Genomic DNA, 72,089 nt, shown 5'->3' on the forward strand with positions numbered 1-72,089 from the left:
CAAAGCATAGGCCTGGGAGTCAGGACCTTTAGGAAACAGCCAGTTCTGAGCGAATCCTTTAACCTTTTGCCTCTTTGCTTAGTTCTGACCCACACTTTCAGGAAAACAAATCTCTTTGCCTGACCTCTCTTGATTTCAGATCCAAACTCTCAGAACTGCCTTAATTTTAACCACCTATAATTCTACATTCATTCAAGTAGCTATTTCCCCTCTTGTAGAGAAAAGAAGAAGTAATTGAAATTGAATTCTGCATTTGTTGAAATTCACTGTAGCTCAGAAAGATCACTGTTAAGTAAGTCAATGATGGTTGTTCTATGATGTATGTTGCCCACATGGAGGTAAGTGGAGGTAAGTTCTGGAAGTCTTTTGTGAGAGGTGTCACCACCAGCTTAGTTAACACCTGAGCAAAGCTGGAGGAGGGCTCCAAAGATGAGGTTCTTTCCTTTGCTGTCCTGTCCGTAGGAGCCCTTCTCTGTGGCCAGATGGGCTTGAGATTCCTTGCATGCTCCTTGCTTGTTTTGTCTTTAGCTCTTCAGAGGTTTTCCTATGCCTGGAACACCCCTTTACTTTTTAATGATGTCTCAATCCTAATAATTGTTGTCTGGGGAGCCATATCAAGGCTGAGTATGAGATTTCCAAACACCATCAATTCCTTTTACAATAGACAGCAAGTGGGTCATCACCATGCACATGAATTCTGCCTCCCCCCTCCACACCTCCCAGACTACAAGCTTGGACTTGGCAAGGACTATGTCTATATATATATATATACACACACACACACACACACACACACACACACACACTAGTGGACCGGTGTATGGATTCGTGCACATTGAAAGGAAAATAATTAGAAGAAATATTTTAATATTGCTACTTGCCCTTTCTCTGTAATGAATACTGGTCACCGCCTGCAGGGCGATTGGGTCCCACTCACATCTGCCTTGGCCTGGCGCCGCCTGCTCATCTGCTCCACCATCCCACCGCGGTCCCGCTCTCTGGTCCTGCTCTCTCATCGGGGCCCATCAGGGCAGGCAGCACCTCCACTGCCACCTGCTGCCAGCACCCCATCGCTGAAACCCGCCATGTTTCGTGCCGCCCGCTGGTGGTCAAACTCCCGGAAGAGGGGACAATTTGTATATTAGGCTTTTATTATATAGGATATTTTTATTGATTTCAGAGAGGAAGGGAGAGGGAGAGAGAGATAGAAACATCAATGATGAGAGAGAATCATTGATCGACTGCCTCTTGCATGCCCCCAAATGGGGAATCGAGCCCACAACCCAAGCATGTGCCCTGATCGGGAATCAAATCGTGACCTTTGGGTTCATAGGTCAACACTCAACCACTGAGCCATGCGGGCCTGGCAATACTATTTCTTCTTCAATCATGTTTCCTAGCACCAAGTTTTGTGCCTGGGACACAGAAGGCAATCAATCCACATTTGTGATTGATTTAATAAATGAATAAGGACTGGAGTTTTGGAGCATGGTGTCCTGGAAGAAGGAAATATTTACTTAAGCTCTCATATTGAATGTTGGTTGTAATCTATTTGGATTTCCATACTATTTGCCTTTCACCCAAGTGGTATAGGCAGATATGAGGCTACATTTGGCCCTGGACTTGGTTTGCCCCAAGAACTCTGCTCTGCTTCATCAGGACAACATCTCTCCTGGGATTTTTGGCCTTGTTGGCTCTGAAAATAGTGAGCTCTGAGGTTAAATTTGTTGGATCATGTAGGAACTGTAGAAGTAGAGGAGGTAGAATGCAGAATCCTAGGATGAGGAGGTTGAAGTGAGTGCTTGGGATTCCCCCAGGAGTCTCTTCCTGGATAAGAAGGAAATTCTGGGAAGGCAATGTTGTCTCTTAATTGCCACTGTCTGGGGCAGTGGTTGGCAAACCACGGCTCGTGAGCCTCAGTTTGCTGACCACTGGCTAGGGAAAAAGTACCTCTCAGTTTACAGTGGAGGTGACAATATGACTTCCTTCTTCTACCTGTATGGCATTCATAGTTTTTATAGGGCTCCTGGGAAAGAGCACTGAACTAGGATTCAGCAGATTTGAGTGTTTTCCATTTACCAACATGGGACAACAATTTTAGGCCTCAGTTTCCTTTTCTGTAAATGAAGGACAGGGTGAAACCAAATGCTCTCTAGGGACTGTCCCATGATTTTATAAAAATAGATTACGGCCCAGCTGGCATGGCTCAGTGGTTGAGCGTTGACCTATGAACAGGAGGTCAGGGTTCGATTCCCAGTCAGGTCACATGCCTGGGTTTCAGGCTCGATCCCCAGTAAGGGGCGTGCAGGAGGCAGCTGATCAGTGATTCGATCTCATCATTGACGTCTCTCTCTCTCTCTCCCTCTCCCTTGGAAATCAATAAAAACATATTAAAAAAAAGATTATGGATTTCCCCATGTGACTGTTTCAGAACTTGGCAGGAGAGGGAGAGTAATCCCTTGGGCTGCATTCTCAGGAAAGCCTAGAGGTGGAGGCGGGTGGAATAAAGTGAGGCTCTCCCAGGGATCCTGTTCCATCTTTTTCTTCCCACCTGTTTCTTCCCATCCTTTTACCTCTATGGTGGGAGGAAGTGGTTCATTGTATGGGCTCTGGAATTGGATAGAAATATATTTGAATCCCAGCTCTGTCACTTACCATGTGTGACTTGGGGCAAATTTCTTAACTTTCCCCTGCCTCAGTTTCCTCATCTGCAAATGGAGTTTATCTTGCTAAGGTCATCACTAGGGTTGAATGACTTGATGCAGGGAGAGGATACAAAATATTTGTTATAATTCCTCACAAATCTATTAATATTAATGCTGTTTATGTTTCTATCCTAGAACTCTGATTTTGACATGGAAATCTGTGATCTTCTACCCCATTGTCCAACCTGTTTTCTGTTGAATTTACCTGGAAAAATTTAGGAATCATGTTCTTTTACTTCTTCAGATATTTAATTGTTTCAGTCCCCAGTTCTGTTTGCACCATAAACCTGAGTTAAATGGCACAAGGTACAAGAACTGGCACAAGTCAGAATTGCTTACTGAGTTACAATATACACATCATTATCCTATATAATAAAGAGGTAATATGCAAATTGACCATCATGCCCTCACAAGATGGCTGCCTATGACCAGGCCAGCAGGGAGGTTAGTGAGGGACAACCAAATGACTGAACAAGCAGGCTGTGTGGGGCCACCAGGCTGGTGGGGAGGGGGCCGTGAGGGGTGACCAGGCCAGGAGGGGGAGCAGTTGGGGGTGACCAGGAAGGCAGGGGGGCAGTAAGGGGTGACCAGGCCGGTGGGGGGGGGGCAGTTAGGAGCGACCAGGTCAGCAGGGAGGGGGCAGTTGGGGGTGATCTGGCTGGCAGCAGGGAGCAGTTGGGAGTGACCAGGTCAGCAGGGAGGGCAGTGAGGGGTGATCAGGCTGGTGGGAGGGGGCAGTTGGGTTGACCAGGCAGGCAGGCAGGTGAGTGATTAGGAGCCAGTGGTCCAAGATTGTGAGAGGGATGTCCGACTGCCAGTTTAGGCCCGATCACTGGGATCAGGCCTAATATGGCAGTTGGACATCCCCCGAGGGGTCCCGGATTGGAGAGAGTGCAGGCTGGGCTGAGGGGACCCTCCCTCCATGCACAAATTTCATGCACTGGCCCTCTAGTAGACAATAAAATTTAAAAATGCTGGCATTAAAAGCATTTAGGAGTAACAGGTGACTGACTCACCAGGGGTAAATATTTCTTTCTGCTGAATTGTACACTTAAGGGCTAGAGGAAAGGGGAAAGGGAAGCCTTGGAGCCCTTGTAAATTTCTAGTGTACTTTAAAGTTTAACAGCATTGCAGCAGGTATGTCATGCCTATGCACTAATACTAACAGTAAATTTTTTGAGGTTTGGGATGATAACATTTCATAAATTATCCACAAATTGTATGTTAATTCTGTAATTAATAATAGCTTCTGAAGGTGAAAAGGTAAATGATGAGAATATTCAAGTTCTAGCTTCTAAATGCAATTTTGAATGACATTTACACAGAATTTCTATATACCTTTCATCTCAGTTGTGGGAATGGTGATGTTTAGGATCTGTGCTAGGGCTTTACAAAGACTGTCCACGTGATAGCTTTGGACAGCTTCCCTGCCTGGTGCCTCAGTTCTGAGGTTCTCTGTGGTCTAGATGAGTCCCTACCCCCTTCTACAAGTAAATGGGCAAACACAGGAGCAGGTGGCAAACTCCTTGAGGGCAGGATCTGTATTATTCATTGTCATATATGCAGAACCTGGGAGGTAACAGGCACTTTGCAGACACTTAATGAGTTTTAGAGTCTGAAAGTACTGGGTCTCTGTTACGCAGGAGACGGAGATGCCTGGGGAGGAAAACCTTGTAACATTATGAAAAGCATATCTAAGGCATGTTCTGAACCACAAGGTTCCAGAATGATACTACAGTGGGATTGTCATTCGTTTTTCACTTAACACCCCCATCTTGAATTACTCTGGAGTTGAGACTCTTTGAGTGTAAGGGGATGGAATCAAAGGACCTCATAGCTAGAGCTAAAATACAGGGGTAGCAAGGTTTGAAATGAAACTTAGGTCCCAATGTGGGACAATGTCTCCTTCAGGGTGAGTGATGTCTCTACAGATCCCATGAAGAGGTAGCAGCATTGGCCTTGCCATTATATTTCAGAATACAATGAATGAAAGGAATAACAAGAAAGGAGTGGGCTCACATAAGTACAAGGTTAGCCTGACAGTTAATTAGAGGTTTGAAGGAAGAAAGGCTGTTCTGCAAGAAGGCTCACTGGCTGACATTTCAAGGACTCCTGGCAAGTTGAGAATTATAAGATCTGTTCATTTTTCCTTCACTGTAATGGATCATGCCTCTGATGATGATTATGTGTATGCGTAGAGTCACGTTTTATCAGCTTCTTTCTGAATTATTGCTTATCACTCAGGGGCCTTCCAACCATTTGAAGATTACCGCGATGAAGTCAGATTTTAGCTGGGGAGGTAGAACATTCTGTTTTGCAGGAAGCAGTTGATTACATGTGCCACTCAGAGACAGCCTGGCTCCAGCAATCTTCTTCCTATTACATGCCAGAGGTCATGGCAGAGTCTTTAGGAGCAGGCCCTGGCCAGTGGCCCAAGGGCATGGCAGCTAAAGGTGGACACAGGAGGTGTTCTCTCCTCTCCTTCAACAAGACAGGATCTTGAGGAAGGCTTTACGGAACTCAACGTTGAAGGTGGTATAGATCACAGGGTTGAGGGCACTGTTCACGTAGCCCAGCCATGTTGTGGCTCTGTAAAGCTCTGGAGACACGTGGCATGCTGGGCAGTGGGTATTGAGGACGTGGGTCAAAAAGAAGGGCAGCCAGCAGACAATGAAGGTCCCTAGGTCGCAAAGGGAGAGAAAAACTGGTAACAGGTTTTCGTACTTATTTTGTTATGACATGAAAATGACTCATGCGTTTCCTTTATGCCAGTTACTATGCAGGAAGTTTTACATACCCATTTAATTTTTAAGCCAACCCTGTGAAGTAGGTGTGATTAGCCACTTTTTTTTTTTTTAAATGAGAAAACATCAAAATATCTTTGATTCATCTTAGGCCTTTGTTCCTAAATCAATTTTCTAGTTTGATTTTTAGGTGGTTCTTTACTAGTTTTTTCTACTTGTTAATTTAAACCAAATATTTATTTAATGTCTATCCATCAAGACTTGGTGTTAGGCACTGACAGGAAAGAAGACCTTAAAGACACAATTGACACAATTCCTGCTGTTGAGGAGATTACATCTAGGGATTCTCATAAAGCCCCTGAGGTATGAGGAGGCGTGGTTTGTCAGTGATAATCAAGAGGATGAATTACCTTCACTCTATGTGGTACCTGTGATTTCTCAATTTTTTTAAATTTAAGTAAATTAATATTTATTTAATAAGTTATATATTTTTACTATAAAAACTAGCTCTGATTTTATACGTTATGGAAAATTTGGTAAATACAGAAAAGTAGAAAGAAGAAATATACCCACCATGCAAAGTCAATCACTTTTGACATCTTGGTAAATTAATTTTCAGGTTTTTTTCTCTCTGTATTTAATATAATCTAGATTTTATCATACCACATGAGCATCGTTTTTTGCATCTCTATTTTTACTTAATATTTTAGAATAAGCATTTATTAAATATCTGGTAAATACCACACACTTTTACTTAATCATTATCTTACTTATTATTTAATTTATCCATTATTATAAGTCCATGTGATAGACAACAAGCACAGTGGATAAATGCAGCCTGATAGGGTGACCTGCTGAGTTTCATAAATTTTGGTCTAGGTCTTGCAATTTCCACCAGTTAACATTTATACACAAACCCTTTTCAGTCATATGATAAACATTTATAAGTATTACAGTCATTGGACTTCCAATTCTGTCACATGTGGTTACCTTAATCCTCTGCCAGCTGTACTGAACTCAACCTAACCCAACTCAACCTAACCCAACTCAGTTCAACCTAATCCAAACTCACCAAGCACAATGACCAGCATCTGGGTTGCCTTCTTCTCCCGAAGTGGCACTCCCCGAGGTTGCAAGGACCCCAGTTTCAGGGATGTTGACAACCTGCCATTACTGAGTTTTCGAACCTCTAAGCTGAGCTTGGGTGCCATGGTGGGGCTGAGGGAGTTCCGAGGGCTCGCCTCCTTTTTCAACTCTCCTTCCCCTTCTTGGAAGCCTGGTGGCCCAAAGGCTGTATCTTGGCAGATGCTATAGTAACGCCTCAGCTCCATGTGTGTCCGGCCAGGGGAGAGGGGCTGCAGGTGTGACAAGAGAGGGTCTTGACATTTCTGGGGATATTGCTTATCTTGTGAATGCCCCTGAAAGAAAAAGAGGAGGCAACGAAGGAAGGGGAATCCAACATTGTGCAAAACCTGCAGAGATTAGGCTTATATGCATGCATACAAGTCCTTTGGTTGATCTCTCACCCTCACCCCCACCCTCCCCTACCTTCCCTGAGGTTTGATGGTCTGATCAATGCTTCTATGTCTCTGGATCTGTTTTTGTTCATCAGTTTATGTTGTTCATTATATTTCACAAATGAGTGAGATCATGTGATATTTAACTTTTTCTGACTGGCTTATTTTGCTTAGCATAATGCTCTCCAGTTCCATCCATGCTGTTGCAAATGGCATGGATGGAACTGGAGAGCATTATGGGTGTGAGGGACTAAGTGGGGGTGGGGGTGGGGGGGCAATAGGGGATAAGGACATATGTAATACCTTAATCAATAAAGAAAAAAGAAAAAAAGAAAAAATGTGTTATAATCAGATAACCAATTTATGATGCAAAGTTGCTAATGTATCTTTTCCCCACACATTTACATGATCTGATCAATAATAGATAGTGCAATAATTTTTCCCCTTTGATTTATAAAGGCAAGCATTGAGAGGCTATATAGCCTGCAGGTCAAATTTGGCCCGCTGCTTGTTTTGGTGAATAAAGATTTATTGGAACACACACACACACACACACACACACACACACACACACACACACCTGCAGAGAGCGCATCTGAGAGTGGTTGGACCATGGAAAGTTAAGGTAAGTGAAATCTGCTTCTGACTCTACACTTAAAAGTACCTGCCACATGTACAACATGTGATAATCACAATCATCCCTGGAGGAGGAGAGCATAGGATTATAGCCTGGCCTTTTTAAGTTAGAATGGCTAGGATATACAGAGGAACATGTTACTGACACCACTGGGATGTAAGCAACAAAATCTGGACAAACTACTCAGTTTCTTCAACATATAAATTGCAATGATGACAACAATAACATTTACCAGTTGCAAAATACGGATCTTATTTGAATTTTGATTCAAATAAACCAACTGTAAAAAATTTATGAGACAATTGAGAAAAATTTGCATATTGGATATCTATGTATATAAAAGGCTAATATGCTAAGTGTCCGACCATCCAACCTGTTGCTATGATGTGCAATGACCACCAGGGGACAGACGCTCAACGTAGGAGCTGCCGTGATGCACACTGGCCATATACAGAGAAACAGCACCAAGGACCTGGCGCTGACAAAGCAACACTCGGCTTCCCCCAAATGGGACGCAGACCCCGCCACCACCTCAGAGCACCAGCCCACCAAATTGCAGCGGACATTGCTGAGACCCCATGGTGCAAAATGCAGCCCACAGCCCAGCCCAGCCCAGAAACGGTGGCTGTGGGCACCGGGTAATGACGTCACGTAGCAATGCCCAGCTTTCTCTCCCTAGCGACAGGCCATTTAACAATAAACAGCACCACAGACCTGGTGCCCACAAAGCAATGCTCGGCTTCCACCAAGTGGGACACAGGCCCTGCAACCATGCTGAAGCAACACCCCACCAAATCGCAGCCAACACTGCTGAGACTCCATGGTGCAAAATGTGGTCCACAGCCCAGCCCAGCCCAGAAACAGTGGCTGTGGGCACTGGGTAATGACATCACATAGCAACACCTGGCTTCCTCTCCCTAGTGACTAGCCTCCTTGGAGTTTCTTCAGCCCGGGAACACATCTTGCTTTATAGCCAGATGGAAACATTTTACACTTTAACCAAATGTCTGTGAAGTGTTTTCCCATGCCTCATCTCATTTGATCCTCACAGAAGTCCTGGAGTAGGTAGATAAGAGACTTGGTGGAATCGTATTTTCTTTTCATTAGCTGGAAAACGGAGATTTAGAAAGCTTAGAAACTTGACCCAATTGGAAAGAAGTAAGAAATGGTGGACCTTGAAAATGACTTCAGGTTTTCTCATGGCACAAAATATAGTCAAACACTGCTGCAGTTAAATATTTTACCCTTTATTCTCCCTGCATGATCTACAATAATCTGCTTCGTGTTTATATTTACTGCTGTGTTGCTGACAATTACCTGAAAGAGAAGTTGGGGGGCTTCACTGGGCTGGAAAAAGTTTAACTAAATCAAAAAGCAGGTCTAATTAAGCAAGTTTATCTATATACTAGAGGCCCGGTGCACGAAATTCGTGCACAGGAAGGGGGTCCCCTCAACTCAGCTTGCACTCTCTCCAATCTGGGATCCCTCAGGAACCCTGTCTCCTAACCGCTCACCTGCCTGCTGGCCTGATCCCCCTAACTGCTCTCCCCTGCCTGCCTGACTGCCTCTAACCTCCTTTGCCTTGGCCCTGCCAACATGGCTTTGTCAGGAAGGACGTCCGGAAGGACATCTGGAAGGTCATCTGGAAGATGTTCAGTCTAATTAGCATATTACCCTTTTATTAGTATAGATATAAAGCTCTCACTGGTGCCAATCACACATGTGTGTTTTGATCTATCATTGTCAATTGTGAAATTGGTTGACACTTCTATTACAGAGAAAGGGTGAATATCAATATTAAAATATTTCTTCTAATTAATTTCCTTTCAATGTGCATGAATTCATGCACCGGGCCACTAGCTTAATGATATTAGGAAAACAGGGATATTATTAATTTATTTAGCTTGATGTAGTATTATGATTATGTGTTTTATAAAAGAGTTAATATTTTTAGAGAGTCTTACAAAGTATTTTGAAATGCTCTGATATTTGGGATTTGCTTCATAACAATCCAATGAGTTTATGTGAATGTAGCTGGGGGTATAGATGAAATGAGATTGGCCATGAGTTGACAATTATTGAAACTGACTGATGCTAATGTAGGATGTGTTATATTTGTCTTTCTACTTTTTTATTTTTCAAATTTTCCATAATAAAAAGTAAAAAAAAAAAAAAGAAAAAGAAACCCCAGAATTTTTATCTCATCTTTTCTACTTAGTAGATGTATCATTGGGCAAGTTAATTAGATGTCTCTAAGCCTCATTTGTAAAACAGAAAAAAAAATGGGAAAAATTGTTTTGGGATGAGTAGACTCAGAGTAGAACACTGAAAATATGTGGATATTTCTGGTATGGGGGGGGGGGGGCAGTGGTTTGTGTGGACTCAGCATCTGAGCTTTCCATGTTTGAAGTTAATCTTGAGTAGCAGGCAGAACCCCTCAACTTCCATAACTGAAGACAAAATAACCAGATATTCACTCTCCCCATCTCCCCACCCAGCTGCTGGAACTCTGGAACATGAACCAAGCCCAACCAATGAAAGATTCCCACCTAGAACCCTGAATTGGAGCTTGTAAAGCAGGGAGACTTCAGAATTCATCCAGCAGTGTTGGCATGGATGTTCAGTGTCCTAGGTCTTCAAACCAGATTCTTCCTTAGGCATGAACTGCATCTTCTAAAGCTGTTCTTCAGCCTTCTCATAGAGTCTGAGCTACTGGATATCCTTCCAAGAAATTCCTTTTGCTACTTAAGTTAGTGTCAGCAACCAAGAACCTCACCATTTGTCCCTAGTTCAAGGAATCACAATCCTACAGACATACAGTGCTGGCACACTGTACACACTCAGAAACATTGTTGAATGAATCAATGTAAGGGACCTTCAAGGTGATATATATATTTTAAAATTGTGCTCCATTTTTAAAAATTTGGATTTCATTTTGATGGGATTTTCTAATAATTAATATAAGCACATTGTGTTTTATCTGAATGAGCATGGTTATGTTTATGATTGTGCTGGCATCTAATGATCTTCTAAAAGTGACAATATTTAACTTCTAAAGCATTATTTCTGAATCTAGGGGACTGGGGACAAATTCTTGAGAATGCTTAGGAAATCTCAGATCTGAGAACACTGACTTAGATGTTCTATTTTACAAATGTGGACATTCAGTCATATAGAAGGAAAGTGATTCTTTTAAGATGATATATTGGCGAGTGTGTTTTTTCAGCTCTGTGAACTCTAATCACTACCCCCAAGACTGACAGGAGAAAACACTGGATTCCTTTGGGTCTGGCTGGCAGAGCCCTCTACTTTCACATGACAGGACAGAACCCGTTTCTCCACATTCCTGCAATGCCAGATTCTTGGCCTCTACTACCTTTTTAGTAGTATAAGCAACTAAGTTACCTGAGCATATTGATCCCTCTCTTCTCATAACCTCAAAGACATTTAATATTTGGGTGTTCAATTGTCTTCACCTCACATTTCACAACCAAGCAACCAAGTGGATACTCTAAAATCCACTTTTTCTCCTTTTGGCCTTAGAGCTTCCTCTGACATTGGATCTGCTATAGGCAAGTTTAAACCTATTATCTATATATACAATACATATATAGATATTTTTAAAATCATTAACAGCAAGAGTCTCTGCTACCCAAGGTTTATGTAGAAAGTGGTTAATTAACTATACAAAGATCGGGCAAGGCTCAGACCTTTCTCATTATGGGTTTTTGAAGCCTTATTTTTTTAAAAAATATATTTTATTGATTTTTTACAGGGAGGAAGGGAGAAGGATAGAGAGTTAGAAACATCAATGAGAGAGAAACATCGATCAGCTGCCTCCTGCACACTCCCTACTGTGTATGTGCCCGCAACCAAGGTACATGCCCTTGACTGGAATCGAACCTGGGACCCTTGAGTCCGCAGGCCGATGCTCTATCCACTGAGCCAAACCGGTTAGGGCTTGAAGCCTCATTTTGAATATTAATTGACTGTGGAGTTCAGGGAAAGGAATACTGGTCATATACTTAACACCTTCAGGCTCCATTTTGCACTTGGCTTGCTTAGGGAGACAGGGCTGGCTTGAATTAGAAGGACAAGGGTCAAGGTGACCATGAAATTGTCTTGTTTCTCTCTATATTAAACGACAAATTGGGCACTTGAAAGTCTCACGTTAGCCTCCCCTTTGCTTATATATGTTCCACTGATGCCTAGTTCCCTCTAATGAAGGTGGCTCTGGCTGGCATCCTCACATCACATCCAAGAGGCTTTGGCTCTAGTCATTGGGATCTCACCCAATAGCCATATGCTTTTTGAGTGTCATTTGCTGATTCTTATTCAGAAGCTCAAATCAGGCAGGATCTCAGAGCTGTTCTATATTGTAGATACAAGTGTGGGATTGGGCTAGATTCTATTTTGGAATGGAAGTAGAATCAAGTCAAGCCAGGATCTTTGAGAAAATATCTCTTATTCTTTTCCTACAATTAAAAGCATGGTTTGCTTACCATTTTCCCTGTGGCATCTGATGGAAATCTGGCCCTTAGTGAAAATTGCCGAATGGGGTGCAGCTGAAGACAGGAAGACTAGGGTAGGTTGAAGGAGAAATAGTTGTAGGTTAAGCTCTACACAGTTGAACCATATAGATGACAATGCTTTAAATACAATATGTTCGTATCCTCATCCTCCACCGACCTCCTATTTCATGAGGACCAATATTCTTGTTCTACTCAAGCCTTGGGACTTCAACTTTGAGAGTTTGACCCTCACTCAGATTGATCTAGACATCAAATGCCTTAAAGATAAAATTCAGTTCTTATTTTGTCTCTGAACCTCTTTCCTGAGCATATTGATCTCTTTCTTCTCATAACTTCAAAGGCATTCAATATTTGAGGGTTTAATGGTCTTCACTTAACATTTGGCAAACATCTCATTCAGTTTTGGGCTGCTCATTAACTTTGGGTGGAGGTGTGCTTATTTGCTTGTTTAGAGTCCAAGCTCCATAAAGGCAGAAGCTGTATTATATTCCTGCTGTCCCTTCCCTGGAAGATTTCAAGTGTTTGGTATGTATCCATTCATGCTTTAAGTACATTGTGGATAAACTACTATGACAATGGGCACTGGGATAAGCAGAACTTAAAACCCCAGAAATTGGAAGGTCAGTGTTGAGGCAACAATCCTTTTCAGAGCCTAACAAGACCCCAAAAATGCATCATCAGCATCCCAGTCCACCAGCTTGTCAATGCCTGGATACAGGGACTGTATAGTAAAGAAAGGAGATTTTGATGAACCCCGATAATTTTTGAATGAGTGATCTGGCAAGAAAGTCCGTCTTGGGAACCTTCTAGCAATGCATGATGCAACTGTCACACTAAAACTTTGAACCCTGTGTGACATCTGAACTTCTGGCCATTTGGGGACAATGAAAGACTTTGAAGGGAAGCAGAACATGTTTAGAAACTATCCTATGATCTTCCCAAGTAAGATGTGCTCTAGGAAAGACTATCAATGAACTTTTTGGATTGAATTTACTATCTCTAAAGCAGAGGCAACACCAGCAGATTAGAAGGTGAGGGTCAGATGTGTGTCTCCAAAGTGGCAGTTCAGGCAAAAACATTCACTGCTGGGCACAAGGCTGGGAGGTCACAGAGTCGGGTGCTGTCTTCCCTCTGCCCCTCCCACATGCTTACTTGTTGGGGGAAGCTGGGCCTGACACTGATGCACTGACTGTTTTGTCGAGTGAGAATCCGTTTCCGTCTCCTCTGTCTCAGTACCACATAGATCCTCGCATAGACAAGGACAGTCACTCCGAAGGGCAGATAGAAGGACACCACTGAAGAGTAGATGACAAAATCAGGGTTGGAGATGGAGCAGACACTGGGGTCTCCTGTGACAGAAAAGGAGAAAGCAAAGCAGTTTGCCAAATATGAGACCTCAATGGGGAGCACAAAATATGGCCCCAAACCACATGTGGTATCTGCACCGTTTGATCCATGTGGAGCTTGGAGGAGCAGGGATTCCCACCTATACCCTCATGGTGCCCCAGTTCACCTGCTGCCTCATCCAGGGAGGCTTGCTTGAGTTTCTTATTCAGAAGCAACTCTGTCTTCCTTTGTGCCTCACAACTCTTTACTTTTGCCTCTTTTGTGTGGTTAGCACACAGGTCCTGATTGCTATGTTATCAGCTCCCTGAGGGTAGGAGGTCTCATGTAGCTTTGTGTTGCTCACAATTCACTTAAAAAAAAATCAATGATTACATGCCAGACACTGGGACTGTGAAGAGGCATGACATCGTGTCTGCCCTTGAAGGAGCTCACAGACAGACAATCTCTTTTATATGCTGTGCTAAGTGCCATGGAGGAATGCAGCCTGGGAGGCTGGGGCGAGTGTCACTGAGCAATGAGCCAGAGGCTTGTGGGAGGGATGCAGCCCCAGGAAGGGGCCTGCGGAGTGGAGGCCTGAAAGGATTGCTGAACGCACTGAATGGAGGAAGCCTTCTTTGCTGAGAATGCCAGGTCTCCATTTTGAATCCAGGATATGGGGCAGGTGGTGGCTGAATATGAGACAGGCATTTGATTTTTCAAGGAATTCCAGCAACGGTCAGCAGTGAGATGGGAAGAGGACCAGTAAGGTCAATGTGAATCGAGGAGGACAATGTGAATTGAGGAGGGTCCTTGTCTCTGTTCTATGTTCTGGAATGTTCCTGCCACTCCTCCTAGGAGGGCCTTGTAGCTTTGCCTTCATCACTAGCAGATGTTGAGATTCTTCCAATGCCCAGAAGAGGGCCTGGAGCTTGCCCCTCTTGAAAGAGAAATGGAAAGCAAACTAATATGTTGCAGGTGATATGCCAATGGCTTTATCCACATGATCTTACCTAGCCATTATGGAAACATTGTGTGACACAGGTGCTATTACTGACTTTATTCTCAGATGAGCAGCTATGGCTCAGAGAGGTTTAGTAAGTGACCCGACATCACACAGACTGAAAGAGGGGGAGCCTGGATGCATTCCTCCCCAGCCGTGGGCAAACTACGGCCCGCGGGCCGGATCCGGCCCATTCGGCTGTTCTATCCGGCCCACGGAGCCGAAAGAGTGGAGGGTTCTCTTGCTCTCCCCTCCGCTCCTTTACTTTGAATTTATATTAGTTCACACAAACACTCCATCCATGCTTTTGTTCCGGCCCTCCGGTCCAGTTTAAGAACCCACTGTGGCCCTCGAGTCAAAAAGTTTGCCCACCCCTGCTAGCCACTCTGACCCCAAAACCAATCTTCTTTCTGTGATTTGGACACTCCACATCCCTCTAACCAGTGGGATATGGCATGTTTGTGCTTTGTTCAGCACTGTCAGCAACAGCTGTTGGTACACCTGGCCAATCTTCATAAAGAGCTGGGTATTCTCCAACCTAAATCTGGTCTCAGAAGGTATAGATTCAGGTGTGAGTTGGCAGGAAAAAGGCGTGGCCACATGCCCCTCATTCTGCTTCTTGGTCTCTGAGGTAGCAGAGGGCAGGCAACCCAAGGTGTGAGACCCAGGTAAGCCATTTATTAACTGTGCGATCTTAGAGAAATTACTTAACTAGCCAAGCCTCAGTTTCATTATCTCTAAAAGATATTGTGTCATATAGAGGAAATGAGAAAATGGCAACTATTATTTATTCTTTACTATTATTATTTAAGTTTTACCTCCTCTGAGCTTTTTGAAATGAAAAGGGATGGGATCACTTGGAATAGAAATTTGGAGAGAGACTTACAGGGAACAATATTTGGGGTTTGTGGGGTGGGGGAGGAAGTAACAGCTAAGAATTAAAACAAACAACCAAAAAGAGTGCTCAGAGCTTAGTGAGGATTTTAACGACAGCACTGCCACCAGAATCTTCATGAGCTACTCGCCAATTCTCCGATTCTCCTGGGGAGGGGATGAAATTTAGGTCATATTAGTATCATCCTACCAAAGCTGGTGTCAGTATCCTTCAGGAAATGGCTCATGAAGCAGTGGCCACAGATTGGCATCTTCTGGCCTGAGGGGGTTGGGGTCAGAGGTAGGAGTAGGATGGCAGCAGGTGGTCTTCTAAACTTTTAAACAGCCATGAGCTCTCCTGTCATCAGCGTCTGACCATGATTTATGATGAGAGGCACCTCAGCACGTTTTGCTAGTAAGAAGTGGGCTAGAGGGGTAGCAGGGCTATGTCCCTGCTATTCACCTTGTTGCCTCCTTGGTGTGCTAGGTAGTCCCCATTTGTCCCTCCAGATATACCTTCTACCGTTCTTTACCCTCCTCTGGATTCTGGGAGGCTGACCTCTAAATTCTATATAGTAACTACTACTTTTAAAAAGCCAGGAGCAAAAGTAGGTATATTATGCTTCTATTTGTGTAAAAATGGATACACACACAAACATGTATGTGCATGTGCGCATGCCCGAGTGTAGGTACTTGTGTTTGCTTCTAGGGAGGGAGATGAAGGACTTAGCAATTGGAGTAGAAGGGAGAGATACATATAAGTATGCATATGTCTCCCATTACACCTTACGTTTTATCATGTGCAGATATTTATTTTTGCAGTAAAAATATCAAAAGCATATGTATAAGAAACAGAGCGTGAAGAGAGCAAGTAGTGATTTCAGGGTTGCTAGTCAATGAAGGCCTTTATGTCTGATCGCTGATCCTACATTGTCATCCCATCCTTCCTCCCCTGCTGCCTGCCCTCACACCACGTTTGGCAGCCTCTCCCCGAATCCTGGGAGGACTGTCAGCAGGCAGAGTGACATAGAAGGCAAGTGGCCAGCGAGTGGGACCCTACTCCAGTCCCCACCAGGTCAGACCTGGGTGTAGGTCCTATTTGCAGGGTAGAGTAAAGCCCCCACACCAGCAATTCTGAAAGCTTCTTTCTGCTGAGTCCGAGGAGGCCAGGGCAGTGAGGCCTTCACAAGGGCTGAGAGATGCCCCAGGAGGTACCTTGTCTTAATTATTTAATTAAAACAGCACTGTTCTCAGACAATATGGGGGTGGGGGCACGTGCTGGGGGGTGGGAGTGGGTGGGGAGAGGTCAATGGGGGAAAAGGAGACATATGTAAAATTTTCAACAATAATTAAAAAAATCCACAGCACTGTACTATCACCCCAATAGTTATTAAATGAATACATGAATGATGAATACATGTGCAAAGTAGGCAGATGAGCATCCTATATAATAAAGAGGGAATAGCTATTTGTCTGTTATGGTGTCCGAGTCACGACCAGTCAAAGGTGAGTGCGCACAGGAGCTGGGGCGTGGGAATGGGGGCGAGGACTTGCGCCACCAGGACGTGAGGCTGCCGCTGGGGGCAGCCCCCCAGTGGAAGTGTGCGCAGGCCAGCACCGCCCGGCCTGGAGTGGGGAGTCAGGACGGGTGTCAGGACTGGCTGTGGCAGCCTCCCCCGGGGGAAGCTTGTGCAGGCCCGCAGCACCGCCTGGCCTAGAGACGGGTGTCAGGATAGGGGCCTCGGTGAAGAGCTCTCAGCACTCCTGTGCTGGGGTCTGAATGTGTGGAGAGGAAGGGAGAGCACATAGGCAGTTAGGGGCATCAGGCAGGCAGGCAGGTGAGCGCTTAGGAGCCAGTGGTTCTGAATTATGAGAGGGATCCCAGATTGGAGAGGGTGCAGGCCAGGCTGAGGGACCTCCCGGTACACGAATTTTGTGCATGGGCCACTAGTTTTACATAAACACATAAAGAGTCACTGACTGGAGGATAAAGGGGAGGCCGGGGGGTTACTCCTCATTCTCTGAGACTGAGATGGTTATCCCAACTCATCTCAACATTTAAGAGAAAATCATAAGGAGGAGGAATTATGTTACTCAACATAATTTTATGGAGCACCTACTGTGTTTGAGGCACTGTGTGGGGTGATAAAACACTCAGTAGCTCTGCTAATGAGTCTAAAAGGCTTTTGTGGGATAGCCTGGCAACTTGGTCCCACAGTGATGTGAGCAGCAAGGCCAGAAGCAGGTTGACCTGAGAGATAATGGACTTCAAGCTCATCGAAACGGTCTCCTCTACTTGTTTGCAAAGGCAGGAGATCCTGATGAGTCTGATTTTAGAATGAGCCTGCTATTCTTTTAACTTTGTACTTCTCAACCAAACTCCTCCCAGCTCCAGTGCTCTGAAGGTCAGGTGAGGTGTTATATTGCTAAAACCGAATAATAGCACTCCTCCATGTCTTTGTTTTGAAGAAAAGTTAAGCTAGCTGATAGGATTTTCTTAGCTTTAAGTTTTTTCTCCCTTGAAGATTTCTTACACCCTCATTACCAGCTATTGCTTATTCACTCTAGAATTTTTTTATAACACAATAGTTATCTGATTTAGCAAAAATTTAATTACTAGTTATTTTTCTTGTCTGTGAAATGAAAGGAATGGGCTGCTCATTCAGGGATCTTTAGGCTTTTCTCTAGCACCAACACTCCATGCTCCACGGCTGTTGGGGCTGTTGATCGTGTGATATTGGGCTAGACTTCAGGGCCTCTGCTGGGAGCAGGGGCAACGCTGGGCAGCCAGGCCCCACAGCCTTGAAACTCTCTGTGACTCAAGACCCTGCCTTAGATTTACATCCAGAAATACATATTGACCTTTCCTCATCAAAAGGAGCAACTCCAACTTGAAAGAAACTGAAGTTCAACTTTTCGCTACCTTCTGTTCTCTGACAATTCACAATCCCACATGGCAGCCCATTTCATAAAAAGAAAAAACTCTGTCAGAATGTTCTTCTGTGTTTCACTTGTTAGTGAAAGTTTATTTACTTCCAATATCAGGTGTTATTGGCAGTATCCTGCCCCTTTCTCCTCTGCTTTTCACAGAGAGAGTAGAAAAACATAGCTGAGAGAAGTCGTTTATATTGGGCTTTTGAATGGACTTGGGAACTTCCTTTTAGATGGAAGAGGTGCTGAAGGAATCCACATCTATCAAGATAATGATTCTGTTCTGTGAAGGTCAGACTGAGGCAGAGAAGGATGCTGGGACTCCCGCCTTGAGTTCGGCTTGAGTTTTCGGACGAGACAACTGGTTTCCTCTATAACCACCTGAACTACAACTGTTCAGATTTTTCCTTGGAACAGGTGCATAGTTAAATTTTGAGGCACAGAAACCATTCCTAGTATGTAACAACAACACCACCATTAGCTAATGTCTAATGAGGTCTTCTGATGGACACGACACTTTGGCATAAGATATAAATAAGTGGAGGGCTTACCATATAGCCTTATTAGTAATCTTAAAGGTAAGAGAGAGTGAGAGATTATGAGAGAAGTGAGAGTGTACATGCTAAGTCATGGGCATTCTCTACCATCTCAATTCTATATTTGAAAATCCTTTTGTAAGGATTTTTTCTTAGTTTTGTTTCTGGAACAATAATGATCTCATTGGTGGCAACAACACTGCAATGAGCTCATCATTCTTCTTCACTTTAGATGTTGACATTAACTGAGACCTTTAATGCCAGATTTTGAGACTGTTTTAACTCTTACCAGGGTGTGTGTGCCTGTGTGTATGAGAATGAATAAGACCCCTCCACCAGTCCCAAGAATAAGTATAAGGACCTACCTAGTCCTGCAAATGTTGGTGGGGATTTGCTGCTGAACGGGGAGCGGGGGTGGGGGTGGGGGGGAAGGATTAAGCAATGCCTTGGTCTAACAGTGGTAGTGAGTGCCCCATACTAAAAATACCAACTTAGAATGCATTTTTGTATAAAAGCAAAGATATATAAGGTGGCTTAGTTATCAGACTTACCCAGAAAGCATACTTAAAACTCATCAAAACTGGTACTTTAGTGCCAGTCAGTCTCTATTATCGTGTTGGGGAATGTTACTTTGGGGTGTGTGTGTGTGTGTGTGTGTGTGTGTATACATACTTGTATATATAAAGTGTCATTCAGTGAAAATAACAAAATAACTCATGTTAAAGAGTAATGCAAAGATGATAATATCGTATTTTAGGAATACCCTGAGTTAACCAGGCAAGTATTTGTTGAATAATTTGGCTATTTAATCTTCAATGTGGCAGAGAAACAAGCCTGACCTTGAACAGTTGGTATGTACTGGCATGTCTATGTATATTACCCCAATTTAATCCTCACTTAATTGTAAAAAAGTCTATGAAGGAGGTAAAGTGGAATTATACCATATGTAGGGTTAGATTCTAAAGTCAATGAATGAGTAAAGTAAAAATTATGGAGTTGAAATTTGATTTGAAAAATCCCTTGAATCACATATAATCATACATGATTTGATTACAGCTCTGAACAGTAATAAGTAAAATGAATGATACATTCTAAAGAGTTCAAATGCACTGTGTAATTTTAGAGATGAAGTTGCCGGGCTTAATTGTAAGAAGTAATATATAACAGCAAACATTGAAAACTTCCTAACTGAATATACAGACTAAGTCTACACATTTGAATTTGCTCAAGTTTATGCTCCACTACTAGTACATTATTATTCCAAATTGATCAATAAGGACACATAGAAAGCTTATGTGACTTGCTCAAGGAGACACAGCTGGTAAGTAGTAGAATTGGAGTTTGAATCTAGGTTGTTCTGATTCCAGAGTCTCTGTCTGTCTTTCTAAATGTGTTTTGACTTCTAAATCATTGTCCAGCAAATGGCTCTTTGAAGACTATTTATAGGTTAGTATTTTCCTGTATTTATATGTAATGTGTTACATGTAATGTCTGCATAACACCTAAACACTCAGCTAGCTATGTGACTTGTACACATATACTAGAAACCCATGAACCTGGAACACAGTAGGAATTGAATGAACCAATGCAAATGGACAAAATAAGAAATCCAAATTAACATTAGAAAAAGAGTCAATCAGTTCTCTCTTAGTAAAGACTTATCACCAATCAATACCTATAGCTTTCCTATATGAAAATAGTTTTCGTCCAACACATGAAATTTCTGAGGCCAAAAGATGGACATGGAACATACAAGAGGACACTGATCCATATGAGGTGTAAATTTGGACTGGTGTCATGTCTAAAATATCAAATATCTCAGATATACACATTGTTCATCCATCTTTCCATCCACCCATCCATCCATCCAACCTTCCAATAGAAGTTGTACCATGTGCCAATTATCGTGGCTAGAATTTCTGTATATTAAAATATAAGAAATATAAGCATAAATAACTTAGGAATCTATACTAGTTCCAAAATTCTAGAAATGATTCTTACTGAGCAAAAATTAGAAATGTGTATCCTACTTGAGGGCTTTCACATGTTACTTTGCATTGTAAGTCAATTATGAATTGTAATATTTTCATTATCAAACCTCACCTAAATTATTAATATGGCTTAGTTTTTTAATTGGTGCATTTCTTCAAACGAATACAATGACATTTCTTTCAAAATAGGAATAAGCCAGGTTTTTCATTAATTGGGGCAGAAATTTATCCTTGTGCTAATAATCAATGAAGTTTGCTTTATATTTTTATTATAACCAACAAAGGTAGTCAAAGCTTTGCAGTCTACAGCATCTTCATTTGATACAAACTGCACTGACCAAGGGTCAGAAATTTCAAGACTGAGCACTACTTGTAGCCATTCAAATGTGCTGTGAGTCACATGGGTTTTGGAAGTGGGGCCATAATTGTTACCTGTGGTGTTAAAGCCGAAGAGGAGTGGGCAAGACACAGCAAAGGCCAGCACCCAGACGGCTGTAATCATGAGGGCCACACGCCGGCAGGAGCTTTGTCCCGTGCCGTGTTGGTAGTGAACTGGCATGACCACTGCAGTGTACCTGTGAAAGGTAGGAAGGATGAGATAGACTTGGTGAGAAGGGACAGGGGAGACAAGCTGAAGGAGATTCTAGAAAAATAATCAGGTTGGTAAATGTGCAAGAGAAAAATAATTTTGATGAAAAAAGAGAGAAAAGGTGAAAATAATAGAAATGTTGAGATAAGATAGATGAAGAACTCATTGAGGTGGCGAGATCAGAGAAAGGGAGAAAGAATTAAAAGCTGGCATAGCAGCAGTGGGTTGCTGGAGAGCTTCTTCATCTAGTTTTGACTGATGGCCCAGCAGATCCGAGCCCTGGACTCACCACCCTAAACCCTGAACACTCTGGGTACTGGTGTGTGCTTTACTTTATCCCACAGTTCTCAGACAATGACAGAAATGTGCCCAAAGTAGATGTTTATCCCTGCTTGTATTCTAATATAAATTCCAACTCTCTCAGTGACAACTATTCCAAATAACAGAGATATTGAAAATAGAGACGAACACTATCCAATGGAGTAAAACCCAGTTTTCATGCTGACTTCTGTTTGGGCTGCTATATAAAAAGCACCATATACTGGGAAGCTTAAACAACAAATGCATTTTTTTTTTTTTTTTTTTTTTTTTTTTGCAGTTCAGATCACTGCACTGGAAGATTCAGTGTCTAGTGAGGACTCGCTTCCTGAATCGTGGATGGCTGTCTTCTCACTGTGTCCTCACATGGTGGAAGGGGTGAGGGAGCTCGATGGGGTCTCTTTTACAAGGACACTAATATCATTCATGAGGTCTCTACCACTCAATGCCCCCACCTCCTAATACCATCACTTTTGGGGTTAGGATTTCAACATATGAATTTTTAGGGGGTGGGGATGGGGACACAAATCTTCAGTCTACAGCACATGCTTTTACATGGTCAAAGCACCATTCTTTATTCTTGTTGGACATTGTTGTCTTTTCTATGGCAACTCCTCACACACATTTCCAGCTGCTTGTTGGACTTATTACCCTGACACTTGTTCTATAGTCATCTCAAACTCAAGTTATCTAAAATAGATTTGCCTACCTCCCCACTTTTCTTAATCTGGTTCTACTTCCTGCTTTTTTTTTCAAGACATCTATACCCAATACACAGGCCTTTTGCCTTTCCCTTGGCCCCTTATCATATAATTTTCTCACTCATTCATTTAACCTTTCATTCAGTGTTTATTGAGTCCCCACCATATGCCAGGCCCTATTCTGGAAATATAGAGATGTGCAAATGGGACATTGTCCCTGTCCTTATGGAACTTGGAATTGAGTGGAGCAATGGACCAAAAAGTTGTGATTATACAATGAAGAGTATCAAGAAAGAAATAAGCTGGGTGACATGTTTGAGGATAATGGTGGCTGTAAAGAAGGGGTAAACCAACATAGACCAGGCAGGGAAATGAGAGGGCTAAGAGGAACCTGGCCATATGGTAAGATAAGGGAAGAACATTTTAAACAGAAGGAAAAAAGCCCTGTAAGTTTACCCATTATGATATCCCTGTTGAACCTTCTCCCATTGAATGTAGACCAAACATGTGAATACAGTATAGTGTTGCCCCCATGATTCGATTACTGATCAAGAGACTGAAGTAATCAAAAGGGAGATTATCTGCAGTGGGCCTGACCTGATCAGATAAGTCCTTAAAAAGAACGGGGCTCTTCCTTAATACAGAGAGATTAAAAAAAGCATGAGAAATTACCCAGCTGGCTGTAAAGGAGCGAACTGTCAAGTTTGGGAAAGATCATTTGGCAGGGAATGGCAAAAGGCCTCCAGGAGCTGAGAACAGCTCTTGGGTGACAACCACAAGAAAGTGGGGACCTCTGAGCTACAACTGCAAGGAAGCTGAGTTCTGCTGACAACCTGAATGAGTTTGGAAGGGGACCCCAAGCTCCAGATGAGAACACAATCCAGCCTACGCCTTGGCGTCAGCCTTGTGAGATCCTGAGCAGGACACTTCCCTGCACTATGCACAGACTTCTGACATACAGAAACTGTGAGATTAAAAAATGGGCATAATTTAAGCCAGTACATTTGTGACAATTTGTTTCAGAGCAACAGAAGAGACTGGTGTCTGTGTCCAATCATTATCCCTTCTTCCCTGGGGAGCTCCTTCTTGATAAGCTCTCCAAAATTCCCAGGCCTCTTCATCTTTCAGAGACCTCTAACGCTGAACACATTGCACTCCCATGCCAATCAATCATGTAGCTCTTCTGCATGCAGTTGTCTTGCCTTATTATTGAACTTGCCTTGTGGCTGAAGGTCGTCCCCATATGATTTAAGTTACTTGATGGCTCAAATCATCTTATAGCCTTACTATTTCCCATAGGTCCTTGCCTGAAGCAAGTAGCAAAAAGCTATTGATTGATTTCCTCATGGATCCTGAAGGCCTCCTTCCCTATAAGAGAACAATTCTAATCTTAGCCAGGCCCAAGGGATCTAATGATATAGCTGCATCTACATATGCTCATTTTTCCTTTGTTTTCTCAGCTTCCAGGGAACCTGGAGACCAGATGCAGATAGGAGGTGCTCAGAGGCGCTAAGCCTCTGTGCACCCCAGGCTTTTGGCTGAGGAAGGGAAGGACAGACCCCTGGCTGGTGGGCTTGAACAGTGCTCCCTGATGCTTCTCCTATATGTGCCTGAATCACCTGCTTTTTGTGCATCTGGCCTTAGAGTTCATGTGTCAACATTTGTATTCTCCCAGAAGCAGCTTGAGAGTCAGCTCTGAGGACTGAAGTGGAGGCAGACTCTGCAGGACTTGACCTTGGCACCATGACCCCCTCTTGTCCAGACCAGCAGTTAGGCCCAGGCCTTCCATTTACACAATGTCCTTTGATGTAAAAGCTTGATTATCCCTTACATTCAGTGGTGTGCCGTTAAATGGTCAACAACTGATTTCCACGGTACACATTCTCCCACCTTACTCATTTAAAGATACACCAAAGGTTCAATAACTGGCTCAGAAAATTCTTAAAATTTTGCCCATTAGCTTCTGCTAGCCATCACCAGCTGGCTCCAAGCACACCACTGAGAGGGGCGCACATTCCTAAACATGCTTTAATGTTTAGCAACTCCATGCAGGCTCCTGTTTATTTTTAATAAGCCAGCAAGTATAGGGAACACTAGCTCTGTTTTATAATGTTGGAATCAGATAAGTCCTTAAAAAGAACGGGGCTCTTTTTAAGAGAGAGCTACATGATGAACCCAAGGTCCCACAACCAGTAGTGGCAGAGCCAGGTCTCCCAACTCTGAGGCCTTGTGGAGTCAAGGATGTCCTCAGGAAAGGTGGCTTGAAGGGTGGTTTGTGCTTATGTGCAGAGCCGAGATTCCCCAGTGAACTGGATTCTATCACTTGCCTGGGGGAAGGGGGGTTCCTGTTGAAACACATATTCTCAGGACACATCCCTGGGTATTTGGATTGTTTCTGGAGCGAAACCCAGAAATGTGTATTTTTAACAAGCAAATAAGTGCACCTTATGATTAGACAAGTTTGAGAAAGTCTGCCCTAGGGAAAATATCTTGTTAACTTCTTGTTAACTTGGGTAAGAAGTGAGATATGAGACTACATTTACGATTGTTACATTACACTCTTTTCTAATTATTTTTTAAACATGATTAAACATTTAGAATAAATGAGGCCCCCAAACTTGCCTCCAGGGTTTTCCTTAGGGACTGAGACACAGAGGCTGTTCCGGAATCCGCCATCGGAGGGCACCATAATGCAGCAAGAACTCCGCCAGCTCCGCCGGGTGAGAAGTTCATTGCTCACCTGGGGGCTCTCCAGGCCCAGGGGGAGGCAGGGCGGCAGAGTTCAGCCCCCTGGTTCCTAGAGGCCTGCAGGGACGCTGAATTCCCACCTAACAAGCTGCTCAGCTCTGATCTCCTCCCAAATCAATCGCAGATGACCGACCGCAGGCAAGGGCAGGACTGGGCTTGGATGCAGCAGGAGGCCAGCGCAGGGCCGCCTCTGAACGCTGGTCCGCTGCGCTCACCACGGGGTTCCCTGGCCCAGCCTGCTCCCCAGATGCTGCATTGTCCCTGCCACTCCCTTGCCAGGCCCTCTCCCCTGGTGTTTGAGCTCCTAGTTCTTTGGACTCTTTCTGGCGTGGCCTGAACACAGGCACAAGTGTGCAAGGTGGTTAAGTCCTTGGGCTTCTGAAACAGATTGACTAGCGTCTAAATTTAAGTTCTTCTACTTAACTGCGAGTCTCTAAGACTTATCTTCCTCATCTGTACAATGGGGAGAATGATTCGCTTCATAGGGCTCTTATGAATAGTGAATGTAAAGGGTTTTTGTTGTTTGCTTTTTAGCACAATGCCTGGTACATATTAAATATTCAAAAGCCAGTACTGTAATACGTATGTGATTGTCATTATTGTGCAAGCCCAAGGGACCTGTGAATGTTCATATCAGTTAATTTATTGGTGTCTGCCCCTTATTCTTGATTTTTACGAAACATTTTATTTATTTATCAAGCAAGCATATAGCACTTTCTATATGCTAGGCAACTGTATGAAGCACTTTACAGATAACAACCCGTTCAATCCTCATATCAACCTTTTGCTATTATGCTAAACAGATATGAAAACTGAGGCCCAGAGAGGTTACTTGGCTTGCCCAAGGTCGAATTGCTGTTAAGTGGTAGGGCCAGGATTGCAGGCAGGCAGTGTGGCTCCTGAGCCGGGGCCCCACAGTGTGGCTAAGCGCCTCTGCTCAAGGCAGTGTGCAGAGGAGAGAGAGGCTGATGGATCCCTAGTCCCGCTGTCTGCCGGCTGTGTGACCTGGGCAAGCTTATCGACACAGTCTAACCTCAGCATCTTTATTTGGAAACTGGGATAATACACCCGCCTGACTGGGGTGTTGTGAGGGTTAGCAATAATGAAAAGCTGGTAGTGCCTAGCACATAGTACACGCTAAATAAATGGTAGCTATTTTTATTGTTGCTTTTATCATCAGGCAAGTTAGGATGAGCACAGAGGTAGCTGGGGCATTAAAGACATAGGAACTCTGCCTTGTTTACTCCAGGGAACTAGCACCTATAGAGCTGGGCTGCTGGTGTAGCCAGAGGCCTCTCCCAGGATGCCCCTTCCCCACCTCCACCAATGAAAGGTGCTGGCAGGGAACTGGGGCACTCAGGTTCTAGCCCCAGACCTGAGCAAAACACTGTAGGACTCGGTGCAAGCATGTAACAGTTCTGCACAAATGAACTAAACTATATGCCTTTTCTGAGTCCCAATTCTGTGACTGGGGTTTGTGGGCTTGTCACTCTAACTGAAGGTCTCAAGATCCTCCCAGAATTCAGCCTCCGCCTAAAATAAAGCTTTGTCCCAGGGTGGAGGTGTGCGTGGGGGAACCGACGATGGTGTCTCTTGAGGAAGCTGGCTGTGGGAGGCCGGGCTGGTCGAGGGCCTGGGTTTAATGAGCCCCAGAGCTCTGTGAGGGCTGCTTTTCACCCCCTTTTATTTCTTCAGACAGGGGGCTCAATAAATCTTTAGTTCTGTGGACTCCCCTCCTGGAATTGTTGAAGAAAAAAGCTTCTTGCAAATGATTAGAAAGCCCTTTGCAGATATAAAGTGCTTATTTAGATGCAAACTAAAGCTCCAAGGTGCCTGTGACCCATCTGGTACCTATTGTGCTCCCACAAGGATGCAGAGGCTGCCTGTGTGATGGGTGCCATTTGAGAGCCACTTAAAGGACTCCCCGTGAATGCATTTGGTTGCATTATTCCTGGGCTTCTCGAGGAGGACTTGCATTCTCCCCGCTCACATCGTGTCCTTCTCCTCTGACACTTTCTCAGCCCCTTCCCCAAGTTTGTTCCGACCTAGGATGTGGCCCCTGGGGAGGCAAGGAGCCAAGGGGGTGGGGCCTTGTGCTCACCCACTCCGCTTTGTTGAGAAGAAAAGGCGCTTTAATCCAATTCTTAGGCATCAGAGCTATGCCTAAGGACCTAATGACAATAGTATTCCTTGCTTTCAAAAACCCTTTCAACATTTCCTTTTCTTTCCTATCTCTTACTCCTCTGTCATTACAGACCAGGGCTTCGTGACCAAAAAATGCTGAATCCATTTGGTCAGTGTGTCAGACTGGTGACTAGCATTGTGTGGAGACCAAAGGTCTGCTTGAATGACTGCATTTTTAATGAATTGTCCGGTTCTTTGGCATCACACGAACAGAATTTAACACGGGGTACCGCAAACCGCAGTGGAGGATAATGGAGACAGTTTCTCCAAGACAGGAGGTTTTCATTCCTAAGAATAGAAAGGCGGCTCCCGTTTGAGGTTTGGCGAGGATTTGGTCATATAGAAATGGAAGCCCAGAAAGGAGCATCCTTTTCCACTGGCGTCTAAGGTGGTAGGTGAGTGCTATGCATTCTGGGAGTTTTCCTGTTCTGGACAGAAACCCGCTCAAGGCTTATTCTTGTTGGTTGTGTCTTCAGTGGTGAAAACAAAAGTGTGTGTTAAGCGTGGCTGCTGCCGGCAAAATGGTGCTCTCCTCAAACGAGAAAAGGCACCCTCTCCTGGTGGACTCAAGGCTTGACAAATGAAGCACTGGCCGAATTCGGTCCCCACACCCGTGTGCAAGGCACACCTGCTCAGCCTCACCCACCAGCCGCCTGTGAATGTGTGAGGATGGAGAGGGTACAGGCGCATTCTCAAGGGGGTAGAGAGTAAGGTCAGGAAGTAGGAGGCTGGGAGGGGGCTGTCCCAGGCCTCTTAGACGCTCTCTTTCTGCAGTTCTTCCCCCCCCACACACACCACCTCCAAGGCTCACCTTCTCCCACTCTCTCCTGTCCTTTCTGAAGATGTGTATTTGTGATATAAGCATTGGCTACGCTCAGGCAGGGGCTACTGAATTCAGTTTAATATTCTTTGTCCAAGGCACTGTAATAGACACATCAGGGAGCAGTATAAGAATTTAGTGGTGGAGGTGATGATACAGCAAACCAGAGGCTGTCTGTTACTTCTGTAAATATCACATGTATGTAATAAATGTCCAGAAATCACACAAAAGACTCCTTTCTGCCCTCCTTTTACCCGAACCAAACAAAATAGTAACAGGAAATTTCCTTCCCCACCCAAATCAGCTCACCTTTCATCCTGTCCCCACCTCCCTTCTCCCAAGTAGGAATCACAAAACCCCAAAGGATGGTGGAAAGCAAAACAGAGTCTTCTTTAGTGACGTGGGGGAAAGGAAAGGCTAGGAAAGCTGATAGAACAACCATTCTTCTCCTGTCACAGGGGTTTCTTTGCACCCACAACCAGAGTTTAAAAGAAAAAAAGGAAAGCATGTCCCAGTGGGAAGTTCTACTTGGCAGTGACCCCAGTGCCCTCAGATGCAAAGCCTGTGTCTCCAATACAGCAAGAGCAGCCTCCCCACCAGGTCTAGCCCACCCCTCTCCTAAGCCAGGGCGGGAACCCCAGCCCTACCTGTCGATGCTGATGGCACAGAGGTTCAGGATGCTGGCTGTACACATCATCACATCCAGGGTGACGAAAACATCGCAGCAAAGGCGGCTGAAATTCCAGACTCCACCTGTCACCTGGGCATCAGAGAGGAGGGTGTTAGTGTTCCTCCCCCAGCAAAAGGACACAACCCAATCAACTCCACGTCTTTCCTAGGCTGCCCCACAGATGCTGACATGCCCTCCCTGTTGGAACATCATCATTACCTGGGGCAGGCTGACAGCAAGGGAGCGACAGGCTGCCCAAGATTGGTCACAGTCAAGAAAGGACGACATCACAGAACCTTAGAGGGTTAGAGTGGGAAGGGACCCTCCAAATCAACTAGTTCAACGTTTCTCAAATGTGGCCCTCAGTGGGGAACACTTTAGAGATGAAGATTTCTGAACCCTTTTATGGACCTCCTGAGTGAGACTTTTTGGAGCTGGGGCCTTGCATCTTCATTTTAAAATAAATACTCCCTCCCACCCAATCACACCAAAATTTGAGAATCACTGATTGAGTTCAAACTCAGGAGGCAACAAAAGCTCATGTGGCTAAGTGATATGCCCATAGATGCATAGCTGGTAGTAAATGAGCTGGTAGTCAATGAGCCAGATGTGGGCACTGTGCCAAAGCTGCCTCTCTGAAGTCCCCCGACCAGTAGAGAGATCACCATAGACCCAGGAAATAAGCAGTGAACACGCTTTTCATAAAACTTAACTCAGAAATGAAAGTCTATCTGGCTTCTGGTTCTAAAGCTTGGAAGCATCTTGGAGCAACATCTCTAAAAACCTATGTAAGATAAGTCTGTGCCAATGTGCCTGCCTTCAACACTGGGTCCCCATCACCAAGAACTGGGGAGAAAGATGGGGTCTAGGGCATTCAAAAGGGGCCCGATCCTCTCTACCACTTGCAGAATCAGTGAGGATGACTCTGACCTCATGCTTTTACCCATATGTTTCAAGCTCCAGAACTTCCTGTAATACTTGAAAATAGTCAGCAAAATAGGCAATTTAATTTATATTCTAGCACATTTCTATTTTATTAAAAAATTATATAACCTTATTGTACGAGAGAGATTGTCAGGGAGACTGCCACTTTCAGAATGTCCACTAATGCCATTCTTGGGGCCAAGCTTTTGTTCCTTTGCCAGCTTCCTATCTGTAGGGCTGCCATCCTTGGGGATCATAGTTCTCAAGGACAAACCTGTGAAGCTTTGTGTCCCTGGCTGTAGCTGGGTGTCCCTGCTGGGCAGGCCCAATGGCTAATTACGAGGAAGGGAGAGTGAAAAATAGGTCCAGTTGCCTCTGAAGTAGTTCTCAAGGAAAAAGGAGACATTGTTGAAAGGATAGTGCTTAAAGATGGTGCTGTAACATTTGGTTTTATCACTATACTAGAGGCCCAGTGCACAAATTTGTGCATGGGTGGGGTCCGGCAGCCCAGCCCCAATCAGGGTGAATTGGGGCTTGGCCTGTGATGGGGAGGAGATGGCAGGAGGTTGGCCGGTTGGGCCAGCTGGGGGAAGGGGCCTCTGGCGATTGGCCATCAGGCCTCGACCCTGATTGGAATTGGGTGGCCGATTGAGGGTGGGGCTGGCCATGGGGAGGGGCTGTGGATGGTTGGCCAGCCTGCCCTTCCCTGCCTCTGATCGGGGTAAGGGGGCAGATCTGGGGTGGGGCCAGCCGGGGGGAGGGGCTGCGGGTTATCATGGTGGGATGGGCTGATCAGGGGCCCAGCTGGTGTGGGGGGGGGTGAGAGGGGGTATTTGGCTGGCAGGCACCACTCTTGATCAGGGAGGGAGAGTCTGATCAGGGTCAGGCTGGCAGGGGAGAGGGGCCACAAGGTTGGCCACTGGCCCCACCCCCTGATTGGGCTGGTTCACTGGCCACAGTAGGCGTCATAGCGACTAGTTGTTAGGTCGTTATGGCCGTTATGGTAGTTGCCTTTTTATATATATAGATTTGGTAATCTGCAGACTTTATTTTGACATACTCTGATCAAAGATATTTTGTTTAAAAGCATCAGTGAGAAGTCCAAACTAGCTCTGAAGTCATCATTTTTGCTCATTTGGCTATGGATTTACTTTCTCTCTTTTATTTTTTAAACACGTTTTATTTATTTATTTATTTTCTAGAGAGAAAAGAAGGGAGGGGGAGAGAGAGATAGAAACATCAATCGACTGCCTCCTGCAGGCCCCTGACTGGTGATTGAGCCCACAACCTGGCATGTGCCTTGACCAGGAATCGAACCAGTGACCTTTTGATTCATGGGCTGATGCTCAACCACTAAGCTAGTGCCAGCAGGGCTACTTTCTGTATTTTAGTTCAACCATTTGGATCCATATAAATAAGGCCAAATATGAATTTATAGGAATTCTGAGAATGAAAAACTTTATTTTCTCTTTATTTTATTTTGTTTTCCCCTCTGTCACCATTTATCCCCCCTACAACCTCTTCCACCTCCCCCCACCCTGAAAAACTTTTTACAGAGGATGTATATAGTCATAATAACCCAATAAGGTAAACATTATTTTTAATTTATAGATAACAAAATGGTGACTGAGAGGTATTGGACAGTTTGCCTAAGGACACATTACTAGTAAAAGGAGCTGGCATTTCAAGCCCTTAATATTAACCAGAACTCTCTTTTGCCTCTCACAGGTCAGCACCTTAACACTCCGCTTCTGGGAGATGTACAATTTAACTTCATCCTGATAATTCAGGAGGAAGAAGAGCTGGCGTTTGCTCATTCATCCACCCATACATCCAATGTTTATTGATTGCCCATTATGCGCCTGATACTTTGCTTGGGTAGGTGCACTGAAATGAATTAAACGTGGTGTTTTGTTTGTTTGTTTGTTTGTTTGTTTCTGGTCCCCAGGGCCTCAGAATATAGTGTGTGCAGGTTAGGGGGAGAAATGTGTGAATGGGTGTGGGTGAATTGAGGGCTCAGGAGATAGACATTAAGAAAACAACTATAATACAAAGTGTTAAATGCTGTCAGTGAGATAAGTAGAAAGTGTTGGGAGAACGTGAAAGGTAAAGTGATTTTTGAAATTATAGCAGAAAAAAAGTCTGATTGATTTAAGCCTCTTTAGAGACATGATTCTACCTTCCCCCTAAATTCTAATAAATAACTCACTTCAGAATAATCGAGCAGCCAGGTGGTGTTACTCTCACTTGCTAATGAATATAACTAGCTCCCTTTGGCAATACAGAAAGTGGGAGTAAGCAACAAAGTGTCTTCAGGTACAGAAGTTGGCTGTTGATTTTCTTTCTTTCTTTCTTTTTTTTTCAACAGACACAGCCTGCGGCAGCATTCCCCAAAATTACTGATTATAAGGCAGCATTTCCCAAAGCACCTGAGGCTCTTGCTAAACAAAATGATTCTCAGGCCCCACTCAGAATAATAAGTCCCTGGAGTGATTCCTACTGCCTGGGAAGTTTGGGAAGCGCTGATCTGGAGGGTGTGTATGAAGTAAGTCTGTGTGTGTGTGTGTTTGGGTGTGTGTTGGCACTATATTCAGAAATGGTTGTCCCAAAACGGGCTCCTTAAGCATTCTTTGTTCTGTGGGAATCTTTGGCCTCATCGTTCCCTCCTGAGAAGAATGTTTTTACATGCATATAATAAAATACAATGGATCACAAAGGATACCAATTATATTGAAATATAGTTACCAAAGTATTTTAAGTTTATGTGCTTCCTTAATAAGGCATTAAATGACAAGAGCTAGTGGCAGGGCCAAAATTCCTATAATTTCAAAGTACTAATGAATTAAATGGTACTTCAAGGTGTGTGTAACAATTGCAATCCGATCCTAAAATGTAAATATCTGTGATTTCTACAGGTGATATTTTTTTAAAAATATATTTTATTGATATTTTACAGAGAGGAAGGGAGAGGGATAGAGAGCTAGAAACATTGATCAGCCCGCAACCAAGGTACATGCCCTTGACCGGAATCGAACCCGGGACCCTTCAGTCCGCAGGCCGACGCTCTAGCCACTGAGCCAAGCCGGTTTTGGCTATACAGGTGATATTTAAGGATTTCTTCTGCTGTGGGTCGATGCATAATGGGTGGATGTGCTAAATTTCAGTTTAGTGAAAATAAGGAAGTGATTTTATTTACAACCAAGTTGATGGATTCCCCAGACTAAGAATTCTTGCTCTAAGGGATAGATTTTTAATTGCTTTGAGGGGATGGCAAAGGGTAAGGATAGAATTACTTCTCAGATTAGCCTCTTTCATTTTATTTTTGTTGCCCCATTTGGAATATATATATATATATATATATATATATATATATATATATATATATGTAAGAGGGGATTGCTGTGGGGCAAGATAGGAGGTTTATTTCTCTGAATTCCAATATCTTCATCTGTGAAATGGGTGTTTTTTATTTTATTTTTCTGATTAGTAGTTTCTAAATGTCAGTTTGCAGCAGATGGCTGGCTGGCTGCACAAATCCCCTGGGTGGGAGTGGGGCTGGGGTTGGGGGACTGGTTATGATTACTATGCACTTCCAAGGCCACCCCTGGAAATTCCCATTTGGTAGATCTGGATAAACCCAACAGTGTGTATTTGGGGTACATCAAAATCACGGAGGAGCCCATTTGAAATGCACTCTCCTTTATTTCTAATAATCAAAATCATTACAAGGCCCCAAGGCTCCCCAAACAGAGCTGCTCTTTCCTGTCATCACTCCCTGATCCTCAGCACTCTCTCTGAGGGAGTCTCCCTGCCTGCACCCACACTGCTCTGTTTTGCTTGTCTACATTTCTTAAAGCCTGAGCCTTTTCTGCCGTCCACACGGTGACCCAAGCGCTCTGAGTTTAGTATTCCAGATGTTGCCCTGGCTGCTGAGGTCGCCTTTCTGTCCTGATATAAGTGCATTAAAACATCACAAAAATGCTTAACTGAGTGGAACAAAATGGGACGGTTGTGCTTGGAGAGGAAAGCTCCAAACAGCTGGTAGCGTCTAAAGCTGGAAATTAAAAGCTTGAGAGGGAATCTAAGATAGAGCTATTTGGTGTGGCACAGAAAAGAGATTTTGAGAAAATACTGCAAAATGAATTAAAGAGACAGCCAGGCCAGAGCCCTCTAGAATATAACTATGCTGAGGTCACCTGTATGGCTTTTCTCATAAACTTCTCTGCTAGGCCTGGGCCCAGAGAAAGCTGAAGAGGGCCGTGTTCACCTTTAAACACTGCCCAAGCCCAGGCTCCTGTATGCCTCAGTGATGAGAATGATAACCATGAAAGCCACATGGTGCTTACTTGCTGACTATCCCCTTCCCTCTTTCCAACAGGCCTTAGATTCTACTGGGAATCCCTGAGGTTCCTCGCAGTTGATGTGCTCCATGGAAGGAACTCTTCTTTGCGAAACCCACTTTTCTATCCAGCGATTCTTTCAGAGAAAATCATGTGCCACAGCCAGCTCAATCAAAGCACATCTTGATGCATCTACTAGAAATGTGGGGACACAGACTTTCCCTCCTGCTTGTGTTGTGCACATGTGAGGCTTATAGCTTACCCTCTGCCGACGGGTAAAGCCAATGCATGGAAAAAGACAGAGCTGAGAGATCATAGAGAAGTGGAGATGGACTCCTGTTCCAGCTGTGCCTGCAGCCCACTTATCACCAGACTTTTAAAGTGCCTGGCGTGAGAGCCAATGAATTCTATTTACTGTTTAAGTCCATTGGAGGTAAATTTCCTTTTACTTAAAACTAAACATGTCTTAACTGAGATATTTAGAGATTACACTTTTTAGTTACCAAAACACTTCCTCATTGAATGACAGTTGAGCCTAACACATATCCTATGAGATAAGAATAATTGTCACCTCCATTTTAAACACTTAATTTCCACATCTTCTGACTCCAATTTCTGAGTCTTTCTCATAGCACGAGTCTGTGTTAGAATGACATTCATCCCAGTGAATTCCATCAGAAGCATGATGTTATGTGATATGTGACATTTCATTGCCTACCTCACAGCAATTCATTACCTCCACAACTTTTTTGTTTTGTTAATCCTCACCCAAGGATATTTTCCCCCCATTGATTTTAAGAAAGAGTGAAAGGGAGAGAGGGAGGGAGGGAGGGAGAGAGAGAGAGTAAGTGAGAGAGAGAGAGAGAGAGAGAGAGAGAGAGAGAGAGGGCTTAGGATTAAACCTGCAAGCCAGGTTGTGCACACGGTGACCCAAGCACTTTGAGTTTAATATTCCAGATGTTGCCCTGGCTGCTCAGGTTGCCTTTCTGTTCTAATATAAGTGCGTTAAACATCACAAAAGAGAACCCAATCCAAGACTCTTTGGCCCAAGGGTCGGTGCTCTAACCACTGAGCACACCCGGCCCAGGCTTCACATCTTTTTCAATGCAATCCACATTTTCACTTTTTTCCCCCTATTGTCCATTTCAGCCAAAAGTGGCTTTATGATCCATTTCTGGCTAATTAGACTTAAGTGAAGTCCCTTAGTGAGAAGTTTTGAGCCACTCTAGGGAAATAGCTATTTTTTTTTTCTCTGCAGTCCCCACCTATCCTGAGTGGACTGTTGGGGGAAGTGATGCAGAGATATTCAGGTGCATTGACGAGAGCCTAGGAGCAAGTGAGAAGGACCAAGTGCAGGTGCTAAAGCCCATTTCTCAGTGGAGAGATGTCTCTGCTGCCTCAAATCTCCTTTATATTATTGTAGACTTATTGGTCCATGCTCTTGATTACTGAACACTTACACCAGAGGGCATATTGGTTTTCACGAGGGGAGACCAAGGGCTCCACCAGAATTCTTTTCTTAGGAGAAAACATATAGATCCAACCTGCAGGGGGTTCACTGAGCCTTTGGCAAGATTTCATGCCTGCCCTCTGCAGACTCAGCTGTCCTTCACGCTCAGCAGTAGAAGGGGGCATTATCTTTTTTGGCAGGTGTGGCTAGAGGGGCTGCCATAGTATCTATGTGGAAAAGTCACAATATGCCTCTCCTATACCAATATCCACAGAGATGTTCTAATATGGTTCATCCAGAGTCCTGGAAGCAATCACAAATGGACAGACAAGGAGTACACCTGAATGACCTTGTCACAGACACTACAACCCTGGTTTCATTTCAGAGGCAATTAAAGTGCTTATTAGACTGAAAGTCCTCTTCCTGCATTTGTTTCTGACGTTCATCTTTCCGAAAGACTTAAGAACCTTTGTAAGGTATAGGGATGGACAGAAACATCTTGGTGGGTGGATGGTGGTGTGCTGAATTATTGACTAATCCATACTAGGTTATAGCACCTAAGGTGTGCCCTACCTTTGAGCAGAAATATCACATGCTTTTAACTCCTTTTCAGTCTCATTATTATTGAATGTAAAAAAAAAATAGTTCATTGTTATAATAGGCACAGCAGCAACTGATATAAGCAGGAATTGACCATGTAATGCAGACATTGCAGAAAAGATTCATTTAATCATTCATGTCTCAAATATTTATTTAGCACATATGATGTACCAGTGTGTTTGGACTACAGGAAAAAAGAACACATAGCTTCTGACTTTAAGACTGTCTCAGCCTAATTGGGGTTGACAGAAAAGTCAAGATAATTACAAGACCCTTTGCCATCAGGATTATCCTAACTGGGAAGGATAAATGCATATATTTTCCTCAGAGTATTCTCTTAGACCAGCAATTTTCAACCAGAGTACTGCAAGAATTTTTAAAGCATGAAATACCTGACTATTTCATCAGGGTCACTGACCTCTTTTCCCTTAGATTGTCAAATAAAAAATGACAACAACCAACAGAGCAATAGCCATCTGGTGTGAATGCCGTGTCTTGAACCATAAATATATGTCATATAATAGAGTTGCATCTTAGTGGTCATGTCACCTAATAAAGTTGCATCTGATTGATAATTCTTGGTACCAGCAATCTTTATATAGGCACCTGATTTTTAAAAAAGTCACTTTGGAGCAAAAAGTGTAGGTATTTATTATTATTATTATTATTATTTTGGGTAAATAAATAAAAAGTATACCTATTTTTTTTGTCAGATGAGCAAAAAAATATAACATATTTTTTGGTGTGCTGCAGAATTTTAGTAATTAGTTTATGTGTACCATGAGATGAAAATGGTTAAAAATTGCTGCTTGAGCTGTTAAATTTATTCCTAATCATCCTAGTTGTTTTTCTACTTTTCCATTTCTTTGTTATTTTCTTTTTTTTATACCTTCCTGTTGAGATCACAAGTCTAATTTTAGTTCCCAGTCATTCTTTAATACGAAAAGCAGCCTAGGCAGTCTATGTTGGAGGTTTTTGCTCTCCTGTGATATGTCATACTTAATTAACTGTCATCTTCACTATTCATATTAACTGAGATATTAATTTGATGAATTTTAATTTCTCTTAATCATAGCACCATTTTGATCACTCATTGGATACCTCTTTAGAATGATACACAGTGCAGAGGAGAAATATTAATAGTATATTAAGATGACTTTAAGAAAACTCTTCAGTAAATTGCATGTTTTCTCGGTAAGAATATCTATTTCTTGAACAGTTGTAGGCATCCTGATTTCTTTGTTAGCAAATGTATGTTTTGTCTTGATCACCTCCTGACTCTGCTTTACACTTTTGAATGAAAACACTTTCAAATTTAAGAAATACTTTTCTCCAAAATAATTCTCTGGGGTCTGCTGCATTATCTGATTGGTGAGGGCTCGGTACTGTTAATGGAGGCATCAAAAATATAAATTTAGGCCTGGCTGGTGTGGCTCAGTTGGTTGGGTGTCCTCCCAGTCAGGGCACATGCCCAGGATGCAGGCTCAATGTCCAGTAGGGGGCATGCAGGAGGCAGCCGATAGATGTTTCTCTCACATTGATGCCTCTCTCTCTCCCTCTCCTTTCCTCTCTCTCTAAAATCAATAAAAACATATTTAAATATATATGTATATACACAACTTTGAAGGTTTGGTCTGTTCCTTCAGCAGCAGTCTGTGGAGAGCTGATTCCCAGGAGGAAAGAACCAAGTCTGAGGGCAGCTGAACCATCTAAAGAAGTCTGATCTATTTGCAGACTTTTTCTCCTCATTCATTCATTTTTTTCTATAATTCCTTTTGTCCTCCCCACCCTTCTCCTGAATCCCTCCTGTACACTCTCACTTCTATGTACTGATGAAGGTGCCTTTTGACTGTCTTCCCCAGCCCCTCATGTCTTTGAGACATGCCTGGCACAGAGAGTCAACTTCATGCATTTTAAAGCTGAGTCCCATCACTCAAGCCTGGTTACCTGGATACTGGAGACCCGGGAACAGACTCACTCCCAGCTCCCTGGTTCTGATGTATGCAAATGATGCTGGATAATGACTATTCTCAAAATCTTCAGCTCCCTCATGAAAGGGAGAAGGACAGGAGGTCTCCTTCCTTCCCCAGACCCTGGGTCCCAGAAGGGAGCATTTTGAGCCCAGAAGGCCAGGAGCTCAGGGAAGACAAGGACAAACACAGTCACAAGGGCAGCCGGAACCTGGGCTCACTCACCTCCAGGTATACCACCCAGGGCATCACCAAGGTGGCCACCAGCAAGTCTGCCACAGCCAGGCTCACTACCAGGTAGTTGGTGGTGGTCTGCAAGGCCCGTTCCCTCAGCACAGCCACACACACCAGACCATTGCCAAAGACGATGGCAAGGATGAGCGAACAGTAGGACAGGGCATAGTAGGCATGCGGGCGAGCCTGGCTGGCCCCTGTGAAGTTGTCTGTCCCACAGGTGGAGTTGATGTGACCACTCAGCTGACTCAGTGGCGCCATAGCCCAGAGGGAGAGCAGTGACCCCAATGGGTATCCTGGGAGAAGACAGAAAACAATGTTGATAAAATCAGACTTTTTGTAGCTGGGCTGCTTGCATACATAATCTGATTTATTGTTTCAACAAATATTTATTGAGCACTTTCTGTATGACAAGCACTGTTCTAAGCACTGGAAATACAGAAATGAGCAAAAGGATAAAATTCCTGCCCTCTTGCCCTGGCTGGGTGGCTCAACTTGTTGGGAGTGTTGTCTCATACACCAAAAGGCTGTGGGTTTGACTCCCAGTCATGGCACATATCTAGATTGTAGGTTCAATCCCCCAGTGGGGGCATGTATAGGAGGCAACCGATTGATGTTTCTCCCTCACATGTCTCTCTCTCTCCCTTTCGCTCTCTCTCTTCCTCTCTCTAAAAATCAATAAAAACAAATAAATCAATAAAACATATCCTCAGGTGAGGATTTAAAAAATTCCTGCCATCTTGAAGCTTCTATTCAGGAGGAAAAGACTAATAAACAAGATAAATAAAAGATGTAGTGTGTATTTTGGAGAACAGTAAATCAGGGAAGGGGGTAAGGAGAGGGAGAGGAGTGTGTGTGTGTGTGTGAGTAGGGTATCTAAGGGCAATTTCTAATCAGTATAATCAGGCCCTCATAGAGGAGGTGACAATTGAGTCAAGACCTGAGGACCCAAGGAAGCCACCTGTGCAGAGTTCTGGGGGAAGAGTTGTCCAAGCAGAAGGAGCAGCCGATGAAAAGACAAGACGCTGGTGTATGGGAGGGACAGCAGGGAGGCCAGTGTGGCTGAAGCAAGTGAGGCCGGGGCATTTGAAAGGGCATGAGGTTGAGAGGTTGTGCAGGGCTGAGTAAGATGGGGAGCTGGTGCAGAATTAGAATCACAGCCCTACCACTTCCTAACTTTGTTAATCCACCTCTCTAAGCTTCATTTTCCTCCTCTAAAATGGGGGACATGATGGAACCCATCCCATAGGGTTTTGGTGAGGATTAAAGGAGCTATTTATTTATTTTATTTTATTTTATTTTTAAAATTCCTTTATTGATTATGGTGTTACATATGTGTCCTTATTCTCCCATTACCCCCCTCATCCCCCCCTCATGCCCTCACCCCCCTGTCGTCTGTGTCCATTGGTTAGGCTTATATGCATGCATACAAGTCCTTTGGTTGATTTCTCCCCCTTACCCCCACCCTCCCCTACCTTCCCTCTGAGGATTAATGGTCTGATTGATGTTTCTCTGTCTCTGGATCTATTTTTGTTCATCAGTTTATGTTGTTCATTATATTTAAAGGAGCTATTTTATATGTAAGACATTGAAAGCCAAATTTGACATCTAGAAAGCGATATAAGCGTTAGCTCTTTTTCTTTTACTGGTCTGTTTCTTTTAGCTTCCCACCCCCTGTCCTTATTTCCTCCTTCCCATCCTCTATTGCTACTATTTGCCATTTCCTCTGCCTCCCTCTGTCTCCCTTAACTTCTTTCAATCTCCCAGTCTCTCTCTGGTATCTCACATAGGGCTTAGGAGGGTTGGGAGAGAGTAATGGAGTCTAGAGGCTATATGGTGGTCTTTATATTTAGGGGAAATCCATGTGTGGAATTTCATTTGAAACCTAAATTTTATTTTTAATTTTTTTATTAAGGTATTATATGTGTACATATCTTACCATTGCCCCCCCCCCCACCACACTCCCATACATGCCCTCACCCCCCATTGTTTTGCATCCGTTGGTTACTCTGATATGCATGCATATAAGTCCTTCAGTTGATCTCTTATTTCCCCCACCTCTCCCTAACCTTCCCACTGTAATTTGACAGTCTGTTTGATGCTTTACTGCCTCTGTATCTATCTTTTTGTTCATCAGTTTATACTGTTTTTCATTATCCCCAAATGAGTGAGATCATGTGGTATTTTTCTTTCATTGACTGGCTTATTTCACTTAGCATAATGTTCTCTAATTCCATCCAAGTGCCTACAAATGGTAATAATTCCTTCTTTTTTATGGCAGCATAGTATTCCATTGTGTAGATGTACCATAGTTTTCTGATCCAGTCATCTGCTGACGGGCACCTAGGCTGTTTCCAAATCTTAGCTATTGTAAATTGTGCTGCTATGAACATAGGGGTGCATATATCCTTTCTGATTGGTGTTTCTAGTTTCTTAGGATATATTCCTAGGAGTGGGATTACTGGGTCAAATGGGAGTTCCATTTTCAGTTTTTTGAGAAAACTCCATACTGTTCTCCACAGTGGCTGCACCAGTCTGCATTCCCACCAGCAGTGCGCAAGGGTTCCTTTTTCTCCGCATCCTTGCCAACACTTGTCGTTTGTTGATTTGTTGATGATAGCCATTCTGACAGGTGTGAGATGGTAACGCATTGTCGTTTTGATTTGCATCTCTCGGATAATTAGGGACTTTGAGCATGTTTTCATGTGTCTCTTGGCCTTCCTTCTGTCTTCTTTAGAAAAGATTCTATTTAGGTCCGTTGCCCATTTTTTTATTGGATCATTTATCTTCCTTTTATTAAGTTGTATAAGCTGCCTGTAGATGTTGGAGATTAAACCTTTATCAGTGATAACATTTGCAAATACGTTCTCCCATACAGTGGGATTTCTTGTTGTTTTGTTGATGGTTTCTTTTGCTGTGAAAAAGCTTTTTATTTTGATGTAGTCCCATTTGTTTATTTTCTCTTTGGCTTCCGTGGCCCTAGGGGCAGTATCAGTGAAGAAGTTCTTTCAGCATATGTCTGAGATTTTGCTGCCTGTGGATTCCTCTAGTATTTTTATGGTTTCCTGTCTTATATTTAAGTCCTGTATCCATTTTGAGTTTATTTTTGTGTATGGTGTAAGTTGGTGGAAACCTAAATTTTAAAGATTGGTTTCCAATTAGAGGAGTGTTTAAGCCCTATGAAGTCCCCCCGCCCCCCCCAACCCACCATGAATCCCACATCCATGGGCCAGTGACTCATGCACCACTCCCTTTCACCCTCTGACCTAGTTCAATGCTCTCACTCTTCAAACAGGGAAATTGAGACCCATATAGATGAATGACATGTCTTAAGTCACACAGTTTATTAGAACTAGCACACAGGCCTTTTAATTCTCGCAATACTCTCCTTGGCATCTAAAAGCCATAACAACTGTCATGTTACTATCCCACTGGGAAAAGCCAGTCCTCAAACTGTGGGGACTGTGGACTTAGAGTGGGAAAGGCATCAGAACCCATCAGCTGCCCTCTTGACACCAGCCTGTTGGGGCCCACTGGACAAGTAGAGCCAAGTTTGTGTGTCTGTGGGGATCGAGAGTACCATGTCCTGAAGAAAACTATGGGAATGCCTGTGTGCCAAGGGTAGTGGAGCATTACAACCAGGTGCTGGGGGAAGGCACTGCCCTAAGACCTGGACAAGAGGGCCTCTGGCCCCAGGCTTTGTGCTTTAGAGGCCCCTACTCTGGACCCCATCTGGTCACATCCTCTGCACAGGATGAGACCACACCCTCCCATAGCACCAAGGAGCAGGTCCACCAAGAGCCCACACTCCCCTTTTATTTTTTAAATATATTTTTCTTGATTTCAGAGAGGAAGGAAAAGGGAGAGAGAGATAGAAACATCAATGATGACAGAGAATCATTGATCGACTGCCTCTTGCATGCCCCACTCTGGGGATCAAGCCTGCAACCTGGACGAGGAATCAAAGCATGACCTCCTGGTTCATAGGTTGGTGCTCAACCACTGAGCCACATCGGCTGGTTCCACACACCCCTTTTAGAACATGCTCTGGGCACTAAGATCACAGAATTCTCAGCCCAAACCGCTTGGAGCCTGTTTCTAGGCCAGCACTGGTATTTTCTGGATCTGTCACCCTGAGTGTAGATGGTGCCATGTATATGTGGGGGCCCTGGGTTCATGTGGTAGCTCTTTGGGAGCTCAGATGAACAGCTTGGGTGTAGCCTGAGGTGGGCAGAGAAGAAGAAAGAGTCCCTAGGATAGGATGGGTGAGGCGGACAGCTTCTCTTGCCCTCTCACATTTTGTATGGAACTCTTAAGGGCCCAGGAATGCTAAATTCAAACTTGTTCTTTCATATTAGGAAGCCATATTTGTCAAGGCAGAAGGATGAAACATTTTATTCAATGATTTGTTGGTTATGGCTAAAATATCAGACATGGAGCATATGGGCCTCCATGGGAACTTCTGTTCCAGGTCCTGGAGAGGTAGAGGCTGGTGAATACCACTCCTGATATCCGCAGCTCTGCTTTGATTAGGAGATTAGCCTAATCGTGGCTGTCATTTCCTACCTCATATTTCAGTCTGGAATGTGTAAGTGTTAAAATGAATAAATGATTGTAAGGGGAGGCTGACTTGGATCAAATTCAGAGAATTGTTCAAAGTAATTGTTCTTTATTTTGGCACACTGTTTGCACTTGATATATTTTAAAGCATAATAATAATTTTTGATAATAATTATAATTTCCTCATTCTTTGGAGAAGGGCAGCTGTTATCCTGGAGATAGCACTGCTGTTGCCAAGAGCTTTTGGAAAAATACAATGCTTTCTGATTGTTAAGGATATTTTCACCTTTGAGGCAGGCTAAATCCCATAAAGCCTTTCCATCTGCAATGGGGCCACCTTGGAAAGCAGTGGCCAGAAATCACTATTTCCTGGGGTGTGCAGTTGGCTAATGTCTTTGCCTCTTCTCACTTGTCAGGTAAGAGGGACGAGGAAACCTGGGGATATTTGTTACCATCTTGCTGGACATTTTACTCTGCCGAGGTTTGACAGCTAATTAAAAATAGTACAGCTGAATGTCAATGACTAATTATGTGAAGGGGAACCTTCAACTCTGAAAATCAATTCTGAGCCTGATGTTGGAACCACAACTGCAAAGGTTTCTGATTTATTTTTTATTTTGCATTGTACTGTCTCCGGTCTTTGATTCTTTATAGCAGCAGGTTGTCCAGCAGTTCCTGATGAGTTGCGGGTGTGGGAGATGAAAGCAGAAAATGAGTGAGATGCTAGATTACTTCCTATCTCTCAGCTAATTGTTTCAACTTCCTCTCTCCTTAGATTTTTTTAAACCAGCTGGACTTTCTCCTTTCTTTCTCCCTCTGATAGATATGCTAACAGATAGTAAACTGGTCTCAGGTAGGAGAAGCAAAAAGCCTAGAGAATTCATTAACTTAATAATCACTCTCTAAGTAATTCCTAATGATAGCCTGGTTTCCACATCAGCAAAATGAGAATAATCATATCCACTCCACAGGGTTATTATGGTAATCAAAATGATAGATGCAAAGGCTTGTAACTATTGAGTTTGTTGTGAGGGGTTGTCCTGTGCATCTGTCCTAGAATGATTGGTGGCTTTCCTGGCATCTACCCACTGGATGGCAGGAGCAGTTCCCTTCCCCTAAATTGTGACAGCCAAAAATGTCTCCAGACATTCTCAATTGTCCCTTCTGGGGTAAAATTGCTTTCCCCATTGAGAATCATGGCTCTAGCATAATGTCTGGCATGTAGCACTTGAAATATTGCAGCTATTATTGTTAAAGGAAAAGTGGGACTAAGTAAAGGGGTCATCAAATAAAGTACAATTGCATAGTATCTAATGGACTTGGAAATTAGGAGGTTACTGACGACCTCAGCAAAGAGTGTGAGCAGTGAAGAGTGGATGGGAGGTGAGAAAGTGGAGAAAGCAAGGATTAGAAGATTACTGCTGGTTTTACTCTTTTGGATTCATTATATATAACACCACTTACAAATTTTAATAAGCCTTTGAATTTCTTATAAAATATTGACTAATCTTGGTCTTTATAGTTTATTTTAGCATTTTTTAGAGTGAGAGCATAATCTTTAAAAAGCAGAGGGACAGAGAGTGGTCATGCCCCCATCAGCTCTGCTATATGTCTTGCTTTGCTGATATTCAATACCTCAGTTCTGAACTACAGTCTACCTGAGACACTTGTGGGTTGCCTCTTTGGCATCTGGTTCCATACCAGGCTCCTGTTGAATTTGTTAGGAAGATACTTATTAATATGTCCAGTATTGTAATATTTTTTCTTTCCTTAAGGCTATTGAATTAAAAAAAACACACACAAACCCAAACCAAACACCTTTAGCTCTCAACCTCCTCCTGCAGACAATAGTAACTACCGCTTATGGCTGCTACTGTGTGCCAAGCATTAGTACTTTACACATATTATCTCATTTTAATGCTTATAGCCGCCCTGAAGATAGATATTGATAGTGCCTTTTATAGATTAAAACACTGAGAGATAGAAGTTCAGTAACTTCTTCAAGATTACACAATGTGTAGAGGGCTACGTTGAGCCCAGCTTTGATCTCTGGTTTCCTTTAATCTAAAACTCATGACTTATTTGATGTCTATGCTGGAAGTGAAATTGATGTGGCGGTCATTTCCAGGTAGAAATGGTTTTTCCTAAACCTGGAACAAAACACCTAGATAGCGGGTTCCATGACCAAATCACTTGTGTCATGGATCTCTGTCTTTTGCTGTCTCTAATTGTTTACTCAGTTACATTCTTAAAAAAATTAATTTATTTATTAGTTTTATGAGAGAGACAGAGAGAGAAAAAGAGAGAAAGAGAGAGAAACAAGCAATTTGTTGTTCTACCCACTTATGCATTCTTTGGTTGATTCTTGTAATGTGCTGTGACCGGGGATGAAACCCTCAACCTTGGTGCATCTGGGTGATGCTCCAACAAACTGAGATACCCGGCCAGGGTCTCAGTTACATTCTGACCTCTAGTCTCGAAGATATTTTTCATTCTGGGCTTCAATGCAGACTTGCCATATTGCCTTAAAAGTTAATAATTATAGCTAATATTTATAAGCATTATCATATTTAAACCTCACAACAACCCGATAAAGGAAGTAGTTGCTATTACTATCCCCATTTTTACAGATGGAGAAAGTAACATAAAGGTTAAGTATCTTCCTGCAGTTGTACATCAGTAAATGATGGAGCTGATTCAACCTAAGAGCTGTCTGCTTCCAGAGTTTATGTTCTTAACTACCCACTATTGGGTGAGAGAGACAATGAAATGGGGACTAATTTTAAAACCTCCCCCTTTAAGAGTATCTTGTGCACATCACCTGACCTAGCTCAGTGAAGTCAATGCAGGTGCACACTGCACATAGCAACAGTGGGAGTTACATTGTCATTATTACTAAATGTAGTCTTTAGCATTTGTATGGCATTTTATTCTTGAAAATTACAGTCTAGTTTATTTTCCTAATGAATATTCACAAGTGCATTGAAATACATAGCATATTTACATATGTGAGCACATTTACATTATTGGCAAATGTACAGAGAAAAACCATTAGCTGGTTACTGAGATCTCAGAGCTAAGGTAATATGCTTTCCCCCTAATTAAACCTGCTCAAGAAAGCAAAGCATCCTCACTTTTCATTACAACCACTAAGGACTGAGCATCCTAGCATTCTAATCATAGATAAAATGGGGAAATCAATATACCAGCCAATCAATGAGCAAATATTAATTGATGACAAACTTCAATGCATTAGAAATTGAATTTAATATTGAGTAAAATCTGTTCAGTATTTGCTCTAATTCATATTTCATAATAGCAGCCTTCTGTATAGATGCTTTAATATCAGATATTCATTTTGGATACTGTCAGTATTTTCTCTGCTCAACATCCCTGGCTCACTGTTAACCATGCAGACCCTTGAAAATGTTCAGCTATAAATAAACAAGTGTCTGGGTAAGACTCTCATATTGCATCTGCTTCTCCTTGGCTACAAGAGATCCAACCAATGCTATGTCAAGCAGCAATTCTTTACTTTTATCCAGGGATGGACATCTTACTGATCTTTTAGTATTAGTAAACAAAGGACTTCACCTATAAAGTACAAACTGGTATGCAGAATAAGTTTAAAATTCAAGTTCCACTTTGCTATTATGGCACTATTATTTGTGCATACATTTTAATAGTGTTTGATTAAACTAAATGCATGAACTGGAACAAATGCCTAATTGCAACAACTTCCATTGACCCAATAAGCTACAGTAAGTAATGAAAGTCCCATAATTAAACAACAACAATACCCTCAAAATTATATGCCATCATTACAGAAAACATACACAATCATCATCTCAAGTACTGCATATCTCTGTTGGGAATAATTGAATTCTGACTTGGAAAGAGCTGTGCTTTAAATAGACCACTGAAAACAGTGCCTCTCCAAACCCTCAGTCCTGGATTACCAGGGTGCTGAATTGGGGGAGTTGAAAATAATAGACCCTTATAATTAAGTAACACTATTAAGAGGAATACAATCAATTTTCATACAAACCCCAGGAATAGTAACAGTTTTTATTTTTATTTTCCATCTTTTAATTCTGCCTTGGTTTAGCTACTAGAACCCATGAGGATCTAATTTTTATGAGGAAAAAAAAGAACAGATTTCTACTGCCCCCCAAATGAGAAAAAAATACAATCAGGTTCCTCAGGATTTTAGATTTTTAAGTAAGAGAGAGTACAGAGTTTCAATGCATATTCTTAGAGAACCCCAGAACCCTAAACTGATTAAATAACCTTCCAGAAAAACACTGCGTATTAAAGTAGACACAAAAAGAAAAACTACTTACCCTGAAGATTTCTTTTGATTTCTGAAGACTGAAGTGTAGGCGCACCTCAGCTCCTGTAGCCATTTACTGACAGCAGACATGCCCAAGCAAAGCAAACTTTGCTTTTCCCAAGACACAGAGACTGTGGACATGAACAGAAAGAAAATCACCCATTTTTGCCTCTAAGGTGACATCACTTGCGTGCTGCTTTCCCAGCTTCTCTAATAGACCTTACTGCACGTGTCATAGCTGCTTTCGAATGCATCCGTTTTCTGTGGAAGATTTGGGAGGGACCCTAAACTGACTGTTGCTTGGGGCAGCCCTCAGAGCCTCTGTCCTTGGTGCTGAAAGAGGGGTCGTAGGCAGATGAAGGATCCTTTTCCTACCTTGCTCTACTCTTCCTTCTATGCCCCTATCCGCTCTGTGCTATGCTTTTCAGCACATGTGTGTTTTCCCCTCAGTGCTCTTCTTAATCCCACTTTCCCACTGTCTTTCCTTCTATGCTTTAATGTCTTCATCTTCTTTAGTTTAATTGCCGTTCGAGCTTTTGGTGGGTGTGAAGATGATTGGTTCAGCAGAAGGAACAAGTTCATACTACAAGTGGTTAATAGAAATCAGTACAATTTTAAACACAACTGACAGAATAATTGAACTTGGAGGTGTAAGCCTGCGTGGGAAAAGAAGGTTAAAGAAAATATATTACAGTGGAAGAAAAACCGAGGCGTGGAATATAATGTGATAGAGATGAAATAAGCTTAATACTGTGAGAAATGTTAAATGTTCATTTAGCAGCACTTTTTGTTTTCATAGAACTTGACAAAAATATTTGCCAATTCATTCTTACTGTTCTTCTGGGGTATAGGTGAGTAATGTTTATTAACTCAACTTTGGCATTGGCTAAAGTGAGATGCAACTAAGGATGATGCTGATGAAAGTCTGTTTCGAAAGCAGCACTAGAACTTGGGTAGTTTTACTTCATGGTCAGTCACCTGTTCACATAACGTTTACCATGGAACCTTAACTATTCCCTGTTCTCTTGTTTTGATTTCTTCTTCCTTCAGACAGAGTGTTAATTCTTTCACTGCTTTCTTTAACGACAGGGGATGTGCTTGGCAGCTGCAGTGCAGACTGTCATGTGGAAGCCAGTCTCAGTGTGGGGACCTCTGCTGGCTGAGAAAGAGGCAGCAGCAGCAGCAGCAACAAGCTCTAAATGCTGCTAACAACCATCACGTATTGAGCATGTGCTATTAGCTAGCCATTTAATGCATTCCTTCTTTTAATAGTTTCAGTAACTCTCAAATGTAGGTACTATTTTTACATCACCAATTTATAGATAGGAAAATTGAGCTTAGAGAGGTTAAAATAAATTTTGAAGGTCAAAGCTAGCCAAGATTTGAATCTAGACATTTTAATTCTGTAGCATGTTTTCTCTCTTTCTAAAAAATCCACACCAGAGGATATGCTTTTATTGATTTTAGAGAGAGAGAGAACCATCAATTGGTTGTCTCCTGTACATGCCCTGACTACGAATTGAACCCACAACCGTTTGGTGCATGGGACAATGCTCCAACCAACCAAGCCACATGGCCAACGATAAAGCATGTTCTCTTAACCACTATGCAATAATTCTTTGAAAGGTGGAAAATTTATACTTCCCAAGAGACTGACAATATATCATAGAGATAATTATAGTGACAAAAGTGATGATATCAATGATACAATATTTGTATTATGACATAATTTATAAAGCATTTTCTAATTCATGTTCTTGATTGCATCTTACATAAATCCTCAGGATGCCCAAGTTTACAGAGACTGTTATGGATTGAATTATACCCCTCCCTCCATGCCAATTATATATTGAAGCCTCAGCCTCAGAATGTGACTATATCTGGAGATAAGATCTTTAAAGAAGTGATTAAGTTAAAATGAAGCCATTATGGTCTTCCCTCATCTGATCTAACTGGTGTCCTTAAAGGAGGAAAAGGTACCAGGGAGACACTTGTGGGGACATAGCAAGAAAGGAACCATCTACAAGCCAAGGAGAGAGGTCTCAGGAGAAACCAAATCTGCTAACATGCTGATCTTGAACTTCTGGACTCCAAAACGGTGAGGAAATTAATTTATGTTGTCTAAGCCACCCAATCTGTGGTACTTTGTTTTGTCAACCATAGCAAACTAATAGAGGCTTAGAGAGTTTAGGTGCCATATTGAAGGTTGCTCATTATGTATAGGACATAAATGCATTGTTAGCTATATTGAACATGCCCTAAGACTGGAAGGTGAGTGGTGCGTGAAGTGGTCCTTACTTTCAGGTGAAGTTTAGGTGAAGATCAACAATTGTTACTTTTAATCTGGCACATTTTATTCATACTACACTGAACAAGTTTCATTCTTTAAAGTAAATGGAACTCTTATTCATGATTGCCACTGAAGATGTTGAGATTTTCTTCTGGGAAGAACTCCAAGATGCCTACAGAACAGACATGCTTGGGCAGAAATAAAGAAAAATACAGATTCTTTTCCTCATCTTCCTTCCAGGAACCCATTTCAATGGCATGGATGGAACATTCTCATGTCCTAGACAACACTGCTTCTTCAGGGAAGGCATTAGTTTTTGAACCTGAAGTGGAAGGTTTAAAGGTACAGTTAAGAGGTATTGGGTGTCTGATTCATAGGCATACTCAGTGGTTTTGTTTGAAAGGGAATTGGTGTGAGTTTGTGGTGAAAATATTCCTTTCTGGTCTTTGTAATGCTGCTCCAGGGTAGCAATTCTTTGTTTTAATCACAGGAATCTTGTCTTCAGCATCAAACATGGACTGTAACATGACTTTCTCACACCACTCTAAAGCTCCCCAGAGCTCCCACTCAGCAGGACAGTGTGGAGACCAAATGAGGCAGTATGGGAAGCCAATATGCAGGGTCCTGTATATCAGAGGGACATTTGTTTTCCACATCTTACCAAAACTAGCATTTCTCACTGTAAATTGGTAGATTGAGATTGATGATCTTAAATTGCACAGATACCTGTATCTACTCTCAAGAAGAGCCCCTCTGTGTACTTTTCACTGGAATCAGGACTTAAGTTGCAGAGTGTAAATGTATGTTGAAAAAAGCAGTAAGTGGATCAGGCAATATTGTTGTTTCTTCTCAACACCAACCCCCATTCCTCTCAAATAACACGATGATTTTGCCATAAATGAGAGCTGTCTGAGAGAGTCCTAGGCTTTGTGTGTAAACTCACTCTGCTGCTGTAAAAAAAATGTATTGAAAGAAAAGAATAGCTAAGTTCATTTATTATTATCCAGTACTGGGCTCCACTCTTGCTTCTCTTCTACCAGATAATGGCAACAAAAAACAGAGGAAGCTTCCCAACCAATCAGATTGGTACCCACTCCACTCTTTCACAAGTAGCAGAGTAAGAGTAGGGAAGGAAGTAAATAAATGATATTTGTCTTCATATTTACATCTACTTTTCTGTGTGCTTGCATCTTACTTCCTTTTTAACATTTTCTTTTTCATTTTTCACCTATTTGCTTCCTTTTTTTTTTTTTACTCACCATCAGATAATCTTTTTTTTATAAAATATATTTTTAATTGATATTTTACAGAGAGGGAGGGAGAGGGATAGAGAGCTAGAAACATCGATGAGAGAGAAACATCGATCAGCTGCCTCCTGCACACCTCCCACTGGGGATGTGCCCGCAACCAAGGTACATGCCCTTGACCGGAATCGAACCTGGGACCCTTCAGTCCGCAGGCCAACGCTCTATCCACTAAGCCAAACCGGTTTCAGCACCATCAGATAATCTTATACTCTTCTTCCTTTTCTCAATTTCTTCCAATCTAGTTTATATTTCCTGAAATACATATACATAGGACTAGGGCTGGGGTAGAATTAGAAAAGTTTTATCTTAATTAATTTATCACTTGTTTAAAAAATGCTTTTGGCTTCATGAGTATGGCAGATTGTATTTTCCAAAGATGACCACAATTATATTTCCCATCCTCATGCTCTTCCAGAACCTTGCCACTTCACCATCAAGAGGTAGAGTCTTACATCTCTCTTCTTGAACCTGGTAAGACTTTGCCTCGGCTAACAGAGTATGACAGAAGTGATCTTATGTGATTTCCGAGGCCAGAACATTAAAATGCCATGCCTTTACTTCCATTTCTTTATCTTGAGACACTTAGGCTTGAAACTCACTCACCTGCCATGAAAAAGCTTAAGCAGCCCCTGGGTGGGCCCACATGGAGAAAAATCAAGATGGCTGTACAAGCTCTGGCTGAACTTCCAGCTGAAAGCCAGCATCAACTTGGTAACTATAAGAGAGAGAAAATGTCAATGAAATCCATCTGGTCTAGTGTGTCTTTTAAGACTACTGTGTCCTTGTTGACTTTCTGTCTGGAAGATCTACCCATTGATATCAGTGGGGTGTTAAAATCCCCTACTGTGACTGTATTACTATCATTCTCTCCCTCTATGTCCATTAAGATTTGCTTTACATATTTAGGTGCTCCTATGTTGGGTGCATGAATGTTTATAAGTGTTAAATCCTCTTGTTTATTATTATTATGTAACTAGAGGCCCAGTGCACGAATTTGTGCATGGGTGGGGTCCAGCCAGCCCGGCCCCAATCAAGGCGGATCAGGGTTGGGCCTGTCGGGAGGAGGAGATGGCAGGAGGTTGGTCAGCCGGCCTGCCCAGATCAGGTCCGATCAGGGCCCGGCATGCTGGAGGATGGGGTTGTGGGTGATTGCCCGGTGGGCCCTGCCCCTGAATAGGGTGGGTGGGGGGTGCCAATCAGGGGCCAGTGGCCTGGGGAAGGTGGTTGGCCAGCTGACCCTGTCCCTGATCAGGGTGGGGGGGGGGGGGCGCTGATGTGGGGAGGGGGAGGGGCTTCAGGAGATTGGCTGGCCAGTCCCACCCCCTATTGAGGTGCGTGAGGGGGGGCGATCAGGGGTGGGGCCGGCTGAGGGGAGGGGCTGCGGGACAATCAGGATGGTAGGGGCCCATCAGAGGCATGGCCAGCTGGGGGGAGGGGCTGCAGGAGGTTAGCCGGCCAGCCCCGCCCCCTATTGAGGTGGGGTGGTGATCAGGGGTGGGCTGGCTGGAGGGAGGGGCAGGCTGATGGGGGCACAGCTGGCCAGGGGGGAAGGGCCTGAGGTTGGCTGCCGGCCCCACACCCTGATTAGGCCAGTTCGCTGGCCACAGTGGGTGTCATAGCGACCGATGGTTAGATTGTTATGGCCGTTATGGTAGCTGTCTTTTTATATATATAGATGTCCCTCTCTGTCTCTTATTATAGCTTTTGTTTTAAAATCTTTTTATCTGGTATAAGTATTGCTACCCCAGTTTTTTAAATTTTTTCATGAAAGACCTTTTCCCATCCCTATACTTTCAGGCTATGTGTGTCTTTCGTTCTGAGGTGGGTCTTTTGTAGACAGAATATATATGGTTCTGATTTTCTTAACCATCCAGCTACTCTATGTTTTTTAATTGGAACATTTAAGCCATTTACCTTTAAAGTGTTTATTGATAGGTATGTATTTGTTGTCATTTTATTGTCTATAACTATGTTCCTCTGATTTGTTTCTCCTCCTCCTCCTCCTCCTCCTCATCCTCCTCCTCCTCTTCCTCCCCCCCCTTCCTCTCCCTCCTCCCTTCTCCTCCTCCCCATTCTCCTATTCCTTCTTCCTCCTCCTCCTTCTCCTTTCTCTTCTTCAAGACTGGTTGGGTAGTAATGAACTCCTTTAGCCCTTTTCTTGTCTGGTAAGCTCTTTATTTCTCATTCCATTTTAAAGGATAGCCTTGCTGAGTAGTCTTGATTGCAGGTTCTTGCTTTTTATCACTTTGAATATTTCATGCCAATCCCTTCTGGCCTGAAGTATTTCTGTTGAGAAACACTTGGGTGGCACCGTCTGCCCAAGGTTTATCCTGAGGCCTGGAAGTGAACCTCATTTCCCCTGTGTGGAGGTCTATGCCCACACAAGACTGGGCCTAATTCAGAGACCAGAATGTCCAATGGGTAGGAACAGCAGCAACTAGGGCTGATGGCTTGAGGCCTTCAGACTGGCTGTTGGTCACTGTCATTGCAGAGCTCAACCGAGGACATCAGGGAGCAGCTGTCCACCAGTGAGGGGCAGGTGTGCCCCACCACTGAGGGCCAGAGCAGGCTCAAAGTGAATGTGGCCACCAGTAGGGGTGGGACTCTGGGGAACCAAAGCCAGGGAATGGCTGGAGAAGGACTCCTCCCCTAAGCTGCCCAGGCTCCACAGGCAGATCATGATTTCCAACTCCAACCTTGAGCTTGTGGCTGTGTTCAATCAACTGATCCAGAGGACCTGGAACCCTGGAGGCAAAGCCCAATGGTAAGAGGTGGGGGAGGTGGGATGAGGTGCATGTGAGCTTATGGGGAGGGGTTGGTGCCAGACACATATGAAAGACCCCCAGAGGCTGTGTCTCGCCAGGAGCTAAGACTGGCCTTGGACTACCCACCTGCCAGCAAGGAGGACAAACTGTGGTGGCTCCTGGGCTGTGGCTCTCTGGAAGGTTCTGGCTGTGTCCTACCTTTGCGGGGACACATGGAAAGAAAGGCAAAAAAAAAAAAAAGTGGGGGATCTTTTCTCCTCTTGTAACTCCAGGACCAGCTAGGGAGGCAGAGCCGCTCCTTCTCCAACACCTGTCATACACCTGTAGGAGCCAGATGCTAGCCAGATAGAGGGCAGACCTGGACGCCGCTCCTGACATGGAGGAGTGTCCACCCCAGTGGCTGTGCCACCTCTTGCAGTCACTCCAGCTGTAGCCCTGGAGCTGCGGCCGGCCTGGGCAACATCTCCTGACTTAACTGAGGCCTCACTATCCCTGCCTGAAGAACCATGCCTGGAACCTGCCCTGGCTCCTGCCAGAGACAAGGAGTTGGCTCTAAAAAATGCCTCAGGGCCAGTTCTAGAGCCATCTGTTCAACCTGCTCTCCCACTTCCACTAGAATTTGTCTCCACACCCCCCTCCTTTGACCTTTTTTGTTTGTTAATTTTTATGTTTTCTTTTTATGCTCTTTATGGTATGATTTATTTTAAATTATAAATAAAAATTATTGTTTATATTTTAAGTTGTGCCATTCCTGAGCATGAATTACATTCATGATGCTGTGCAACCATCACCACTGTCTAGTTGCAGAATGTTGCATCATGCCAAAAGTAACCCTGCACCAAAAGCACTCACTCTCCACCCCTCCTGCCCTGGCTTTCTGTCACTGTTCCTTTACCTACTCTGGATATTTCCTATAAATGGAATCTTATAGTAGGTGCCTTTTGTGTCTGTTCACATATTTTTGTTTGTTTTTATCTGAAATCACATTTTGGTTATTTGAAAGGGAAATCCCAAGTGGATTAGAGATCAGATGTAGAAAAAGAAGCCCTTTTAGTAAGTATGTGCATAATCTCAGGGTAGAGACCTCTATGCTAAGTGTGACCCCAGGGCCAGAAGTCAGTCAGGCAATGGCTGGCTCTTTCTTTGCCCAAAACAAAAACAAGAAAAATGCAAAAATCTGGAAAGACACACCACAAGTTGGAAAGCATTCCTCACAACCCAAGGCCAGAGAAAGGTGTAACATCCCTGTGCTGCATCAAACTCTTGAAATTTGGTGTTTTCTAAAGGGACAATACATGCACTTCCAAGGAGAGGCAATGCATATGACAATACATGTCAGAGATGCCCAACCTCCCCGATGGGGACACACACACTGTAAACACTGGGGAGGGAGCACTGTCACCATCAGACTGCAGGCTTCTGGTCTGGTGGCGACCAGCCATGGGGACAAAGTGATGAAGTAGAGGCCCCAGCAGATTCCCAGGCACTAGAGCCAGGAAGAGGCACTCATGTAACATCTGGCTGTGAAAATCAGTGGGGATTCCATCTACCAGGGAGAGATGTGGATGTGTGAGTGAGGTTTGGTAGAAAACCAGGTGCCCTCTTAAAGGGTTACTGCACAAAAATCTCATTTGTGTGCACTCATCAGGGCTCTGGCAGAAAGACAGAGGCTCAGAGCAGACTGGAGTCATAAAGGGAGAGGGCTGGAGGGACAGCTAACAAGGTCCCTGTACTGAGCCCACCTCCTGTACCGCCCACAGATGCCCTCTTTCCTGGGTCGAGCATTCAGCTCCATTGTCATCAGCCTGGGGGAATGCACTAGCCCCAACCTTCCGACTGCCTATGGCCCTGCCCTGCCAAGCTCACTCCCTATGGAGGCGTCACCTGGCTTTGGAAAGCCTGGGCCCTTAGTTCAGACTTTATTGGAAGGCTCTGGAGAAGTTCTGGGCAGACTCAGGCAGTGGCAGAGACTGACAGGATGAGACTGAGTTTTGTGGCTCTGGGGTGAGGGCTATATTCCCCTCACATGCCTGACCAGCACCACCATTTCTGTGCAGAGCCCTCCCTCCACATGGCCAAATCTTAATCTGCTTTACTCTGATGAACTCTGCTGGCCTCCCTCACCCTGATGAGTCCCTGAGACCTGCCCCAGCATTAAGGTCCGCAGGCCCCAGGCAGGTGGTGGCTGGCCTTGATGTGAACTGAGACTTTTGCTGAGTGGTCTCAGGCCCAGCACTGGCTCTGAGTTTGAATCTGTGAATACCACTGGTGAACACCACTTGCCCCTTCCTTGTGACTTACTGAAAACCTACTTATGCAACTCACTTACTACCAGAGGCTCTTTCAGCCTAACAGGCAGCTGGCAATCATGTAGAGGGGGGCACTGAGGGGAAAAAGGAGACATCTGCAATACTCTCAACAATAAAGAAAAAAAAAAAGACATGATCATATCAATACATGCAAACAAAGCATTTGATAAAATCCAGCACCAATTTATGATAAAAACTCTCAGCAAAGTGGTAATAGAGGGAAAATACCTCATCATAATAAAGGCCATATATGACAAACCCACAGCCAACATCATACTCAATGGGCAAAAACTAAAAGTGTTTTCCTTAAGATCAGGAACAAGAAAGGAACTGGAAGGCCTAGCCACAGCAACCAGACAAGAATAAGAGGTAAAAGGCATCCAAATTAGAAAGGAAGAAGTAAAACTGTGACTATTTACAGATGACATGATACTGTATATAGAGAACCTTAAAGATTCCACCAAAAACTACTATAGCTAATAAATGACTTCAGTTAAAAAGAAAGATACAAAATAAATATGCAGGAATTAGTTGCAATTTATACACTAATAACGAACTATCAGAATAGAGGAACCTGGAGAGTATCGTGCTAAGTGAAATAAGTCAGTCAGAGAAAGACAAGCACCACATGATCTTACTCATATTGTTCTGGGCTGCAAACATTGCACAGCTCCTCCGTTGCCTGGGGGCAGGATACGGAGGGAGAGGGAGTACGTCACCGAACAATAGGTCAGTTGGAGTTTGAAGGGATGCAGTGGTTCATGCTCCGGCCAAGCGTGCCCAGGCGTTGCACCTGTGCCCTGAGTTTCTTGGAAACAGCTGAAATGGCTTTTGTAACCTTTAGGTTGTCATTATAACTGTCCTAACTCCCTCTTGTGGTTTCCGAGTATAAATTTGCTATAACACCTGTGGTCTGCACTGCAGTTCGGCCTTTACCGCGGTGAAGTGCTGCAACTGTAGTCGCTGGCCAGCTTAATAAAGGCTCATAAATTTTTATCTCAGTCTCTGGTGGTCGTCTCTTGCGGGTTGCCCCATAACAATATGTGGAATCTAAGTAACAAAATAAATTGATGAATGGAGTGGATCCAGAGACATGGAAGCATGGAACAGAGTGTGGAATCTCAGAGGGAAGGCAGGGGAGGGTGGGTGGGTAGGAGATAATCAACCAAGGACCTTGTATTCGTATATGCATGGCCTATGGACACAGACAATGGGGCAGTAAGGGCCTGGGGGGAGCCAGGGGTGGGGGGTGGGTGGGGTGGGGGTGGGAGTGGCTGAAGGGAGTCAATGGGGAAAAAAAGGGAACATATATATTACTTTCAACAATGAAGAATTATTTTTAAAAAAGAATGGGAAACTGAGAAAACAATCCAATTTATAACTTCATTAAAAAAAAAAATACTGAGGAATAAATTTAACCAAGGATGTAAAAGACCTGTACTCAGAAAATTATAAGAAGAAAGAAATTGAAGGAGATACAAATAAGTGAAAGCATGTACCATTAAGGAAGAATTAACATCATTAAAATGTCCATACTACCCAAAGCAATCTATAGATTCAACACAATTCCTATTAAGAAAGGGGACATCTGTAATACTTTCAACAATAAAGATAAGTAAATAAATAAAGAGATACCAATGGCGTATTTCACAGAATTAGAACAAATATTTCAAATATCTATATGGAACCACAAAAGACCCCAAATAGCAACAGCAATCTTGAGAAAGAAGAACAAAGTTGGAGGAATCACACTACCTGGTAACTATACTACAAGGCCATAGTAATCAAAACAGCATGGTACTGGCATAAAAACAGACTTATAGATCAATGAAACAGAATAGAGAGCCCATATACTTATGGTCAATTAATATTTGACAAAGGAGGCAAGATCATACAATGGAGTGATCCATCAATTCAGTAAATTGTGCTGGGAAAATTGGGCAGATACATGCAAAAAACTGAAACTAGACCACCTTCTTACAACATGCATGAGAATAAATTCAAAATAAACTTATTTGAGACTTAAATGTAAGACTCAAAACCATAAAAATCATAGAAGAAAACATAGGCAGTAAAGTCTCAAACATTTCTCGTAGCAATATTTTTTCTGATATATCTCCTCTGGCAAGGGAAATAAAAGAAAAAAAAATAAACAAATGGGACTATATCAAACTAAAATATTTTTTCACAGCAAAGGAAACCATGAACAAAATGAAAAGGCAGCCCACTGTATGGGAGAACATATTAACCAATAATACATGTGGTAAGGGGTTAATATCCAAAATTTATACAGAACTTATACAACTCTACACCAAACAATCCAATTTAAAAATGGGCAAAGGAACCAAATAGACACTTCTCTAAAAAGGACATACAGATGGACCATAGACATATGAAAAGATACTCTACATCATTACTCATCAGAGAAATGTAAATTAAAGCTACAAGGAAATAGTCACCTCACACCTGTCAGAATGGCTATCATCAATACATCAACAAACAGCAAGTGCTGGTGAGGATGCGGAGAAAAGGAAACCTTTGTGCACTGCTGGTGGGAATGCAGACTGGTGCAGCCACTTTGGAAAACAGTATGGAGTTTCCTCAAAAAATTAAAAACTGACCTGCCTTATGACCCAGAGATTCCACTTTTGGGAATATATCCAAAGAAACCCGAAACACTAATTCAAAGAATATATGCACCCCTATGTTTATTGCATAGTTATTTATAATAGCCAAGATTTGGAAGCAGCCCAAGTGCTCACCAGTAGATGAGTGGTTAAGAAGCTGTGGCACATTTACACATTGGAATACTATTCGGTCATAAAAAAAGAAGCAAATCTTACCATTGTGACAGCATGGATGGACCTGGAGAGTATTATGCTAAGTGAAATAAGCCAGTCAGAGAAAGACAAATACCATATGATTTCACTTATATGTGGAATCTAAGGAACAAACAAAATAGACACAGACTTATAGATACAGAGAACAGACTGATAGATGTCAGAGGGGCATTGGGGAGCTGGGTGAAAAGGTGAAGAGATTAAACAAAAAACAAACAAACTCATGGACACAGATAACAGAATGATGATTACAAGAGCAAAAGGGGGATGGGGGTGGTAGAGGAAGGTAAATGCTGACAGAAAGAAACGACTTAGGGTGGTGAACACATAATACAACATACAGATGATGTATAATAGAATTGTACACGTAAAACCTATATAATTTTATTAACCAAACTTACTTCAATAAATGCAATAATTTTAAAAAAACAACAGTGAGTCATTTTGAAAGTGGGTTCTCCAATCTCCAATTGAGCTGTTTCCAATTGATGCTGTGGACAACAGAGACAAGCTATCTCTTGAAAGCTCTGCCCAAATTTTAGATTCACGAGCAAAAATAATATATTGTTGTAAACCAATAATTTTATTGTGTAGTGGTAATAATAGATACACAGAAGCTCAGTTTTTCTAGAACTTGTCATATTTAGTATTCAGAAGAGCATATCTCAAATTCTATCACATTTGATCACATTTTAAAGCAATTGCCATTTAATTATTTAGTGTGTTCTGTTTGAATCTCAGGTTCTGTTTATCTTACAAATTTTATAAAATTTTGTTACTCAAAGTATGGGCCATGGACCAGGACCAAGCAGCGCCAGCTTCACTTTTTGACGTTGTTAGAAATGGAGACTCTAGGGCCCTACCCAAGACCTACTGAATTCAGAATCTGCATCTTAACAAGATGCCCAGGATTTTTATTAGAGTGTGAGAAGCACTGGTGTAAAGAACAAATCTGTCACGCAGATGCAGCTATAGACACTAGACAAAGAATTTATTGTTTTCCATTTGCTTTTATTGGCCCCCTGGAAATCAGGAGGCTGTATGTGTGGGGTTGGAGATGAGGGAGATGGAAAAGAAGTGTTATGATAGAAATAGAAATGGCTGGGAAAGTGAGGAGTCCAAAAGGGGACTGGAGATTCTAGACTGGGAGAGGCATATTTCAACTGTTTTACTCTAGTGGGCCAAGGACATTATGGGGGAATAAGGTAGAGGAATATTAGAGATACTTTAACTTTTTCATAGCTGACAACATTCTATTATAGCATAAGCTGTGTTGTTGTTTTTCAAATGTCTAAATACATATGAAAATGTGTATGTTTATTTTGTAAAATATAGTTTTAAAGACGTTTAGGATTTCCCAGGAGGAAATGTTCTCTAAGATTAAAAATAGACTGTTATTATTGTTGCCATAAGTTGGGGTTTGAGTGTGCGCACACCATGCCTTTCTTGGGTAAGTGCCTTTATCATGGTTTGATCCCTGCCCTAGAGCACAAAGGAACCCCTTTAACTTCATATCTGATTTTTCAAGATACTTAGCATGTATGAAGTTTAACTGCGGTCATTCTCTACAGGTTATACTTTTCTAATCCTGAAGAGTTCAGTTCTCCCCAGCTGATAGGACTTGTAGAACTTGCATGTTAATGACAATAATCTTGCCTTTTGTTTCCTCTACAGCCTCATTGTAAACTTCTCATTATTATCCAGATATCCTACTGCACCGCCATGATTCAAATATGGTCACTTACTGAGTACAGAAAAGTGACAGACTATTACAAAGTAGCTGGTTTGAGAAAGGACAAATTCAAGAATCCAAACAAGGTCATTTGGTGCCACTAGAACTCCTGGGGGAGTTAAAAACTCAGATTTATTGGGATGATATCTTTCTTCCTAGAAATGTCTGTTTCCTCTTTTATCTTATTTTCTCTAAAAAGATGAATTCTCTCTCAAACTGGTTCCAAATTTCTTATGTTTTAAAGATGCCACATAAAAGTGCTGATGGTCATCAGGTTGTGGTGATATTTGAGGATGTAGGAGAACCGAAACTGGTAGCTCAGGCAAATGAATTATGCTTACATCCATCCTGGCCACACCCCTGAAACCAGACACTTGGGAATTGAAATGCAGTCATGCTGTCTATGCAGTAGGAAGAGGAAAGAAGAAGAAAATATGAAGGAGTACTGCCCTCTCCATAAAGATAATTCAAGTGTGGGTTCCAAAATACAAGGGGGAGAATCACATTTGTTGTTTTGGCTTTTGCGAACAGCAGAAAATGGCATTCTCAACTGAATTAAATGATGAGGAGATATTTTCTCACCTAAGAAGTCCAGAAGTAGGTGACTTCATACTAATTCATTAGGGATCATTTCTATCGTTTTGCCCTGCCAGTCTCAGTATAGGCTGGCTTGCTTCCAGGTCAGAAGATGGCTGCTGCAGCTCCAGGTCTGTGTATTCTCATCGCAACATCTGGAGGTGGAGAAAGAAACCTGCTTTAAAAAATTTAAAATTTCCTAAGTAGCTCCTGAGCAAGTTCTCTTTGTATTTCATTTGCCAAATTGACATCATGTGTCCATACTTGAACCAAGGAAATGGGAACATTGCTGTTGACAGAAGGATATTCTCAGAGTCTTCAGGGGAAAGTCTGGATAACTGAACAAAACACACGGTTTTGTTAGCAAGGAAAAAGGTAGGAAGTGGCAAATAGCTGGCCCTGATATTAAAATGAACCCCCATGTTACAGAGAATCAACTAAAATCCTATAAAGAATGTTATAACAGTACTAGAGGCCTGATGCATGAAGATTCGTGTAAGAATGGGCCTTCCTTCCCCTGGCTGCTGGCTCTGGCCGGAGCCGCCTTTCTACCTTCACTCTGGCCTAGAGCCGCCTTTCCACCTTCCCACGCTGCCCACGCTGGGGAACCTTTTTACTACCAAGGGCCATTTTGATATTTATAACATAATTCGTGGGCCATACAAAATATCAATTTAAAAATTAGTCTGCTATATTTGGTCAAACATTTATTTTTTATTTTTATTATTTTTTAATTCTGAACAGCAATATAAAGCTATGCAAATAAGTTCATCACTTTTTTTAAAATATATTTTGTTGATTTTTTACAGAGAGGAAGGGAGAGGGATAGAGAATCAGAAACATCGATGAGAGAGAAACATCGATCAGCTGCCTCCTGCACACTCCCTACTGGGGATGTGCCCACAACCAAGGTACATGCCCTTGACTGGAATCGAACCTGGGACCCTTCAGTCCTCAGGCCGATGCTCTATCCACTGAGCCACACAGGTTAGGGCTCATCACTTTTTTAAATGTACTTTTTATTGTTGATAGCATTACAGATATCTCCTATTTCCCCCTCCCCACCATTTCCCCCCTTCTTCCCAGGCCCTATCTTCCCCCACTCAGGGTCTTCACTACCCTATTGCCTGTGTCCATGGCCTATGCATATATAAATACTAGAGGCACCATGCACTGGTGTGGGGGGGGGCGTGGCCTGCGGGGATTGCCCGCTGTGGGAGCACCCCTCATCCGAGTCATCCGAGTCATCCGAGTGGTGCTCCCACTGCAGGAGTACACTGACCACCAGGGGGCAGCTCCTGCATTGAGCGTCTACCCCCTGGTGGTCAGTGTGTGTCATAGTAACTGGTCGACCCGTCATTCCCTGGTTTGGTCCCTGGGCTTTTATTATATAGGACTAGAGGCCCAGTGCATGAAATTCATGCAGGGAGGGGGTGTCCCTCAGCCCAGCCTGCACCCTCTCCAATCTGGGACCCCTCAGGGGATGTCTGACTGCCGGTTTAGGCCCAATCCCACAGGACATACCTCTCACAATCTGGGACTGCTGGCTCTTAACCGCTCACCTGCCTGCCTGCCTGATTGCTCCTAACTGCTTCTGTCTGCCAGCCTGATCACCCCCTATCTGCTCCCCTGCCAGCCCGATTGCCCCCAACTGCCCTCCTCTGCCAGCCCGATCACCCCCAACTGCCCTCCCATGCTGGCCCAATGGCCTCCAACTGCCCTCCCCTGTTGGCCTGATTGCCCCCAACTGCCCTCCCCTGCTGGCCTGATCACCCCCAACTTTCCTTCCCTGCCGGCCATCTTGTGGTGGCCATCTTGTGATGATGTGGGGGCGTTGTGTGAGGGTGTGAGGTCCACCTAGGCTTTTATTAGTATAGATGGTCAAACATTTAAATAACTCACCCTTAATGTCTTGGCAGGTCCAGAGCAAATGATTTTGCAGGCCAGGCCTTATTTGGCCCATGGGCTGGACATTCCCCACCCCTGCTAAACCAAGGTTTCTAAGTCTCAGCACTATTGAAATTTTGGAGGGGTCTTTTCTTATTATTAATATCACTGCAATAAATCTTTAAAGGGGATATTTATATTAACTAACAGGAAAAATGATGGCAAGGAGCTGAAAAATTATTAGACTTGGAGTTGGGAGACCAGAGTTTTGTTAACCTCGCTACATGCTTGCTGTGTACCCTTGACTGATTTATCAATCTTTTGGGCCTCAGTTTCCTTACTTGGAAAAGATAAGTTGGAATAAAACTTTAAGATCACATTCAGCTCCAATTGTCCACAATTTTATGAATTCTAAGATCCTTTGAATAGCATAAGAGCTTGGGCCTCATGCTAGAATACTTAACAGAGGCCCAGAGATTGAAAACTGGTGGTAGAAACCTTGGGTTTAGCCAGCACATTTAATGTAAAGTGAACACAAATACATTTTCAGTGGAGCATGCACTATCCATTTTGGCCACAGTTTTCTCCAGTTTTTCACTAGTTTCCTTTACCCTTCCCTAGTACCTATTTTGCCCCTGAAGGGCTTTGAGTTTGCATTCTCTGGAAGAGATGAGACTGTGACAATGAAATGAATCACTCACCTGAACACAGCACCCAGGTTTCCATGGAAGTCTTCTTTCAGAGTATTGTGAAAGGCAGCCTTAGTCCTTCGCAAGATCCAGTGATGCTTTCCCTGTTATGCACATAAACACCTTGTCAGGCACCAGAGACAGGTTGGAGAGGATGATTGATGGGAGTGGGCTTGTGAAATCACACCTGCTGTCACAGCAGATGGGGAAAAAAGTCGGGAATAACCTGTGGAATTGCTGATCCTTTTTGAAAATTCACTCCTGAAAACATTATTTTAGCTTTTTTACATAATTTAGAAAGAGCCAGTATCACAAACCAGACTCTAGGGGAGTGAGTACTGAGTTGTCAGGAGTGTAACTTCAATAAATTAGCAAGGAACCTTCATCAAACCAGGTGAACTGGTGCTTAAGCTCTGGGGTGGTGAAGCAACTCTCTCTTTGCCAAACAATAAAAAAATGTCATCCAAGCTGCAATTCCTGGCTGGCTGCCCGCTGGGCATATAAGCCTGTCCTCAGTAAATGTTACCCTAGTCCATGCACAGCATTGCTGTTGCAGCACAGAATGTATCCTGGAGAGGAAACAAGAGATGAAATAGGCTTCATACAGAGCAAACCAACGAATGGGCCGTGGGAAACTTGGGCCATTTACAGCAGCAGGGAATCCATGGGGAAGTGCTCTGAGTTCTCAGTTTTGACCTCATTTCATGTGGGTTCTATCCTGCACAACTTTTATGCTACCCTAATTTTACCTGATATACATTTAAAAATCATTCAACAACTGGTTATTGAGTGCCCACTATGTTTACTGCACTGTTTTATGGAAGGTGCAAAGAAGTGTGTTGGGTGAGTAGAAAATGCACATGTGCTAAACTAGGAAGCAAGGAAGAATTTAACAGAACTAGGCAGCAGGCTGCAAGAGAATAGGTCAAATATGATCAAACCCAAATGAACCCTTCAGACAGAGCTGTGTGTGGGGAGAAGGTAAAGGCACAGCATCCGAGTGGAACAGGAAGACTTTCCAGAAAAGCTGGGAAATGATTTGGGTCCTACAGTGCATAGGAGCTAGGCCTGAGCTAGGGTATGGTAAGGGAGAACAGTTCACCTACCAGAGTCCAAAGCCTCAGACACATCATTCCTTCATTCATCCATTCGTCCTGTTCGTTCAACAAATAGTTATTGAGCAGTGACTCTATTCCAGGCCTGTTTTAGGCCTGAGGACACAGTGCATAATCATGGCACACATATCTCTGCTCTGATAGAAAGAGGTGGAGGATAAAACCAACTAACAAAGGAAAGTCTCAGGTGGTGGTGAGCATTCTGCAGGGAGGTAGAATTGGGTGATGTGACAGTGATTGGGTGTCAACAGTAGGGTAGGTGCTTTCTTTGCATTTCTGAAGAGGTGATGGCTAAGCTCATATTGGAACAGCAAAAAAGCAGCCAAGCATGCAAAGGTCAGGGAAGAGCATTCCCCGCAGAGAGAACAGCTGGTGCATGTTCCCCGGGACGGGAACATGTTTGGCACATTTGAGAAGGCCAGTGTCGTTGGAATGTAGTGGATGACGTGAGGGGTGCAACAAGGTGAGGCTGTGGAGGCAATATGCCAGGTGGTACTGGAGTTTGTATTTTATTCTAAGTGGGATGGAAGCATTTTGAGGCTTAAGAAGAGAAATGCTATGTCTGATATGCAGATCCCTCTGGCTGCTGCAGAAGAATGGGCCACAGCAGGAGTGAGAGAGGAAGCAGCGACCAGTACAGAGGCCACTGTGGCAACCAAGGAGCACATTGATGATTCTCTAGATTCCAGTGGTGGTGCTGGAGGTGGGGGAGAAGTGGCTACGTTTGGGGTACATTTTAGATATTGAGTTGATAGGAGTTACCAGTAGATTAGATATGGGCATGAAGAAAATGGAGTTGCTAAAACAGTGACATAAATGGACTCATTTATTAAGAATGTGCTGGTTTCTCTGAAATGCTTATGGAACCTCTATCACAGCATTGAGCTCACCAAACAAAAATAAGCATATTGTGGAAATAAGTGAAGAACGACGCAGTGAGAAAACCGAAGGAGCTTGCTGTAGCAGAGGAGTCAGCCTCTGTCAACTGGGTTTTGGCAGAGCCTTAAAGTTAGGCAGAGGTTCAAGAGCGGGCGCCCTGATGATGGCAAAAAGAGGCTTCAGGCGCGGCCCAGTTGGAGGTTGGCATGGGGAACTGTAGACGTGCCCCTAGAAGTGGGGCACATATGTGATGGGTAAGGGTGCTTGTCTGGCTTTCTTTGATTGGCCCTGAGTTGGAAATGGGGACAAAAATTAGGGAAGCTGTCAGTTATTAATCAAGCCCCGGCCATTTGGGGCCGATAGTTACATAAGCTGTTTTTTAGCTTCCTGATTGTCACGAGAGACAGCAATCTCTGCTTCCGAAAGTCTGGCTTGGACCAAGCTGGCTGCCTGGGTTGTTTGTTTGTAGATAAGGGGCTGGATTCTAGGGCAGGTTGAGGCATATTGTGGGACTAAGTTCTATTTTTATATATGGTCTGGCCTGGCCACATTATGATTGTGTTTTTAGTCTCTCAATGTCTTGACATACTTGTTTTTATTTCAAAGCAGTGTTATAAATTTCTATATATTTCTTCTAGCTCCTGCCAGCTTTATATCTCCTCATCTCTTCATTGTTCCCTGTGTCTACCTCAATTTTCCACTGGAGACTAGACTGTCCTTCAATGGTTCACACAGCACTCACCTCTCTCAGGTGACTATTTTATTTATTTATTTATTTGATAATTGAAAAATTTTCAATTACAATTGACATACAATATTATATTAGTTTCAGGTGTACAACATAGTGTTTAGACATTTATATTCCTTACGAAATGATCACCCCCATAAGCCTAATATCCATCTGACACTGAGTGACTATTTTATGACAGATATTAGTTGAGCTTCCAATCCTAAGACCTAGGGTTACCTAGTGACATTTTTTGGGGGGTTATTTTTTAAATGAATCCTCACCTGAGTACATGTTTATACTGATTTTAGAGAGAGGGGAAGGGAGAAAGAGAGCAAGAGGAAAACATCAATGTGAGAAAGAAACCTTGATTGGTTGCCTCCCATATGGTCCCTGACCAGGGATTGAACCCCAAACCTTTTCTTGTACGGGATGATGTTCCAGCTAACTAAGCCACCTATTCCAATAGGTGGACATAAAGTGTATATCCTCTAGAGTTTAAAGTGTGGTTTCCCAAATGGTGCTGGCAGGCAAACATTACTGGTCAGAGACAGAATAAATACAGAAATTGAGAGTAAGTATTCAGAAACATTTATAGTAATTTGACTAAATAATTTTATATCTGTTGAACTTAATATTTAAATTTTAGGCTTATGTGCTTCCCTCCTTCCCCATTTCATCAATTCAATGTGTGGATTGTAAATTAAAAGAAAAAAAGCCTGGACTTTTATAACAGACTAGAGGCCTGGTGCACAAAATTCATGTACCAGGGGGTGGGGGTGGGGAGGGGGGAGGATCCCTCTGCTCAGCCTGCACCCTCTTGCAATCTGGAACCCCTCAGGGGATGTCCACCTGTTGGTTTAGGCTCTATCCCACAGGGACCCCTGCAGGATCAGGCCTAAACCGGCAGTTGGACATTCCTCTCACAATCCAGGACCTCTGGCTCCTCGTCTGCCTGCCTGCCTGATCGCCCCTAACCACTCTGCCTGCCTGCCTGATGCCCCTAACTGCTCACCTGCCTGCCTGATCACCCCTAACCACTCTGCATGCCTGCCTGATTGCCCCGACCACCTCTGCCTTGGCCCTTGTCACCATGGCTTCATCCAGAAGGACGTTCAGCTGTCCAGTCTAATTAGCATATTATGCTTTTATTATTATAGATTATTATAGACTAGAGGCCCAGTGCATGAATTCATGCATGGGTGGGATCCAGCCAGCCTGGCCCCAATCGGGGCAGATTGGAGCTGGGCCTATCAGGAGGAGGAGACAGTGGGAGATTGACTGGCCGGCCCACCCAGATTGGGGCCCAATCAGGGCTGGGCTGGCTGCGGGGAGGGGTTGAGGGCAATTGGCCGGTGGGCCTCACCCCCAATTGGGGTGGGGGCCGATTGGGGGTGGGGCTGGCTGTGGGTAGGAGCTGTGAGCAGTAGGCTGGCCTGCCCCACCCCCAAATGGGGTGGGAGGGCCAATCGGGGGTCAGCAGCCAGGGGAGGGGCTGTGGGAGGTTGGCTGGCCAGCCCTACCACTGATTGGTGTGGGTGGGGCTGATCTGGGGTGGGGCCAGGTGAGAGGAGGGGCTGCAGGAGGTTGGCCACTCGCCCTGCCCTCTATTGGGGTTGGGGGGGGGGGGCGATCAGGGGTGGGGACAGCCCAGGGGAGGGGCTGCAGGAGGTTGGCTGGCCGCCCGCCCCCTGATGGGCTGGTTTGCTGGCCACAGTGGGAGTTAGAGCGACTGGTCATTCTGGTCGTTATGGTGTTCTGGTCACTGACTTTTTATATATACAGATAGTTTGAGAAGTACTAGGCTAGATTCTTTACAGTGGCTATCACTTGAATAACTGGGATGAGAAGAGGAAGTAAGAGAACAGTAAAGAGTTAGCACTTATGTGTGGGGTCAGAGACCTGTGTCTAACTGGACTGAAGAAGGGCTGCTTTCCCAGCCTGAAAGGCCCCCTCTGCCTGCCTCTCAGAGGGTTTCCCTCGTTAGTAGAGTCTACTCCAGGCTTTTATTGCACAAGCTTTGCTAACCCAGAGCATCCCTGCTGCATATGAGAGCCTTTTATGGTTTGGTGGGCAGAAGTTGGGTGAGGAGGAGAGAGCTGTGGAGCACACCTTCCTTGTATTCTAACTGGAAGTTTTCTCAAACACTCTCACCTCCCCTTGTTGGGGCTTATGTGTATCTAAATCTTGGCTTCCTTCATTAATGACACAGTGGGGTACAATATCAAAGTCTAGAAAAGAAAATCTTAAGCATCATAAATTTTATTTATTTAGTTTTTTCTGGGTATAAATGAATACACACACATAGTCTGATTGTGTAAGCCCGTTTCAGTTAGCTTGTTTGTGGAGTTCATAGAGTAGACACAAATTAGGTTGTCTTGTTGCTCTATTCCTTTGCCAACATACATTTGGAGAGTCTCCTGGTCAATTTTAATTTAAAATATTCTGTCCTAATAGTAAATTCATAGATGACAGGTCATGTGTTCTGATTTTTGATTCATAAAATATGGTCAAGGTGTCAATCAGCATCTATTTTCTTTCACCTTAGTGACTGAGATAGCTGGTTCTAAAGCAGTGGTTATCAATCTTTTTTTTTATTTTTTTAAAAAATATATTTTATTGATACTTTACAGAGAGGAAGGGAGAGGGATAGAGAGCTAGAAACATCGATGAGAGAGAAACATCGATCAGCTGCCTCCTGCACACCTCCCACTGGGGATGTGCCCGCAACCAAGGTACATGCCCTTGACTGGAATCGAACCCGGGACCTTTCAGTCCGCAGGCCGACGCTCTATCCACTGAGCCAAACCAGTTTCGGCAGTTCTCAATCTTTTTAATGCCACGACCCTTTAATACAGTTCCTCATGGTTGTGGTGACCCCCAACCATAAAATTATTTTCGTTGCTACTTCATAACTGTAATTTTGCTACTATTAATGAATTGTAATGTAAATATCTGTGTTTTCCGATGGTCTTAGGCTCTACAGCAGCGGTTCTCAACCTGTGGGTCGCAACCCACAGGTTGAGAACCACTAGCAGGGTCGCCTAAGACCATCGGAAAACACAGATATTTACATTACGATTCATAACGAAAATAATTTTATGGTTGGGGGTCACCACAACATGAGGAACTATATTAAAGGGTCGCGGCATTAAAAAGGTTGAGAATCACTGTTCTAAAGGATATCTCAAAATGACACAGCCAATATGACTTTTGTCCTCCTCCAAGTCAGTGTTTTTTGTTATTTTATTTATTGATTTGAGAGAGAGAAAAACATCAATTTGTTGTTCCACTTAATGTATTCACTGGTTGTTTTTTGTGTGTGTCCTGACTGGGGATCAAACCTGCAACCTTGGTGTATTGGAATGATGCTTTAACTGAGCTGCTCAGCCAGGGCCCCAACTCAGTTTCCTTGTTCTGTTTCCATCCAGATGAAGGCTTTCCTGTCTAGTTGTGTTTCAGAAGGCACACCTGAGTCCTGAATCCATCGTACTTTCTGTCCTCCCATGATCTCTAAAGATGTGTCGGGAATGCTAGTGTTTCTGATCTTGCCAAACCACAGTGCATCCTGCCTGCAGTTTCCCATGTGATGAACTTGGACGTACTCCCTACTTTTCTCTGTTCCTTTGACATGCTGTCTTGTCTCACGAAAGTCACTTCCTACCTTACCTTCTTCCACAGGAAAGGCTGACATAGTCTTGGATCATATTGAAAAGATTTTTTTCTTTTGAAATCACTCAAGTAAAACAAAGTCTCCTCTTGCTTTCAAATCATTTGTCACTAACGTTTAGAGCAAAATCTGCTTCTCTAGTCATCTACAGTGAAGTAGGGACAATTTTCCTAAGACAGGAGAAAGCTTATCTATGCTCAATTCTTAGGCAATTCCCCCAGGCAGGTATCTCCAATCAACTGTAATGTACTCATCAATGATTTTCTTTCAAAAGGAACCACTGGAGGCTGAGCCAGAAGCTTGTCAAGTGCTTTTGGCCTGGTGGGGAGCTGGGGAAAGATGAGAAGTGTGTGTGTGTGTGGGGGGGGAGTGGTGGGGGTGGTGGAGAGGAACTGGGGAGCTTATGGATCTGCTACTAAATACCAGCTAAACCTTTTCTAGAGGAAGACCCTGAATTCTAAAGGGAGAATTTTATTTCATGTAAGTTACTTTAGTTCATTTTTGTCTTATTTGCAGTAACTAGGAAATACTTTCAGAAAGCTCTATGAAATGAAGACCAAGTATGTGCAGCCTTGGTCTGGTTAGGAGATGCAAGCTGACATTGTGCTGGCTTACCAGGCACGCCCAAGGATGGCGATGCGCCCTAGCAAAAGTGTGAGCATCGAATGAGACCATGTTAAATGTCTGCAATCAGTCAATAAACATTATTTAAATATTTCAATTATTCACAAGTTAACTAAGCAAAGTAACCAAGTTCCACAGCAGTCTTTATTACTAGTAGTAACAAAGACTGACAAAGAGAGACAATTAAGACATAGAATGACTCTTAAAAGTTTTGGCCTTGTGGTAAAAAACCTAGTTTTACTTTCCAGTTTGAAGTTAATGCAAAGTTGTGGGGAGGGGGCGGTGTAGCTAGTATATTGCAATGTTAGTGCAATTAGGATTCAAAAAGATTAAATAGAGAACATTTATTTTTTATAATATTACTAGAGGCTCAATGCACAAAATTCGTGCACCGGAGGGGGGGTGTCCCTCAGCTTGGCCTGAACCCTCTCCAACCCAGAACCCCTTGAGGGATGTCTGACTGCCTTGCAATCCGGGACCACTGGCTCCTAACCGCTCACCTGCCTGCCTGATCGCCCCTAACCGCCTCTGCCTCGGCCCCCACCACTGTGGCTTTGTCCAGAAGGACGACCAGAAGATGTCCAGTTGACCCAGTCTAATTAGCATATTACTCTTTTATTAGTATAGATTAGTCAGCTCAGACAGCCATAACAAAATATCATAAATTTGTGTGGCTTAAACAACAGAAATTTATTTTTTTTCACAGATCTGGAGGCTGGAATTTGGGGTCAGGGTACCAGCATAGCATCATCCCATACACCAAAAAGTGGTGGATCAATTGCCAGTCAGGGCACATGCCCAGGTTGCAGATTCAATACCCAGTCCAGTGAGTGCAGGAAACAACAGAACAATGTGTCTCTCTCACCCTTCTTCCCTCTGAGATCAATTAAAATGAATGACAAATAATGTTCTCTAAGTATGGTTTTAACAGGAAAGACATTAGTGATCTATGAAGTGAAAAACTCGTTATAACACATATATACAGCATGACCCATTTAAAAAAATATTTACTGATTTCAGAGGAAGGGAGAAGGAGTGATAGATAGAAACATCAATGATGAGAATCATTGATTAGCTGCCTCCTGCACACCCTTACTGAGGATCAAGTCCAAAATTTGACCAGGAATCATATCACGATCTCCTGGTTCATAGATTGATACTCAACCACTGAGCCCCACCAGCCAGGCCCCATTTTTATCAGTACCAAGCACATGAGGTACATTAGCAAGATCTCACTCCTAGATGAAAGTCTGAAATTGCCCAAACTGCTTTGCAGCTAGGTTTCTGGATATGAATTCGTTTCTGCCAATTGGATGCGCTTGCACAATATTTTGAAGGCAGAAGTGGGGCAGAGGCATCTTCCCGCAGTTTGGGCTGTTTGCTGCTGGTGATCATGTCTGCAGAGATGTGCAGGTTTTCTGCAGGGGAATCCAGGCTGTGCACAGG

General features: G+C 43.4%; 1 protein-coding gene across 1 annotated transcript; it reads right to left on the minus strand.

Moving 5' to 3' along the window:
• Positions 1–5,188: 5,188 nt before the first annotated feature.
• On the minus strand, positions 5,189–47,271 carry DRD3 (dopamine receptor D3; the record flags this gene model as incomplete). Its single annotated transcript, XM_080655076.1, has 8 exons — positions 47,244–47,271; positions 38,332–38,636; positions 28,800–28,912; positions 21,225–21,367; positions 13,288–13,484; positions 12,106–12,183; positions 6,522–6,867; positions 5,189–5,385 (listed from the first exon to the last, which is right to left on the minus strand). The coding sequence occupies exons 2-8, from the start codon at positions 38,599–38,601 to the stop codon at positions 5,189–5,191; spliced, it is 1,344 nt and encodes a 447-aa protein (XP_080511202.1). The 5' UTR covers positions 38,602–38,636; positions 47,244–47,271.
• Positions 47,272–72,089: the final 24,818 nt, after the last annotated feature.

Source organism: Plecotus auritus (assembly GCF_963455305.1).
Source record: "Plecotus auritus genome assembly, chromosome: 2".
NCBI classification, from domain to species: Eukaryota; Metazoa; Chordata; class Mammalia; order Chiroptera; family Vespertilionidae; genus Plecotus; species Plecotus auritus.